Source organism: Brassica napus, chromosome A10, assembly GCF_020379485.1.
Source record: "Brassica napus cultivar Da-Ae chromosome A10, Da-Ae, whole genome shotgun sequence".
In the NCBI taxonomy this organism is placed as follows: domain Eukaryota; kingdom Viridiplantae; phylum Streptophyta; class Magnoliopsida; order Brassicales; family Brassicaceae; genus Brassica; species Brassica napus.
Window position 1 is genome coordinate 5,849,882 of NC_063443.1, and position 72,089 is coordinate 5,921,970.

The 72,089-nt window shown below is 38.8% G+C and overlaps 4 protein-coding genes and 1 long non-coding RNA gene across 5 annotated transcripts; 2 read left to right on the top strand and 3 right to left on the bottom strand.

Annotated features, from left to right (window-relative positions):
* Nucleotides 1-12,896: 12,896 nt before the first annotated feature.
* LOC125578952 lies at nt 12,897-13,247 on the top strand. The gene has a single exon (XM_048742107.1). It carries the CDS (start codon nt 12,897-12,899, stop codon nt 13,245-13,247), a length of 351 nt encoding a protein of 116 aa, XP_048598064.1.
* A 13,033-nt stretch (nt 13,248-26,280) lies between these two features.
* Nucleotides 26,281-30,193, bottom strand: LOC106430646 (receptor protein-tyrosine kinase CEPR1). Its single transcript, XM_022693105.2, has 2 exons — nt 27,192-30,193; nt 26,281-26,818 (listed from the first exon to the last, which is right to left on the bottom strand). Exons 1-2 carry the CDS (start codon nt 29,692-29,694, stop codon nt 26,421-26,423), a joined length of 2,901 nt encoding a protein of 966 aa, XP_022548826.2. The 5' UTR covers nt 29,695-30,193; the 3' UTR covers nt 26,281-26,420.
* Nucleotides 30,194-34,275: 4,082 nt separating this feature from the next.
* On the bottom strand, nt 34,276-37,212 carry LOC106430640 (endoglucanase 25). The gene is made up of 6 exons (XM_048742718.1): nt 36,688-37,212; nt 36,313-36,623; nt 35,759-36,223; nt 35,534-35,669; nt 35,243-35,415; nt 34,276-34,952 (listed from the first exon to the last, which is right to left on the bottom strand). Exons 1-6 carry the CDS (start codon nt 37,058-37,060, stop codon nt 34,545-34,547), a joined length of 1,866 nt encoding a protein of 621 aa, XP_048598675.1. The 5' UTR covers nt 37,061-37,212; the 3' UTR covers nt 34,276-34,544.
* Nucleotides 37,213-56,965: 19,753 nt separating this feature from the next.
* On the top strand, nt 56,966-57,946 carry LOC125579123. Its single transcript, XR_007317067.1, has 2 exons — nt 56,966-57,018; nt 57,112-57,946. It is a non-coding gene; the product is annotated as an uncharacterized LOC125579123 (long non-coding RNA).
* A 4,395-nt stretch (nt 57,947-62,341) lies between these two features.
* Nucleotides 62,342-66,275, bottom strand: LOC106430647 (ferric reduction oxidase 7, chloroplastic). The gene is made up of 9 exons (XM_048742719.1): nt 65,726-66,275; nt 65,534-65,630; nt 64,803-65,000; nt 64,483-64,717; nt 64,041-64,368; nt 63,688-63,967; nt 63,357-63,612; nt 62,841-63,282; nt 62,342-62,683 (listed from the first exon to the last, which is right to left on the bottom strand). The coding sequence occupies exons 1-9, from the start codon at nt 65,940-65,942 to the stop codon at nt 62,514-62,516; spliced, it is 2,223 nt and encodes a 740-aa protein (XP_048598676.1). The 5' UTR covers nt 65,943-66,275; the 3' UTR covers nt 62,342-62,513.
* Between the last annotated feature and the right edge of the window lie 5,814 nt (nt 66,276-72,089).

Consider the following 72,089-nt stretch of genomic DNA (forward strand, 5'->3'; position numbering starts at 1 on the left):
AGCCTTCTTCCCTTCTGATCTTCATCATAGCCTCATAAGGAGATTTTGCCTAACCCAAAAGGATCATATGAGATTGAGAGAAGAGACGGAGTGATCGAGAATGGAGGGGGAAGAGAAACTGATTTCTTTCGCACAAACGCCGGAGAAGGAGAGAGAGAGAGACATTAAGCGGGTCCAATAGAAAACCGCCACGTAAGGGCTTCTTACCAATTCTAAGAGCAGCCACATTGAGAGTTGTAAAAGGGTTCATGGGCTCGGGTTCATAGGCCCGAAAGCAAAAAAAAAAAGAGAAAATGGGTTTAATTCCGCGACCCGCATCTTACGAGTGACCCCGTATGATACGGGTTCACGCCAGGTGTCAGCCATCCATTGGAGACGCGTTATTGAGTTCATGAGGAGGAAAGCGGAGAGAAATCATTTTCTCTCATTTCTGAAAAAAACTAGGGTTTCAGTCCGAGAGGCGATTTCTCTTGCGACGCCGACCTTTCTCAAATTTTCTCCTTCGAATCGACGACGGAGTGTCTCATCCACGAGCTCAGGTGAGTATCGAGTGGATTCACGGTTAGATAGAAGCTTTTTTGGGTCGAAATCGATCTCGGGAATTCGAAATATTGATTTATTAGAGTTAAAAATCGATTTTGGGGGTTCAAAATCGGTTTCTCGGTGATTGGAAATCGAATTGGAGTTTTTGAGTTAGGGTTCAAAATCGATTTTGGGGGTTTTCGATTAGTGGTTTTAAAACGTCATGTGGGTTCGATTTATCGATTTATCGATTTATGGTTGGTTTCTCAGTGATTGAAAATCGAATTGGGGTTTTCGAGTTAGGGTTCAAAATCGATTTTGGGGGTTTTCGATTAGTGGTTTTAAGACATCATGTGGGTTCGATTTAGTGTTGATTTCATCATATTTTTCGTGATTATGTTGTAATCAGTTTGCTTCTCTGGTTCAGATGGATCCCGCAGAAGAGAGAAGAGATAGAAAGAGGCAACAGGAGTACTTCAACATGTTGGGAAACGTGGCTGATTCACAATACAGGATTCCCAGAAGATTTCCCTGTGGTGGGAGAATCATTGACGAGGTTCGGGTGAAGGAGGAGTACGACACTCTTCCTGGGAAGCGTTTCTTCACCTGCATAAACTACGAGGTAAGAGATACAAACCGCTTCTTCCATGCATTACTCTCACTTGGCAAATTAGTATAAATTTTATTTTAGTTGTACGAGTCTGATGTGTTTATGTTATCAACAAGGCTGATGGGTTTCATTATCGTCAGCCTTGGGTGATAGGTGTCCAGGAGGAGATGGAACGCCTGCGTAAGCGTGTGGAGGAGGCTGAGCAGGTGATCAAGTGGGTGTCCAATCTCAATAAACAGATTGAGAGTGTTGAGGTTAGTGAAGTTTTTTTGAGAGTATCGAATAGCAAGTTAATAATTGTAAAGTTAGGTTTTTTTTAAGTTACTAACAACGTTTCTTTTTTTCCATGTGCAGGCACAGGTTAAAAGGCTCACTTTGCTGCTTGATAACCTCACTAGTGACGTTTATAACCTCACTGTGCAGGTGGATGATCTTGAAAAGGTCTGCTTCGAATGAAATCCTAAAGGTAAACACTCAAACTAAACTGAACTGAAGTAGAAGTAGTATTTAGTTTAAAAAAATGTTCCCGTGTAGGTTGCTTGCTGAAGTAGAACTCAACTTAACTAGGTAGACTAGGACCTAAACTAGATCTTCATAATGCTAGGTTCCGTGTTGTATTATTTGAAATGCTCTGAATGTGATGTGATGCTCTCTAGAGTAGGAACTGAACTAGGTTTCATTAAATCTATGTTAGTTGGTTGCTGTGATTAATGCTCTGATGAATGCTCTCTGTCTACTTTTTGTTCGAGTTTTTAAAAACTGATTTGATGTGTAATGAATGCAGTGTGTGAACAACTTGTTGTCTAATTAAGTATAATCAATGTTTGGTAGTTAGAAACACCACCCGAAACTCAAAACAAAATAGTAGTTTAAAAACATAGCAAATCCTTTCGACCCTAAACTCAAACCAACTTCTCAAAAGACAAAGAAAGTTTAAAACACCACCCGAAACCAAAATAGATCAGTTTTCCCTTAATTCTCTCGGGTTTATGAACGTATTATCTTCCCAGAGCAGTCAAACCATAGAAGTAGGGTCTTCTGATATTCCTAAACCGGTGGAAAGGATGTTGGGGTCAAAAACGGTTACGACAAATTTAACATCCAAAACATCCGAGGAAGAAAATAAGAATTTCTCCGAAGAGTACTTTTCGAAATAGACTCTTTCTTACGAAAAAGCTTTACGGAAGAAAGACTCAAGATGTCCGACGAAAGCTCGAAACAGGTCGCTACGTAGCGACCGAGCGATCGTCCCGCTCGGTCGCTACGTAGCGACCGAACTCGAGCCAAAGCTCGGTCGCTACGTAGCGACCGAGCGATCGTCCCGCTCGGTCGCTACGTAGCGACCGAGCGATCATCCCGCAGCGACCGAGCTCGAGCCAAAGCTCGGTCGCTACGTAGCGACCGAGCGATCGTCCCGCTCGGTCGCTACGTAGCGACCGATCTCAGCCAAGCTCGGTCGCTACGTAGCGACCGAGCGATCGTCCCGCTCGGTCGCTACGTAGCGACCGAGCTCGAGCCAAAGCTCGGTCGCTACGTAGCGACCGAGCACTCGTCTCGCTCGGTCGCTACGTAGCGACCGGGCTCGAGCCAAAGTTCGGTCGCTGTGTAGCGATTGAACCTTTCCGAACATCGATACGACATCAGTCCTTCCATTCTCGTCAAACCTTCGAATGCTATCTCCCGAAGACCGTAGCAAGCTCAGTCCATGTTTCCCGCTATTCTAATTCATCGATCAAACTTCGCGGATTAGAAACCGCAGAAAACTCGTAGTAAACGTGTCGAGTCGGAAGACGACCCAAATGGACCTAAAACACGACTCGAGGCCTATCCTACGATTTTTCCTAACCAAAAGCCCGTGAACCACAGCATGGTTCACGCTTGGCCCACGAGGAAGGATAAATGTCAAATTTCCGCGGATAAATACGGAAGTTTGAAAATAATTGTGAAGATCGGGAAAATGGAATATCTCCATTTTTATGCTATGACGGCTTAAGGACAGAAGAGTAAAAGCGTAAACCGACCTTGGAGCTAGTATATAAGGAGTCCTAGGCGAGTAGCAGAGGGGAGAACTTTTTCAGAGCAAACTTAGCACTTAGAGCAATTTAGGCAATTTTCTGTTTTTGTTATTTCGAGCTGCGACTCAATTAGGTTTAGCCGTCTTAGGGTTACTAGAACTAGGAATCTCGCCGACAGCTCTCGAGCCCAGGCTTATACCTTGTTGTAAACGCTCATACGCAAATTCGGAATAAGATCTTCTTAGCTCTCTTTCTCGATTTATTATACTTTGTCGTTGTTATTCTCGTGTTCTGATTGCTTGACGTGTGGTAATTAGCAGATATCCGGGTCCTCTGGGAAATTAGGGTTATTTAAACGGAAATCGACAGTGTGAATTTCGGTTCCCACAGTTTGGCGCTAGAAGGAGGGGGACTTACGGATCAATCTAACCCGCAAAAACCACTCAACGATCAGGAGCGACATGCAAGATTCGACGTGTGCGAACGTCATCTCATTCAAGGGGGGAGAAACGATCAATCGAGCCAAACCTCGAAACGATCTCCTTGTTATCGAGTTGACGATTCGAGATATCGACGTCGCTAGAGTGCTAATCGATACCGGAAGCTCGGCCGATATCATCTTCAAAGACACTCTTGAAAAGATGGGGATCAATCAATCCGAAGTCGCGAAATGTCCAAGCCCACTGCTAGGACTTTCGGGGGAAACGACCATGGCCTATGGATCGATTAAACTTGCTGTCAAAGCCGGAACCGTGACAAACGTCACAGAGTTTCTAGTCGTTGATCGCCCCGCATCTTACAACGTTATCATGGGAACGCCATGGCTGAACACCATGCGCGCAATCCCATCAACCTATCATCTTTGCCTCAAGTTCCCGACCCCTAACGGAGTCGAGGTAATTTGGGGAAATCCGAGAGTTTCACAGGTTTGTTTCGCCGCGGAACTAAAACGAAAGAGACCGATCCTCGAAATCATTCCTAAGAGAGCGGAGAAAAAGACCCCCAGCAAAGATACGCTAAGTCAGGATTCAGCGGAATTCTTCTGGCAGTCTCGCAGCATCGCAGCTCTAGATGAAAAACGCGAGCCAACATGCGAACCCGTGGTAACGATCTGTCTCGACGAAGCCTTCCCAGAACGCTGCGTCGAGATTGGAGCCAATCTCCACGAGCCTTTAAGGACAGAACTCATAACCTGTCTTAAAAAGAACCTTAATACTTTCGCATGGGCTGCGGAAGATATGCCGGGAATCGACATTAACATAACATGTCACGAGCTGAATACCGACCCAACATTCAAACCCGCCAAACAGAAAAGACGGAAGCTAGGACCCGAACGTGCTGCCGCAGTAAACGATGAGGTCAAAAAACTGCTTAAAGTTGGGTCGATAACGGAAGTAAGATACCCGGACTGGCTCGCCAACCCCGTAGTAGTCAAAAAGAAAAACGGGAAGTGGCGAGTTTGCGTAGATTTTACCGACCTAAACAAGGCGTGTCCAAAAGATAGCTTCCCTCTACCACATATCGATCGATTGGTAGAAGCAACAGCGGGCAACGAACTCTTATCCTTCATGGATGCCTTCTCAGGTTATAATCAAATTAGGATGAATCCCGACGATCGTGAAAAGACTGCGTTCATTACCGATCGCGGAACTTATTGCTACAAGGTAATGCCCTTCGGCCTCAAAAACGCTGGTGCGACTTACCAACGACTCGTGAACCGAATGTTCTCCAAACAACTCGGAAAAACGATGGAGGTTTATATCGACGACATGCTCGTCAAATCCCTCAAAGCAAGAGATCACGTGTCACATCTCGAAGAATGCTTTGCACAACTAAACTCCCATAACATGAAGCTCAACCCGACAAAATGTAGATTCGCCGTGGCATCAGGGGAATTCCTCGGCTACTTGGTCACATACCGCGGCATCGAAGCAAATCCAAAACAGATCAACGCTCTAATCGAGATGGCTTCACCGAAGAATAAACGGGAAGTCCAAAGACTGACCGGCAGAATCGCAGCACTTAACCGATTTATTTCACGATCAACAGATAAGTGCCTGCCCTTCTACGACGTCCTGCGAGGAAATAAAAAATTCGAATGGACGGAAGAGTGCGAAAACGCCTTCCAACAGCTGAAGCGTTATTTAGCTACTCCTCCAGTCCTCGCAAAACCCGTGGAAGGGGAGCCTTTATTCTTGTACATCGCGGTGTCGGCAACAGCCGTAAGCGGAGTCCTGATCAGGGAAGAACGCGGGGAGCAGAAACCTATTTTTTACATAAGCAAAACCTTGCTGGATGCCGAATCTAGGTATCCGTTGATGGAAAAATTGGCATGCGCGGTCGTAACATCGGCCCGAAAACTAAGACCATATTTCCAATCCCACACGATTGTCATCCTCACGACTTTTCCCTTACGGACAATTTTGCATAGCCCAAGTCAATCAGGCCGATTGGCTAAGTGGGCGGTCGAGTTGAGCGAGTATGACATCGAATACCGACCAAGGACGAGCGCAAAATCACAAGTGCTCGCAGACTTTTGGTCGAACTTCCAACGGGAGCAATAACCAATGAGGAACCAAATTCCACCTGGCTCCTCCACGTCGACGGATCCTCATCCAAGCAAGGATCGGGTATCGGGATCCGTCTCACATCTCCAACGAGCGAGATCTTGGAACAATCGTTCAGGCTGGAATTCCATGCCTCAAACAACGAGGCCGAATACGAAGCATTAATCGCAGGTCTACGTTTGGCTCACGGCTTAAAAATACGTAATCTCCACGCTTACTGCGACTCCCAGTTAGTGGCCAGTCAATTCAGCGGAGAGTATGAAGCCAGAGACGAACGGATGGACGCGTACCTCAAACTGGTCCAAGGTCTAGCTCAAGACTTCGACTGTTTCGCCCTTACCCGGATCCCCCGTTCCGAGAATGTCCAGGCGGACGCCCTCGCGGCCTTAGCATCAAGTTCCGATCCAGGACTCAAAAGGGTAATTCCGGTCGAATTCATCGAACATCCGAGTATCGGACCGCCAGTCGTCGTCAATCTCATAGAGGGTCAAGACGACGAGGAAGAAGAAATTACGATACCACCACCATCGGAGCAATCTGATTACGGCTGTGATACCCCATGGCTTCAGACGATTCGAGACTACATTGTCGACGGGCAACTGCCCGCCGAAAAATGGGCAGCTCGCAAGATCCGAACACAGGCCGCACGCTACGTAACAGTGGACGGCGAAATCTACAAATGGAGATTCTCCGGACCACTCCTGACGTGCCTGGAAGGAGAAAAGGCGAGGAAAGTAATGGAGGAAATACATTCCGGCTCCTGCGGCAACCATTCCGGCGGGAGATCACTAGCCGTGAAAATCAAACGCCACGGATACTATTGGCCAACAATGATCGGAGACTGCGAGAAATTCGCACGAAAATGCGAAAAATGCCAAAGGCATGCGCCAACTATCCGACAACCGGCCGAAGTTCTTTCCTCCATTACATCGCCCTATCCCTTTATGCGCTGGGTCATGGATATTGTCGGACCTCTGCATAATTCAAAGCAAAAACGTTTCCTTCTAGTCCTTACCGATTTTTTCTCAAAATGGGTAGAGGCGGACTCGTACGCAAGTATAAAAGACGTCCAAGTCGAGAATTTCGTATGGAAAAACATCATCTGTAGGCATGGAGTTCCTTACGAAATCGTAACCGATAACGGGTCTTAGTTCATTTCCACCCGATTCGAGGCATTCTGCGAAAAATGGAAGATACGACTCAACAAGTCAACTCCCAGATATCCGCAGTGCAACGGACAGGCTGAAACAATCAACAAGACCATTCTCGACGGACTGAAGAAACGCTTAGAGGCCAAAAAAGGTAGATGGGCCGACGAACTCGAGGGAGTCCTCTGGTCTCACCGTACCACCCCAAGGCGAGCAACGGGAGAAACTCCCTTCGCCCTGGTATACGGCACGGAATGCATGATTCCCGCAGAAGTAGAATTTCCCGGTGTTCGAAGAAGGTTCTTACCCGAACGAGAGGAACTCAACGATGCTATGCTCTTGGATGATCTCGACCTCATTAACGAGCGCCGAGATCGAGCGCTCATCCGAATTCAAAACTACCAGCACGCCGCTGCGAGATACTATAATTCCAACGTACGGAATCGTAGGTTCAATCAGGGAGATCTGGTCCTTCGCAAAGTCTTCCAAAACACCGCTGAACGAAACGCGGGAAAACTCGGAGCAAACTGGGAAGGTCCCTATAAAATCGAAAAAGAAGTCCGACCAAGTTCTTACGAAATAGCCAACATGCAGGGCATAAAAATCCTTAGAACCTGGAACGCGATGCATCTCAAAAAATACTATCACTAAACACACCAACTCGCAATCACTGAACTACGAGACGGCTTGATCTCCGCAAGGAGTACGTAGGCAGTTTGTCGAAAGGCAAATTCAGCTGTCCCCCCTGATTAAAAAAAGGGGGAGAGTGGGTACGTATACTCGTATACTCCAAAAAATCGAAAAACTTCTTACCACGCTTTGGTGTTTTCGACTTATCAAAACATCCTCACTCGTAAAATCAAAACGAGGTCTTCGGAAATTAGTCGGCCGCTTAGGAGAAGCAACCTTTAGCATCGCGAGACGTCGCAAAAGATGCCTCAAAGTTTGTTTCTTTCGAGCGAACGAAACCTCCGTCACAAAAAAGGCATATATATGCACACACTAACACTTATTTTGCGCAAAATATTCAAAACAACGGCACGCGCCACCAAGTCCGATGCTGATCACATCGAACTCACAAACGTCCTAAACAGACATAGCCATCTCACGGAGATGACTCTCTTACATCCGACACAAGGATAATAGCGCTATAAAAGAAATCCGAAATTTTGGTCTAGCACTTCCGGTCTCCGGAGAGATGCTCGATTCGTATCAAACAAGTCATATAAGCCGAGAACCTATCGCGGACTTTACATCGATACGAATCAGGAAGAAATCGCGACAGGAAAAAACGATAGCCGGTTAGTCACCGCACAATCCTTAAACCGAAAGTAAACCTAGGTCTTGCCCTAAACCCAGCGCACTGGTCTCTAACATCTCAAAGACATGATATCGAAAGATAAGAGATTCTTAAACCATGCCTCTATGTTTATGTTCGACACCTTCAGCACCCCCGCAGAGTTCACATCTCGCGGAAGAACTCTCGAAACAGATCTCGAATGAAACATTTCACAATCGAAGAAGGATATGAGACGACAACTCATCACCTTCCTCCCCACTATTCACAAACTCATAAAAAAGCGTTATCCGATTATCGTACTATAGAAAGAAAGCCGCGGAGCGGCAGGGATTCAAAGCCACACACGGCCAGTCCCGAAACACAAACAAGGCCATTCAAGGCCGAAACATAAAAACATAAAAAAAATCTCTCGCAAGAGATCTAACCCAAGTCACCCTCAGAACTTACGCCCCCTCTTCACCCGCTGCCTCGTCCGAGCCTGGAGCCGCGTCGCTTCCGTTCTCTCCGACCATCGGGTCTTTCCCCTCTGGGTCTTCTGAACACGTCGGAAGGAAGCAAGCGGATTTCAGGTCAGCCAGGATGAGATCGAAATCTCCATCCTCGGCCGCCATATCTCCCTTGCAGCCGGACAGTCGGGCCTCTTCGGCCTCCAAGGTCGGGGGAGTCTCACTTTGGAACGACCGAACCACGGCCATCCCGCCCTCAATCGTCGCCAAAGCGAAATCCCTGCTCCGGATACACTCGAGGGAACCCAAGGAAGCAGAAATCTTCGCCAAGCGAGCTTGAAACTCCGCACGAAGGGCATCCGTAGCCTCTTGGATCCCGCGGCGCGCTAGTCCCGCGTCACTCTCGATCTGACGCTGGAGTCGACGCACCTCCGAGGATTTGGCCTTCCTGGCCTTCTTTTCCTTAAGCAAGGAACTCGCCGTCTTCCCAAGGTCCCTCTCAAGCTCTCCTATCGCAACCTCGAGCTTCGCCACTTTCGCAGAGTGAGAGTCCTCGACAGCCGTCAACATAGCCTCGGTTTCGGACCATCTGCCCTGAAGCTCCACCAACTCCCCGGACAGGCGACTGGTCTCAGAACCACATTCGCTGATCATCCCATCGATCAACGATATGAACTGCAAAAGGTAAAATTCTTAAGACTAAAAGAATGCACGAAAGACGATCGAGAATTCAAACAAGAAACAAACCTTTCCGCGAAGTCCTGATGCTAGGCTCGACCCACCTCGCTGCGAAGTTTCCCCGTCACCGCTCTTGGCAAGTTTCCTCTTCCGACTCTTAGGCTGAGTAGCCAGGATAGCGCTAGGAGCACGCAATGCCAGAACAATTTCTTTTCTGGCTGGAGAAGGAGGCATAGAGTCAGCGGCCTTCTCTTTGTCCTCGACGAGGATCAGAGTCGTGGAAGATCCCGCAGGTAGGGCTTGCGGGAGAGGAGCCGCGACGTCGGTCCCACACGGGGCAACGACCTGCGCGGAAGAAGACGGAAACTTGGAGCCAGTTTGAGCTAGTTCTTTCTCGGCTTGGCGACGAACTAGTTTCTCTCGGAAAGAAAGATGACCGGCAACACAAGCCGGCACTTCCGCCGGAGAAGTTGGAATCGGAGCCGGAGAAGTGGCCTCACCCATCTCGACGTCGGAATCTTTCTTATCACCTTGGGAGGAAGACATGTTGAAAGGAAATTTATGAAATTAGAGAGGTTTTTGAAGGAATGAAGAATGGAAGTGTGAAGAAAATGAATGACAAGAGCTCACTACTTATAGAAGTATGGGTTTGGAATGTCGTCTCGACAACTTTTTTCCGCGGAATTTTAAATGTAAATTTCGTCCAATACACTTAACCTTGTCAAAATCACCTATCCGCCCGCTAGAGTCACAACTCTAAAGGGCTGGGGGGCTAACTGTTGGGGTCAAAAACGGTTACGACAAATTTAACATCCAAAACATCCGAGGAAGAAAATAAGAATTTCTCCGAAGAGTACTTTTCGAAATAGACTCTTTCTTACGAAAAAGCTTTACGGAAGAAAGAATCGAGATGTCCAACGAAAGCTCGAAACAGGTCGCTACGTAGCGACCGAGCGATCGTCCCGCTCGGTCGCTACGTAGCGACCGAGCGATCGTCCCGCTCGGTCGCTACGTAGGGACCGAGCTCGAGCCAAAGCTCGGTCGCTACGTAGCGACCGAGCGATCGTCCCGCTCGGTCGCTACGTAGCGACCGAGCTCAGCCAAGCTCGGTCGCTATGTAGCGACCGAGCGATCGTCTCGCTCAGTCGCTACGTAGCGACCGAGCGATCTTCCCGCTCGGTCGCTACGTAGCGACCGAGCGATCGTCCCGCTCGGTCGCTACGTAGCGACCGAGCTCGAGCCAAAGCTCGGTCGCTACGTAGCGACCGAGCACTCGTCTCGCTCGGTCGCTACGTGGCGACCGGGCTCGAGCCAAAGTTCGGTCGCTGTGTAGCGATTGAACCTTTCCGAACATCGATACGACATCAGTCCTTGCATTCTCGTCAAACCTTCGAATGCTATCTCCCGAAGACCGTAGCAAGCTCAGTCCATGTTTCCCGCTATTCTAATTCATCGATCAAACTTCGCGGATTAGAAACCGCGGAAAACTTGTAGTAAACGTGTCGAGTCGGAAGACGGCCCAAAGGGACCTAAAACACGACTCGAGGCCCATCCTACGATTTTTCCTAACCAAAAGCCCGTGAACCACAGCATGGTTCACGCTTGGCCCACGAGGAAGGATAAATGTCAAGTTTCCGCGGATAAATACGGAAGTTTTGAAGATAATTGTGAAGATCGGGAAAATGAAATATCTCCATTTTTATGCTATGACGGCTTAAGGGCAGAAGAGTAAAAGCGTAAACCGACCTTGGAGCTAGTATATAAGGAGTCCTAGGCGAGGAGCAGAGGGGAGAACTTTTTCAGAGCAAACTTAGCACTTAGACCAATTTAGGCAATTTTCCGTTTTTGTTATTTCGAGCTGCGACTCAATTAGGTTTAGCCGTCTTAGGGTTACTTGAACTAGGAATCTCGCCGACAGCTCTCGAGCCCAGGCTTATACCTTGTTGTAAACGCTCATACGCAAATTCGGAATAAGATCTTCTTTGCTCTCTTTCTCGATTTATTATACTTTGTCGTTGTTATTCTCGTGTTCTGATTGCTTGACGTGTGGTAATTAGCAGATATCCGGGTCCTCTGGGAAATTAGGGTTTTCCTAGTTTCCTTATTTAAACGGAAATCGACAGTGTGAATTTCGGTTCCCACAAAGGAGAAAGTGGACAACACAAGAAGACATTGTGCTCATCAGTGCTTGGTTGAACACCAGCAAGGATCCCAAAGTTAGTAACCAGCAGAAGTTAGGGTCGTTTTGGGAAAGAATAGAGGAATATTTTAATTCAAGCCCTCAGCTCACTGGCTTTGCTCCTAGAGAGTGGAGTCAGTGTAAGCAGAGGTGGGGAAGGGTGAATGAGCAGGTGTGTAAGTTTGTGGGAAGCTATGAGGCCGCTTTGAAGGAGCAATCTAGTGGCCAAAATGAGAACGATGTCATGAAGTCTACGCATGACATCTTCTTAAACGACTACCAGGTCAAGTTCACACTTGAACATGCATGGAGGGAGCTGCGGTTTGATCAAAAATGGAGATCAAACTCTGTGTCAAAAGATGGTGCAAAGGAGAAAAGGAAGGAACCTGTGGAGACAGTGCCTCACTCGGAAGAGGTTAGGCCTCCTGGTGTTAAGGCTTGCAAAGCAGCCAAATGCAAGAAGCATGGGAATGAAACAGCATTTGATCGACCGGAGAGCATTCTAGACTTGAAATAGAACATATCCAAACAGAAATTACTAGAACGTCTCCTATCCAAAAAAGATACTCTAACTGATAGTGAGGTGTCTCTGAAGGACAAAATCGTTTCTGAGATGCTTTGATCTGATCAGTGATAGTTGTTTAGGTGATTACTCGCGTAGTTGTTTAGGTTGTGTAGTTCATAAATTGGTTACTTAATTACTTGCTTACTTGCTTACTTGATTACTTGATCACTGGTTCTAGTTGATTAACAACTTGTCTTGCTTCTTCTGTGTTATTTTGAAGGTCAAGGGTTGTACTTCTGCAGGTCACGGGTTCTACTTCTCTACTGGCGCAGCACGTTCTATTTTGTAGTTGATGGGTTCTAGTTGTCACGGGTAGTAGGTGTCACAGGTTATCAGTTTATGTATTTTCATTTCGCGGCAGGTCACGGGTTCTAGTAGGAGGATGGTGAAGTTGTCACGGGTAGTAGTAGTGACAACACGTTTTCAAGTACGTTTGCTTATGCATGTTTGTGTCACGGGTGTAAAAGTGTAGTATTTTGTTTGTTTCTACACTTCACGGGTATTGTAAGAGGAAGGACTATAAAATGTATGTCGTATGTCTCATTTATCAATTGTCTCTCATCTTTGTTTAAGTTGTTCCTCTCTTCTTTAAATTTGTATCTCAACCTGCAAAAAAAAAACAATCCATCAAGGCCACTCCATCAAGGCCACGGCATCAAAACACTACCCCTTCTATAAACTTGTTCCTCTCTGTTCTTTAAGTTCTTCCCCTCTCTTCTAAAAACTTGTATCTCAAGTTTCATATACCACAAAACACTCCCTCCTTGGTCTATCTCTCCCTTAATTTTCTTTTAAACACTTAGCCAAATCTTCTTCTTCTATCACTTTTTTTTTTGAACACTTAACAAAATTTCCAAAATAAAAAAATGTCATCCTCATCGTCAGATGGCGTAGATGAAGCTGTTGAAGAAATGTTCGACCAAGAATTTGATAATATCATTGACTCCCTAGTTGATGTTCAAGCCAACAAACCGAAGAGACGAGCTTATATCGAAAGAGATCGGGAACAAGGCCACAATCAACTATGGAACGACTATTTCAAGGAACATCCTACATACCCACCGGACATGTTTAGGTGGCGTTTTCGAATGAACAAGCCTTTATTCCTTCGCATTGTCGATCGCCTCAATAATGAAGTTCCATACTTTGAGCAAAGAAAAAATGCTCACGGCAGGTACGGGCTATCTGCACTTCAAAAGTGTACAGCAGCTATCTGAATCCTGGCATATGGTCAATCGGGAGATACATATGAAGAATATCTCCGACTAGGTGAAAGTACTGCACTTTTATGTTTGGAAAATTTCACTAATGGGTTAATACAATTGTTTGGAGATGCGTATCTAAGAAGACCTATAGCGGATGATCTTCGACGATTACTCGACAATGGAGAGGCACGCGGGTTTCTGGGGATGATAGGCAGCATCGGCTGTATGCATTGGGAGTGGAAAAACTGCCCAACCGCTTGGAGAGGCCAGTACACCCGTGGTACAGGAAAGCCGACAATTGTCTTAGAGGCTGTGGCATCACATGATCTTTGGATATGACACTCATTTTTCGGATTATCAGGTACCCTCAATGATATAAATGTTCTTGATCGGTCACCAGTTTTTGATGACATTTTACAAGGTCGAGCTCCTCGAGTTAATTTCAAGGTCAACAACCACAAATATCATATGGCGTACTACCTTACGGACGGAATTTATCTGAATTGGTCAACATTTATCCAATCCATCCCACTTCCTCAAGGTCCTAAAGCAGAGCTATTTGCTCGACGTTAAGAATCCGTCAGAAAAGATGTCGAACATGCTTTTGGAGTATTGCAAGCGAGGTTTGCAATAGTTCAAAACCCAGCTCTACTATGGGATAAGGAAAAGATAGGAAAGATTATGAAAACTTGTGTCATACTCCACAATATGATAGTAGAGAACGAACACGACAGATACACTCAGTATGATACATCTGACTTCGAAGCAGGAGAGTCAAGCGGAAGTTCCAAGGTTAAAAGGAGAAAAAGTTTGAATATCCCTATGCTTGACATTCGCAATCAAATTCGGGATCCACAGATACATGATCGTTTGAAATCTGATTTAGTTGAAAATGTATGGGAAAAATATGGTAATCATGATGAATAATCTTTGTATGTTTATGAATTCTCATTACATTAAATAAAAACTTTTAAAAAATATTTTAATTTTTTTTTATTCCTATGAACCCTTCTTCAGGTTTACTAATGCAAGAGCAAAAATTATACAGGTTCAACACTATTCATAGCATCACCAAAAAATTAATTAAAAATTCTTATGAACCCCAAGGGGGAGTTCACTAATGGGCATGCTCTAATAAGCCCAAATTAGACAGCGGTTCTTTGTTATTTTGCATTTTTCATTTTTTTTTTTTGCTTAAAACTCCTATTAGGAGACTCCCGATGGAGTTGGTCTTAGTGTTGCTACGCGTTAATTTGCAACCATCATGTTCAGTGTGGGAATCGGAATTCGCACTGTCGATTTCCGTTTAAATAAGGAAACTAGGAAAACCCTAATTTCTCAGAGGATCCGGATATCTGCTAATACCACACGTCAAACAATCAGAACACGAGAATAACAACGATAAAAATAAGAAATCGAAAAGAGAGCAAAGTAGATCTTATTCCGAATCTGCGTATGAGCGTCTACAACAAGGTATAAGCCTGGGCTCGAGAGCTGTCGGCGAGATTCCTAGTTCTACCAACCCTAAGACGGCTAAACCTAATTGAGTCGCAGCTCGAAATAACAAAAACAGAAAATTGCCTAAATGCTCTAATTGCTAAGTTTTCTCTGAAAAAATCGTCTCTTTCACGCTCCTCGCCTAGGACTCCTTATATACTAGCTCCAAGGTCGGTTTACGCTTTTACTCTTCTGCCCTTAAGCCGTCATAACATAAAATGGAGATATTCTATTTTTCTCCGATCTTCGCAATTATCTTCAAACTTCCGTATTTTTCCGCAGAAACTTGACATTTATCTTTCCTTGTGGACCAAGCGTAAACCGTCCTACGGTTTACGGGTTTTGGTTAAGAAATCGCAAGTTGGGCCTCGAGTCGTATCTTAGGTCCCTATGGGCCGTCTTCCCACTCGACACGTTTATTAAGATTTCTTTTGATAAAGAACGAACTTTCCGCGGTTTTTACCGTGAAGTTTGGTTGAGGTCTCAGAATGGTCGGACGGCATGAACTGACTTTGCTACGGTCTTTGGGAGATAGCATTGTAAGATAGACGAGAATGCATGGACTGGTGTCGTCTCGACGTTTCGGAAGAGCTCGTTTGCTACGCAGCGACCGAACTTTGGCTCGAGCCCGGTCGCTACGTAGCGACCGAGCGGGAGGGACGCTCGGTCGCTACGTAGCGACCGAGCTTTGGCTCGAGCTTGGTCGCTACGTAGCGACCGAGCTTTGGCTCGAGCTCGGTCTCTACGTAGCGACCGAGCGGGTCCTAGCGTGCGGTTAGGCATGTTTGGCAAGTTAGGCGTGTTGGATGGAATCAATATTCGAAAGTCCGAGTTTGAATAGTAAATTCTCATACCTATAAGAAGGAAGGTAACTTGTTTCAAAAAAATTTCACTTTCTTGTTTTCCCTAAAATTTCTCTTAAGAAAAACTTTCTTTCTTTCTCTCCATCCTTTCCCTCTCTTTTCCCAAAAGAGAAGTATAAAATGTCAAGTTAGAAAAGATTGCGAAAAAAGGGTCTTCGTCCGCGAGTGCTCATGAAGAGCTCATTGTTCCGAAGATAGAGTTCGTGCTTCACTCGGTAGATCCTGCCGAGAATGAGGCATGGTGGGTTGCGCATTACGGTTCGATGACTCCTCCCAAAGAGAACTCGTTCCCGGTCCTAACCCATCGTGCGATCGAAGAAGGGGCACCGAGCAGGAGTACCGGCGAGTTCCTCGAGATCATGCGATCGTTCTACCGCATTTCGAGTACGGTGGAGTTTCGGGTTCCTAGTCGAGGTGAACATACTGATAACCCCCCGGAGGGTTACTTTACTTGCTACGAAGTGTTCGTAGTGCGTTGTCGCCTGTGGTTCCTGATTCCCGAAATCGTCGTCCGAGTATTGGATCGCTTCGAGGTAGCGATAAACCAGCTGAATCCTCTTGCCATTCAGCACCTTATTGGAATTCTGATCCTGAGCTATGAGCATGGTCTCTCCCTTTCTGTTGATCACTTTGAAGTGCTTTTGAGGCTACAGCTTGTCAAGGATAGGGATAAGTATAGGCTGGTCCCTCGGAGCTTCATGTCGGTGGTTAAGAGGTTCAGCTCCAACTTCAACTCGTGGAAGAAATTTTTCTTCTTTGTTCGTATAGACGCTGCGTCTGTTGAAGAGAGTTGTATCCCACTACTCCGGAGGTTGCCGAACGATCGTCCCTTCATCAACCCGCTGGCCCCGTTCCCCGAAGATATCATTGAAGTGAGGGACCTTCTTAGGAATGGTCCGTTTTTCTGGACTTCCTTTACGCCGAAACGAGTTCGGTAGGCGCTAAGGTTTGTGTGTCCCGACCCTGCAGAAGCGGGGAACGACTCCGAGCCTGATGATCAGAGTCCCGACGCTGCTCCCGCTGCTGCGACGGGGTGGAACTCTTCAAAGGGGAAGGATATCGATCTTGGTGACATAGAGTTTTCGATGGACGATTCCATGTTTCCGGAATGGGATCCTGACCTTGCTTATGGCGACGGAAGCGGTTCTAGCAAGGTTCCTATTCCGGACTTCGATGATTTCTTCGCTGGTCTACCCTCGGGCTTCGATGCTCCTCCACCTACGAATGAAACAGGGAGGCCGAAGGTTGTCGCGGAAGGGTCTCGTATTATCAACGGGGTATGATTTTTTCGTAAATGTTTGTAATTGCCTAGGTGTTTCTTTTTCTGCTCATAACGTGTTAATTTGGTTTCGCAGGGCCTTAACTTGCTTGGCTCGGCCATTGAGGCGAGCCATAGGGAAGCTATGGTCTATCATTTTAAAGTGGAGAAAAGCGGAACGAGATCTCGCTCGTGTGCAAGGCGAGATGTTGGAGCGAGAAGCACAACTTGCTTGCGATCATGCGCGGGCTATCCGTAAGGCGGAAAGGAAGGGCAAAAGGGAAATCATCAAGGTGATGAAGACTCGTGCCTCTCAGTTCCAGGTCGAGTATGGGAACCTCAAGGATGCCTTTACCTCGGTGGGCGATTTCCGTGAGTGCCGCGGTTCAGTCGGAAGTCTTTGGAGGACGCAAGCCGATGACTATGTGTTCGAGAAGGAAATGAGCTTGATGAAGAGCGGCATGAACGAACGTGCCCACGCTGAGGCGCTCATTACCTCGATCGACGAGAGGATCCAAGGGTTCTGGGATTCCATCCCGGTTTCCCCTGATACTGAGGAGGTTCCGACCGGGTTTCCCGATGGTGGCGAGGAAGTGGATCGTCCCGCGGATGCGTTTGGTGCTTCGTTGTTCGGGGATTTTGACTTTGGACCATGAGAGGTGGAGTGATTATTGAGAGGGAGATGCTTGTCTTTCCGTTCTATGTTTGTGGCCGAATGTGGCCTTTATTTCGAGAAATTGTATGGGCCTGTTTTGGCCGTTTTTATTGCTTATCGGGACTGGCCGTTGGTGGCTTTGAATCCCTTACCGCTTTACGCGGTTTTATATATATGATGGATGTTTCAAGAGTTTCAGTTTGCGTATATATATATATATATATATATATATATATATATATATATATATATATATATATATATATATATATATATTTTTCTAAACTTGTTGAGAGAAAAGAATATGAGTTGTCGTCTCATACCTAACTCATAGTGTAGCGTTCTTTCGTCTGTTCGTAAAAGATGCAGAATTTTGTGAACGTTTAGAAACGAACGGCGAGACATGGTTTAAAGATCTCGTATCAATTTTTAGATATCATGCCTTGAGATGTTAGAGACCAGAGAGTTGGGTTTAGGGCAAGACCTAGGTTTACTTTCGGTTTAAGGTTTATGCGGTGTCTAGCCGGCTATCGTTTTTCCTTCTGCGATTTCTTCCTGACTCGTACTGATTTAAAGTCCGCGATAGGTTCTCGGCTTATATGACTTGTATGGTACGAATCGAGCATCTTCTCAGAGGCAATTTTTAAGCCAACTGGAAGCGCTAAACAAAAATTTCGGATTTTTGTTGTAGCGCGCTTTTGCCCTTGTGTTGGATGTTTTGAAGATCAAAAGAGTGATCAAATTGCGTTTGTTTAAGACGGCTGGCGTGTTCGTCGGGGCCAATCGACGAACGGGGTGTAAGGTTTTGGTGGTCGCGTTCGGACAATTTGTTCGCATTATCTTCGAATTTTAACTTTGCGACGTCTCGCAGTTGTTTCGAAGATTATGCGTGTATCTTTAAGTGTTGAAAGGTGATAATTTTGCGATTTTGGGCCGGATGAGGCCGCAGACAAGAGTCTTAACATTTCCAGGAGTGTTCTGAAAGTTTTTGCGTTTAACTGAAGCGTAAACGTTTCTGATAAAAAGGAGTAACGTAAATTGTAGTAAAAGTTTTTGAAGTTTCTAAAAACTCGATTACAATAATAAATCTTTTTCTAAGTGGGAGTATACGAGTATACGCACCCACTCCCCCCCCCCCTTTTAGAGAGGGGGATAGCTGAACTCGTCTTTTGACGAGCTGCCTACGTACCCCTTTCGAGGATCAAGCCATCTTGTAGTTTTGTTTCATGCCGCGAGCGTTTTTACTCGGCGGTAGACGTCACGCTGACCGCCTTGACCGTGTTGATCGTGGCCTGGTCAACGCTATTTTCCGGATGTTCCGGTTGAGTTGTAGCGTCGGCTTCGGACTCGTGTTGAGTTTCGACGCCCAATGCGTTTGCGTCGGCAGACGATGTTAATTCGTCTTTCCTTGCGGCGTTTTTGGCCGAAGATCGATCTATCTTCGTGCGTTTGCGATTTGCAGTTGCAGAAGTCGTGATTTGCCTTAACTTGTGCTCTGCAAGGAAGCATAGCCGCGACTGTTTTTGGCATCCCCAGATAGCCGCGACTCCGCTTGGGGTCGGAAATTTGAGACCCATGTGGTAGGTTGATGGAACTGCTTGCATGGCATTGAGCCATGGAGTTCCCATTATCACGTTGTAGATAGCGGGATGATCGACTACCGTGAACTCGACGATTTTCGTGATCTCCTTGGCCATGACTGGCAACTGTATTGATCCAAGAGTCATCGATACTTCGCCTGAAAACCCGTGAGCGGTTTCGGCGTCAGAATTACTTCTCCGAGTTTGATGCTCATCCGCTTGAGAGTGTCGCGGAAGATTACATTGACCGTGCTTCCCGTGTCAACGAGTACCCTTTCGACTTCTAAGTCTCGTATGATGAGATCTATGACGAGCGGATCGCAGTGAGGTTGATCGATGCCGCCGGCTTCCTCCTTTGTGAAGGTGATCGAGCAATTTTGGCCATCTCGGGGAGGAGACCATGTAGGCCAATTTGCACTCGACTCTGCCTTCCGTTGGTAAGCCTTGATGGCCGAAACAGTATCGCCGCAGTATTGTGATCCTCCGATGATCATGTTGACTCTGCGACGATTGTTATCATTCTCCTTGTCGTCCGGCCTCCTACCGCGTTTATCCCCGGGCTGGTTTTGTTGAGGGGATTTCTCAGCGAGGTTCCTATTCCGGACTTCGATGATTTCTTCGCTGGTCTACCCTCGGGCTTCGATGCTCCTCCACCTACGAATGAAACAGGGAGGCCGAAGGTTGTCGCGGAAGGGTCTCGTATTATCAACGGGGTATGATTTTTTCGTAAATGTTTGTGATTGCCTAGGTGTTTCTTTTTCTGCTTATAACGTGTTAATTTGGTTTCGCAGGGCCTTAACTTGCTTGGCTCGGCCATTGAGGCGAGCCATAGGGAAGCTATGGTCTATCGTTTTAAAGTGGAGAAAAGCGGAACGAGATCTCGCTCGTGTGCAAGGCGAGATGTTGGAGCGAGAAGCACAACTTGCTTGCGATCATGCGCGGGCTATCCGTAAGGCGGAAAGGAAGGGCAAAAGGGAAATCATCAAGGTGATGAAGACTCGTGCCTCTCAGTTCCAGGTCGAGTATGGAACCTCAAGGATGCCTTTACCTCGGTGGGCGATTTCCGTGAGTGCCGCGGTTCAGTCGGAAGTCTTTGGAGGACGCAAGCCGATGACTATGTGCTCGAGAAGGAAATGAGCTTGATGAAGAGTGGCATGACCGAACGTGCCCACGCTGAGGCGCTCATTACCTCGATCGACGAGAGGATCCAAGGGTTCTGGGATTCCATCCCGGTTTCCCCTGATACTGAGGAGGTTCCAACCGGGTTTCCCGATGGTGGCGAGGAAGTGGATCATCCCGCGGATGCGTTTGGTGCTTCGTTGTCCGGGGATTTTGACTTTGGACCATGAGAGGTGGAGTGATTATTGAGAGGGAGATGCTTGTCTTTCTGTTCTATGTTTGTGGCCGAATGTGGCCTTTATTTCAAGAAATTGTATGGGCCTGTTTTGGCCGTTTTTATTGCTTATCGGGACTGGCCGTTGGTGGCTTTGAATCCCTTACCGCTTTACGCGGTTTTATATATATGATGGATGTTTCAAGAGTTTCAGTTTGCGTATATATATATATTTTTTTTTTCTTAACTTGTTGAGATAAAAGAATATGAGTTGTCGTCTCATACCTAACTCATAGTGTAGCGTTCTTTCGTCTGTTCGTAAAAGATGCAGAATTTTGTGAACGTTTAGAAACGAACGGCGAGACATGGTTTAAAGATCTCGTATCAATTTTTAGATATCATGCCTTGAGATGTTAGAGACCAGAGAGTTGGGTTTAGGGCAAGACCTAGGTTTACTTTCGGTTTAAGGTTTATGCGGTGACTAGCCGGCTATCGTTTTTCCTGCTGCGATTTCTTCCTGACTCGTACTGACTTAAAGTCCGCGATAGGTTCTCGGCTTATATGACTTGTATGGTACGAATCGAGCATCTTCTCAGAGGCAATTTTTAAGCCAACTGGAAGTGCTAAACAAAAATTTCGGATTTTTGTTGTAGCGCGCTTTCGCCCTTGTGTTGGATGTTTTGAAGATCAAAAGAGTGATCAAATTGCGTTTGTTTAAGACGGCTGGCGTGTTCGTCGGGGCCAATCGACGAACGGGGTGTAAGGTTTTGGTGGTCGCGTTCGGACAATTTGTTCGCATTATCTTCGAATTTTAACTTTGCGACGTCTCGTAGTTGTTTCGAGGATTATGCGTGTATCTTTAAGTGTTGAAAGGTGATAATTTTGCGATTTTGGGCCGGATGAGGCCGCAGACAAGAGTCTTAACGTTTCCAGGAGTGTTCTGAAAGTTTTTGCGTTTAACTGAAACGTAAACGTTTTTGATAAAAAGGAGTAACGTAAATTGTAGTAAAAGTTTTTGAAGTTTCTAAAAACTCGATTACAATAATGAATCTTTTTCTAAGTGGGAGTATACGAGTATACGCACCCACTCCCCCCCCCCTTTTAGAGAGGGGGATAGCTGAACTCGTCTTTTGACGAGCTGCCTACGTACCCCTTTCCAGGATCAAGCCATCTTGTAGTTTTGTTTCATGCCGCGAGCATTTTTACTCGGCGGTAGACGTCACGCTGACCGCCTTGACCGTGTTGATCGTGGCCGGGTCAACGCTATTTTCCGGATGTTCTGGTTGAGTTGTAGCGTCGGCTTCGGACTCGTGTTGAGTTTCGACGCCCAATGCGTTTGCGTCGGCAGACGATGTTAATTCGTCTTTCCTTGCGGCGTTTTTGGCCGAAGATCGATCTATCTTCGTGCGTTTGCGATTTGCAGTTGCAGAAGTCGTGATTTGCCTTAACTTGTGCTCTGCGAGGAAGCATAGCCGCGACTGTTTTTGGCATCCCCAGATAGCCGCGACTCCGCTTGGGGTCGGAAATTTGAGACCCATGTGGTAGGTTGATGGAACTGCTTGCATGGCATTGAGCCATGGAGTTCCCATTATCACGTTGTAGATAGCGGGATGATCGACTACCGCGAACTCGACGATTTTCGTGATCTCCTTGGCCATGACTGGCAACTGTATTGATCCAAGAGTCATTGATACTTCGCCTGAAAAACCCGTGAGCGGTTTCGGCGTCAGAATTACTTCTCCGAGTTTGATGCTCATCCGCTTGAGAGTGTCGCGGAAGATTACATTGACCGTGCTTCCCGTGTCGACGAGTACCCTTCCGACTTCTAAGTCTCGTATGATGAGATCTATGACGAGCGGATCGCATTGAGGTTGATCGATGCCGCCGGCTTCCTCCTTTGTGAAGGTGATCGAGCAATTTTGGCCATCTCGGGGAGGAGACCATGTAGGCCAATTTGCACTTGACTCTGCCTTCCGTTGGTAAGCCTTGATGGCCGAAACAGTATCGCGCAGTATTGTGATCCTCCAATGATCATGTTGACTCTGTGACGATTGTTATCATTCTCCTTTTCGTCCGGCCTCCTACCGCGTTTATCCCCGGGCTAGTTTTGTTGAGGGGATTTCTCAGCGGGCGGATTTCTGTCCGTCTTTGGAGGGCGATCAGAGTCGAGGATGAGATCCTTGACGCTGGTTACTTCCGAGAGCTCTCCAGCGAGTAGTTTTGCGGCCAGCCTTTCTCTCAAGACTTTGCAGTTGGTCGTGGAGTGTCCTCGGGACTGGTGGAACTCGCAGAAGGTGTTTTCGTCATACCCTTGGTTGCGGGTCCACGTATTGCCCGTGGTTCGGCCTTGGTCAGAATTGATCGCGTAATTATGCGCCCTTTGGAGATCTTCCCCCTCGTGATGGACATACTTGTCGTTGCGAGAGTTCTTCTTTTTTGCTTTCGGATCCACGTCCTTCGAGGATGGTCTTGCCGCCTTTTGTTTTTGCGATAAGACTTTAGTTTCTTCCTCGACTATGATATAATCTGTTGCTTTGTGGAGGGCGTTCTGGATCGTTCGCGGTTTGTCGAGGGTTATCCACTTTCTGAATTTCGACTTGTACCAGAGCGTCTTTCTCAGCGCGTCAATGGCCACTTTATCGCTTATCCCGCTGACCCTGGACATTATCAGCTTGAACCGGCTGATAAACTCGCGGAGGGGTTCGTCTTCCCTCTGGGAGAGACTCCATAGATCGACATCGGAAGTTTCTCTGTCTATGAACACAGAGTATTGTAGGAAACTCCCGATAGTGTTGCGATGAAGGCGTGCGAACCATTCGAGCGCCGCTCCTTCCAGATTTTCGACGATCAGGCGGCAGTAGCCGGTATATTTTTCGCCGTCCTTCAGTCTCGCTCTTCCCATCGCAATGTGGAAAGCCTGAAGGTGCGCCTTCAGATCGGTCGTACCATCGTACTTCGGTACTTTGATCTTTCCCGGATCCGAAACACTCATATCTGAGATGCGAGTGGTGAAGGGGGTCTTACGAGCCCCTTCCAGTAGCCTGTCGATCTCGGGCGCAGCGCTAGTAGCGTGATGGATTTGAGACTTTACAGCTCTTACTTCCGCCGCAGTCTTGGTGATGTAGTCGCGAAGATCACAGATATCCGACGTCTCGCCAGCGGCTTTCCGAGCTTGTCGGCGTTTGCTGTGAGTGAGCTCGGTTTGCTTTTCAGCTAGCTCTTCCTGTTTGTTCCAGTAGAGGATTTCCTCCTCTTCCGTCCTTGGTTTGTCGAACGGAGAGCTTTCCCGAGCAGATCGACTTCTAGTCCTTCTTGGATGTCTGTCGACGTCCTCATCGGTGTCGTTGGAGACATCGCTAGGATCCAGGTCAATGCGTTCGGCTTCGTTATCCTCCGAATCCTTTGCGGGAGGCGGAGGACTTTCAGGGTTCCCCTTTTCGATGGGAGATTTCTCGCTAGGGTTTTGACCCGAAGGTCGTTCCCGCGCAACTCTGTCGAGTGGGGTAGCGAAGTCGAGTCTCTTCCCGTGGATTTTGGTGGTTCCGCGGGGACAGATTGCTCGAGTCCTTGCCGTTAAGGTTTCAACCTGTTTGGTCAAGGTACTCACGAGCTTATCCTGTTCTTCCGACCTTTTCTCATAGGTGGCGAACATCTTTTTAAACTCCTCGAGTGCCGCGGCGTTGGCTGGTGCATTGGCCGCGGATACGTCTGCTGCTGGAGTGTGGAGATCGGTGCCGCTGCCTCTGTTAAGAGGAGTTTGCAATTTATTCGCCTCGTTAGTTGACATGTCTGATTGAGCGTGATGTGGCTTTTGCGGGTTAGATTGATCCGTATCCCTCCTCCTTCTAGCGCCAAACTGTGGGAACCGAAATTCGCATTGTCGATTTCCGTTTAAATAAGAAAACTAGGAAAACCCTAATTTCCCAGAGGATCCGGATATCTGCTAATACCACACGTCAAGCAATCAGAACACGAGAATAACAACGATAAAAATAAAAAATCGAAAAGAGAGCAAAGTAGATCTTATTCCGAATCTGCGTATGAGCATTTACAACAAGGTATAAGCCTGGACTCGAGAGCTGTCGGCGAGATTCCTAGTTCTAGCAACCCTAAGACGGCTAAACCTAATTGAGTCGCAGCTCGAAATAACAAAACGGAAAATTGTCTAAATGCTCTAAGTGCTAAGTTTTCTCTGAAAAATCGTCTCTTTCACGCTCTTCGCCTAGGACTCCTTATATACTAGCTCCAAGGTTGGTTTACGCTTTTACTCTTCTGCCCTTAAGCCATCATAACATAAAATGAAGATATTCTATTTTTCTCCGATCTTCGCAATTATCTTCAAACTTCCGTATTTATCTGCGGAAACTTGACATTTATCTTTCCTTGTGGTCCAAGCGTTAACCGTCCTACGGTTTATGGGTTTTGGTTAAGAAATCGCAAGTTGGGCCTCGAGTCGTGTCTTAGGTCCCTATGGGCCGTCTTCCGACTCGACACGTTTATTACGATTTCTTTTGATAAAGAACGAACTTTCAGCAGTTTTTACCGCGAAGTTTGGTTGATGTCTCAGAATGGTCGGACAGCATGAACTGACTTTGCTACGGTCTTTGGGAGATAGCATTGTAAGATAGACGAGAATGCATGGACTGGTGTCGTCTCGACGTTTCGGAAGAGCTCGGTCGCTATGCAGCGACCGAACTTTGGCTCGAGCCCGGTCGCTACATAGCGACCGAGCGGGACGAACGCTCGGTCGCTACGTAGCGACCGAGCTTGGCCGAGCTCGGTCGCTACGTAGCGACCGAGCGGAACAGACGCTCGGTCGCTACATAGCGACCGAGCGGGACATAGCGACCGAGCTTTGGCTCGAGCTCGATCGCTCTGTAGCGATCGAGCGGAACGGACGCTCGGTCGCTACGTAGCGACCAAGCTTGGCCGAGTTCGGTCGCTACGTAGCGACCGAGCGGGACAGACGCTCGGTCGCTACGTAGCGACCGGATAGCGTGCATGTGCAGTAGTTTCGCAATGATCGAGCTTGAGTTGTCCATTTTGAGCTTTCAAGGATATTTCTTCGTAAAAACTTCGTATTGGTTATTTTTTACGAAAATCATATTTTTATTTTACCGTCTTTTCGGAAATACGATTTCCGAGGGTTTTCGGGTGTTAATTCCGTTACGACCGTTTTTGACCCCAACATTCAGTAGTAAACATTAATGTTGCGACTGATTGCCTACTAATTGGGTAGTCGGAAAATAAATGTTTTTTTGTAATGTATTTTTGGTTATAAAGCTGGCCTAATTTATAATAGACCGGTAAATTTAATTTAAAAGCTTACAAAATAGGTTGGTCGAATGGAATGTTACTTATTTAATAAGAGAGATGTGGTAGATGCATACAATCTATATATTGAGAGATGTGGGAGATGCATAAAATCCTAAACAGTGAAAACACAATTTGATATCGGTTTAACATAAGGTTGTTACTTATCGAGTCAAATATTATAAGTGTCGATTATATACGTACATATATGGATCATACTAACGAATATATAGCCTACATATTATAAGAATTCCTTTAAAAGTTAAAATGAAATAAAATTCAAGCATCTACTTAAATGCCATGCAATGCAAAAAGAAGTTCCACTCACTTATGAATAAAGGATGACGAATTTAAAGTCCACAGTAAGTACAAAAGGAGCTTGTGAATTATTGTGATTCTTTGGTGGGTCTACATGCAAATATATAGATGCTATGCGTTATGTTGAAGCAGCTCTTAAGTTATTGTTTGATGCTCTTCCATAACTTTTTTTCTGACGAAATTCCATTGTGTTCTTGCCTAAAATGATTTCAGATCGGAGAAGCAAAAGAGGAAATAACCCAAAGTCTTTTAAGGATATTTGTTAAATACATAGAAGGATAATATAGGCAATTTTATCTATGATAAATACTGGGTATGTTTAGAAGTTATAGGAATTGTTGCTACACCTCTTCATCAAGAAAGCATGACTAAAGTCTCGTTTGAGTAGGATTATCAGATAATATTGCATCCTTAATCTTGGTTCTGGATTTAGAGGCCATGTCAAGTCCCTCTTGAGGCGCTGCATCAATCAGAAGCTGGACAACTTCGTTCATGGAGGGGCGGATTGTGGGAGTTCTGCTCGTACAACGGATAGCCACACGCAAGGCATTGATCATGTCGGCTTTTGATGATTCCGATAATCTCTTGTCTAGTGTCTCAATCAATCCTTCTTTTGTGTCAATCTTTGTTGACACCCAATTCACTATGTTCTTGTTCTCTCCGAAACACGAGTCTACAGGTTTCTTCCCCGTTATAAGCTCCATTAGCATCACCCCGAAACTGTACACGTCGCATTTGGTCGTTGCTTTGGAGGAGTACGCATATTCTGCCATTAGCAAATGCATATCGTCAAAAAGCTGAAGAAAAACTTGTACTAAAAAAAAAACACGATCACTTGAATTTTAAGGAACTGTTGAAAAGAGATGCAACTGAAAATAGCTTTCTTCAAACACATTTTTCACACCACTAACATCACCAAAAATGTATTTCAAGTATCAAACATCGTTTATATTAGTTATAAACAAGAGAATATTTTCTAGTAGTTTTTTTTTTTAATTATCATGAATCAAAAACTTCTTGTGAATAGTTTTTTCTCCAAGTTACGATAATATGCCGTGATCTAATTTTTATGTTTCCGTTATTTTCAAAAGGATTACAAAGTGTCAAGAAATAAGGTTTCTAGAGGTATTAGATATCACCTGGGGCCAAGTAACCGTAAGTGCCAGCGATAACGGTTGTGGTTGAATCTTTTCCTCTAGCCTGCAACACCTTTGCAATGCCAAAGTCTGCGACTTTAGGCTGATAGTTTACATCTAATAAGATGTTTGTGGATTTGATGTCGCGATGAATGATTGGCGGCGAGAGGTCATGGTGAAGATAAGCCAATCCCTGAGCGACACCAACTGCGATCATATGACGAGTAGACCATTCTAGATGAACAAAGCCTTTGTGAAGAGCGTCCCATAAGTTACCATTTGGCATGTACTCATACACCAAAAGACTACAATCCAAACTTGAGAAATAGCTGAAGAGCTTGACGATGTTCTTATGGCGAATGCTCCCGAGCGTCTCAACTTCGGTTTTCAACTCCTTGTTCAAATGCAATGTGTCTTCTGAAGCTGAGTCTTTGCTGCTTTGGCTCCATAGTTTCTTCACCGCAACTACTTCTCCGGATTTAAGCTGTACCCTATAGACAGTACCCGAACCACCGTGACCCACGATGTTCTTGTCCACAAGAGCTTCGAGAATCTCTCTTTGGTCGAAATTTATGCGGTGGAAACTCTTGACGTCGTAGGAGAAGAAAGAAGATGCTAAGGTCTCGTCTTGTTCTATCACTGGTCTATTTTTACTCATCCGTTGTCTCAAGTAAACCATGATGCCTCCGAGGAGGAGAATGAAGACTGAGACAAGAACTGCCCAGACCGAGCTCAACTTCTTCTTACTTGGAGCCACTTGACACATTTTAAAATTCAAATCCGAGGAACCGGAGTTAGGTGGAACACAGAGATTAGGGTTATCTGAAAAGCTTTCCACAAGACCTCCTCTTATCAGCGAGGCAGGGATGGGACCAGATAGTTGGTTGCTCGAAAAATTGATTGAGGTTGGGAGCAACTCGGAAAGGTCTTCAGGGATTCTTCCAGTGAGATGATTACTTGAGAGATCAAGGACGTTGAGTGATTTCAGATTCGAGAACGACTCAGGGATTGAAGAATCAAGGTGGTTTCCTTGCAGAACAAGCAAGTTTAGTCGTCGGAGTCTTCCAATCTCTGAAGGTATTGGACCAGTCAGTTGATTGTTGCTGAGATCAAGCTTCACAAGATTTGTGGCATGGGATATTTCGGAAGGTATAACACCGGAGATTTTATTACCCTGCATAAACAGCTCTGACAAATTCCAAGCGTTTCCGATGGAATTAGGTATTGGACCCGATAAGAAGTTGTAAGCCAAGTCGATGATGGAGACATGAGGTAGAGACGTGACTCCTTGGGGTATAGTTCCCACGAGGCGGTTGCTCGCAACACGGAACCGGATAAGAGTCTTGCACCTCCCATAAGTCGCAGGGATCGAGCCAGAGAACCGGTTTTGTAGTACAAGAAAGTACAAAAGCTTACCGGATTTGCAAACTTGGCTCGGAAGTGGACCAGAGAGGCGATTTTCCGAAACATCAAGAGCGATCATAGGCGAGGAAGACCCGAGATTTGGCGGGAGCTCACCGGTCAAGTAGTTGTCGTAGAGAGACAAGATCTTTAAGGTTCTTGAGTTACCAAGCGACTTGGGAATCTCACCGGTTAAGCTGTTGTTGTAAAGCTGAAGCACTCGGAGTTTTGGAAGACTGCATATTGATTCCGGTATTCTTCCGGTTAACTTGCTGACGGAAATATCCAAGTCCGTGAGATTTTTGAGATTACCGATTTCGTCAGGTATACTGCCGGTTAAGTGATAGTTATAGTACAACTCAAGCTGCCTCAGGTTGGAAAGATTCCCGATTTCTTTTGGAATCTCGCCGGAGAGGAAATTTCCACTTAGTTCGAGATCAACAAGGGAAGTCATATCCCCAATGGATCTTGGGATGTTACCGTGGAGCATACACGTCATCAGGAGCATGTGTGTGAGCTTCGTGAGTTTGGACACATAATACGGTAGAGTCCAGAGATCGAACTCAGGGTTCTCGTTGAAATTGAGATACTGTAAATCGGTGAGATTGAATATCGAGAGTGGGAAGCTACCGGTGAAGTGGTTCCAAGACATGTCGATGACTCTCAGAGATTTCATCGGTGAGAAATCAGGGAGTGTGGCTGTGAGATAGAGAGAGCTCATGTTCAGCTCCTGAAGAAGAGAACAGTCAGGGATGTCGTTGAGGAAGCTGCTGCTTCTATTCAGATGGTTGCGAGAGAGACGAAGAACACGAAGGTTTGGGAGGAAAGAGCAAATCCCATCAGGAAAAATCCCGGAGAGTGACAAACCGGAAAGATCAAGATCGGTGACAAGTCCTTGACCGTCGCACCTTACGCCCGTGAAGTTACAGTAGTAAGAAGTCACGGCGTCAGAAAGATTCCAAGAGGACAAAGCATCGCTGGAAAGAGAGTTTTTCATAAGCTTGAAGAATTGTGATTGTTGGTTGGAAGTCATCAAGCCCCATGATTGGTTGCTGTTGAAGCAAAATATGAGAAGAACAAAAACTGGGAAAAATCTGAAAAGCATTTCAGGAAAAGCTCTAAAGTAAGCAGCAGGAGCAAACTTAGGACGCAAGAAAGAGAGAACTTTTGGGTCTGGGAGGATAAATGAGGGGAAATAAAAAGAGCTTACGAGTTGAAGGACTGAAATTAATGCGACCTTATAAAAACGAAAGACGGGTTCAAGTTTTTCTGTATACGATCAGAATCAGATAGATGGATTTTACGAAAAAGATAGATTTTTAAATAAATATAATTGAAGAAAGGGAGAATAGATATGTTTCCTTTAGATAAAGAAGCTTTATGATTATACCCACTAACTTATTATGGAGAATAATGTAGAGGTGTATGTAGCCAACTTTATACCTCCGAAGCTTTACTTTAATTTCTTGTTTTTATCACAAAAGAAGAGTTGAAATATCACTGAATCTGATACTAAAGAGTGCACGATCACCTGTCCAAGAACCTCGCTCTTGTCTCGACATATTTTTTTTTGCTTGAGTTTTTTTCTTCTCGGATAGACATCGCTCACAGCCTTCCATGAGCGATTGCTATAATATATTCAGTGTTAAAAAACACTAAATTAGTAAATTGTAAACGTGGAAGCACCGTAGCCTATTGGTTAAGGTTTAAAGGCTTCTACACCCAGGTCTGGGGTTCGAATCCCAGACTATGCAATTTATTGCAGATTACAGGAAATCCAGGTTTCAAGTCCCGGAGAAAGCGGTTTATTAAACAATTATGCCAGACTACAGAGGAAAGACTTGCAAGGGATCTTCAACATGGTGCAAGTAAATCTGGTCAGGCGTGGATCTTCATAGGACGGCTCAGGTGATGCAGTTAGGCGTAGGTCTTCATAAGGCAGGTAGTATTGTCGGTTGTCGAATCGTCTATGTAATCTTTCCTATATCATAATTGTAAGATCGTAATAAATCAGCGTTAAAAAAAAAGTAAATTGTAAACGAAAGGGACTCAGTGCTAGGGGTGGGTACGAGGCAAGTACTTGCCAATTCTTGGTTACTTGCAATTTGACTTGTTTTGTCCGAGTAATATTTTTTACGACTTTATACTTGATTTGCTTGAAACAAGTACTTGTTTTATCAAGTATTTGGAAAAAAATTGATACTTGCAAGTAATTTGCCTTGCCTTGTTACTTGCTAAACCAAGTAATTGTCTCTTGGTTACATACAAAAAAAAACACATATTCTAAATTTTTAATTTCCAAAAGTCACACAAATTTTTAAATAAATAGATAAATGAAAATAAGCGTTCAAAATATTGAAAGATCATATGAAACTCAATGTTCCTCTATTTTGTTCCTCCATTTTATTTCGATGTTCCAAAAAATTTTGCAAGTAACAAGTATTATTTAGCAAGTAACAAGTATTTTATAGAACGAGTAATAAGTAACGAGTAACGAGGCAAGTACCAAAAAATAAAACGATATTTGATACTTGCCTTGTCCTTGCAAGTAGTAAATTTTTTTGACTTATTACTTGTCTTGCTAACGGCAAGTACTCGGTTTTTCAAGGCGAATACGGGTCAAGTCACGAGTATAAGGCGAGTATCGAGTAATGATCCCAGCCCTACTCAGTGCCTACTAAAACTCTTAATCAAAATTTTAAAAGTTCTATAATATCGTTGACACCATTAACCGCCATAACCATCTTATTGAAAAACGTTTCAGCTACCGATTTTAGACCGGCAATCTCCTCTTCCAAATCTTCCTTCTCCCGCCTTAACATGGCGCCTCCATAACCGCCATGATTTCAGTGTTATAATGAGTTTTGATCATCTGCTTGAGATCACGAATCTCCTTCACTTTGGCAAGACACTTGTCTTTCTTTTCCAACAACTAACAGTTCAACACATCCATTTCTTCATGGCCGGCAGCCTGGAACTCAACACTCATCCACTCTCTAAAGTAATAGAGCTGATACATGACCTACAACAAGAAGACAAAGGCTTAGACAGAACATTCGAACTACCAAAAGAATGGTGATGTTTTACAATTACCCTGAAAAGAACACAATGGTATACTAAGAGGATTTCTAGTTTGGGATATTTCTTTTCAAGTTTCTTGTCTCAGTGGTATAAGAGCATATCAATCTTTTAGGACCGAGCTATGGACACCAGAAAAACCACCATGATAAACGAGATGAACAAACAAATCGAGGATCTATATCCATCACAAACACAGCAAACCAAAGGAATTCAAAAAGAATTAGGAGGAGAAATCGATGAGCTTAAAGCAATGATGGAAAAATATTTTACTAATACACCACCACCTGCCATGCAACATGAAGGATCTTCCGGTCTACCATCTGCAGAAAAATCTAATGAACTAGACCCACTAGATCGCGCCCTCAGAAGCAGAGTACAGAAAAAATAAGTCAGATAAATCTCGATTGAACCCTAACTACCTCTCCATAACACTTTTGTCATGGCTAACAAAGATTGGATTTCCGATGTTTGATGGCTAAGTACTTCGAGAATGGATTTACCGTTGCGAACAGTTCTTCTCTACTGATAGTACTCCACCATAATTGAAGGTTCGTCTCGCCTTTCTTCATATGATAGGAAAAGCTCTTCAATGGCATCACGCCTACATTGAAAATCGCTACAACATATTCCCGCTATGGCAAGAATATGTCACCGCCATATCTGAATGCTTCAGCGAGCTTTGTGACGAACCTCTCTCGGATTTAATGTCTGAAACAAGCTAACGATTCCATTGACATCTATATGCAAAAGTTCGATCGCGCTATCACAAGGATTACACTTCCTCTGGAACACGCGCTAAGCATCTTCTTAACCAACATGAACCAACACCTCACCCTCCATGTTCGACAATTCAACGTGACTACTGTCCCTACAGCAGCACGAATTGCTAAACTTCACGAGCTCTGTCTTCATCATACTCCAACAAAGCCATTGCTCTTCTTTCAACCCCTACTAGGAGCAAAATTCATCGCCTCCATACAAAACTCAACACACTACAAACACACCAGCAACACCTAACACAAAACTCCTCCTCCCAAGTACAAATAAAAAATGCCTCACATCCAAAGAGATGCAGGAACGAAAACGTAAGGGTTTATGTAAGTTTTGCGAAGAACCATTCACGCCTTGTCATTAGCTTAAGCACCGGCGTTCTGAGTTCTTGTTTATGGAAGCTGATCAGATAGAATTTGATGAAGAAGTCACGCTATAAGAACAAATACGAGAAACAACCATCAGCGATCAAGATGTCAAGGTCCCTACTATCTCTATATACACGTTAAATGGTTTCCCGTTCGTCTAATGGGTTAACGGAAAGCGGAAACTGCACATATTAATCTACCCTTGCAACACATATAACTTTCTCGATCTTCAAATCGCTAAAAGATTGGGTTGGTATCTGACGTCAATCAAACCAGTGTCAGTTGTTGTAGAAAGTGGTGTCTTGATAACCCAGTATATATGCAGTAATTTCACATGAAAGATGCATGTTTATGAGTTCAAAACCGAAATAAGAACACTACCATTGGGATGTAGTGATCTAGTACTGGGTGTACTGCGAATGTAGTTCAAATTTCAGAGTCTGAAACATGTCTTCAGGGGAAGAACTCCGAACAGCTCCAAAAACATCGCCGGAAGTATTTTAAATAAGCAACTCTTTCAAGAACTGCAAATTGTACTGCTTCACTCACATGAGATTGACAATACCATCATACCTCAATAACCACCACTGGTTCACATACCCTATTTCCTGCAAAAATTCTTCACCAGCTATCGACCAAACACTGAAAAAACAGAAGTTGAACCCAAACCTGCCACACTCAACTCCAATGCTGCTTCATTGACTTGATAACTTGGTAACTAGCAAAGTACCTGAGCTGATTCATGAAAAGAAGATGGTACTCTCAGCAAGCAACATGGAACTTTTATCAAGATTTCATTGCCAAGTTTCCGTATTTCCAGATTTCTATACTTAATATTCTCTTTGATTTTACTATATATTGTAGCCTTACAACAAGCTTTATTCTCAATCAATAAACCTATTTACCTCAATCTTACTGATCTATCAATAACCTAGGAAAGAGCGACGCTTACGAACTCAGACTTTCGAAGTGATCCTTCTATTTTATGATCATCTTCTAGGTCTTTGTTTACCCATTTTTCGAATCCATAATAGAATTTCTGGTTTTGGATCTATCCTATCAAACTTCCGGTCTCTTATTGACAATTCCTTACCCAGTTAAAAAATCCAAATATATTTGTCCTTCCGATTAGTTCCATCCTCGATTTATCTTTGTTCAATTAGTGAAAACGACTTTTTAAACTATCAACAGAAAAAGAAATCAGTTTTGATAAACCCTTAGTAGATCTTAGCTTTTATACCATATGTTAAGTTACATCGAACTGACTCGATGTTATTCATTCACAACGTCTTTTTTCTTTATTGGAACCTAATGCATCATTAGGAAATGAAATACTTTTCTGAGTGACAATTGTTCTCTTCCCATGACACTCTTGGTAGTTTATCCCCTATATTTCTCGTTACAAACTTCAGGCATACCAACCCTCAAAAATTACAAGGAGAACGCTTAACGCACACTCCCAATAATAACACTGTTTAAGACGTTCGTTCGATTGTTTTTCAAATAATACAAGGTGGTATCATACATATACAGAGTAAAACGTAGATATATGTCATATCTCACAATAACAAAAGCACAACCCAAAAAAAAACTCTTGGTAAGCTAACCACAGAAATTTTATATCCAGCAAAAGGCAAATGAAATCCTTAGTAGTTGATTATGGTTGAATTGTGTGTTTAGCGGGCACCACATTAATCTTCAGGTCTAGTAACATATCACACAGGTTTTAGGTTTCTCAAGGTCTCCATGGTGCTGGTGGAGGCGGGGGAGTAGGGAACAATGGAGGAACCGCTGAGAATATAGTGTTTTTGTCTATAGTACCAGATGCCTCCTCTTCACCCGACAATGCTACGAGAGCTGCGACCAGACCAGCATTTCCTGCAAGAGTCGGTTCAGTGTAGTTGTAGTTAGTCCGTACATCGCGGAAACCATCGCGCTTGTCAGGACCAGCAACCATGGCTCCTTCAATCGTGTTTGGGTTCGGTTTCTTGCTGTCTCTCCATTTCCATCCTCCTTTGCAGTTGTATTTCACTTTGTTTTTGGGAATCGAAGCTCCTCTGTGATGCACGTGTTTCGGGTATTTTGGGCCAAAACCCACGAGATAGCTCATTTTGCGAGGGTTTTTACCGAGTATGTAGTCAATCTGCAGTAACACAGGTAGGCTGAGTTAAGCTCAAATTTGATTTTTACCACGAAAAATAAATCATCAAATCTAAGATCTGCATTGATGACTGCACATCAACTATGTGTCTACGATTTCCTTTACGATCAAATCTAAAATCTTAGTACTCGAAAGTAATTATGTAAACCAATGTGTCAACAACTCGACAAAAGCAGTGTTGATAATAGTTTTTCAAATGATAAACATGATATTTCCCATTACTAGTGTATCAGAGAATTACATTTGTATAAAGAGAGAGAGAGACGCAATACCTGAGATCTCGAAAAATCTCGTAGGACACTGGTTGAATAGAAATTAGGTCCACAGTACCATCCAGGAGTATCAGCAGCATCCAGATAATCGCTGTACAACGTAGCTAAGAAAGCTGCATTTGCAGCATACTGGAGGGGCTGTGGATCTCCATGATTCAACTCTATCAAACCTCCTGCACATATAACCAGAAAATTTACATTTGTTTAATATCCAGATCAAGAACTGGCTCAACATTCAAAGCTGCCTTAAAGCCAAAGACTAGCATATATATATATATATATATAACTCACCCCTGGTTCTGTTAAATTTGTTGAAATACGGCAAGTATGAGCACATGACTATGCTTGTCTGATTATGGAATGTCCTTAGAATTTCTTCATATGGGTATCCAGGACTCAAAAACAACCTTAACCGGCTGAGCAGCAACTGAAAAGCACAGGGGGTTTACAAGCGTTAAAGAGGAGATCAACAACATAACGGAAACATAAACACAATAAGTTGATTTGTGGGCTGACCTGAGCACCAGCAAGCTTGTTGTCCCAGCTAAATACACCATAGTAAGGCCCACCCCAGAAGGCACCCGCATGCTTAGCCATAGTTGGCTTTGTGATTAGATCGAGATAAGTTACGTTTCCTGTGGCATAGTATAACCAAGCACCACCCCAAATAAACTCATCCCAATACATGCTCGAATTGTAAAACTTGGCTGACTCCGCAGTGCCTGCACTGTATCTGCCTCTCCGAGTTCTTCCAAACTGATACACAGTCTTAGCACCATGTACGAGCTTCTTAGAATACTCTCTGTTGTCTTTGAACACAATGGATGCTGAAGCGAGAGCAGCTGCCATCTCTGCAGCGAGATCCGAACATCCACCATTACAGGTAGTCACAGGCCTTTTGTAGTCCATGTCTTCAGGTCGCATCCAGCAGTAATGGTCATTAGGATCCGTACTTCCGTCGTCAGTGTTTCCAGCTCCGACCTTAGAGTTTAAATGAGGAAACAACTCAAAAGAAAGCTAAAGATATTAATTATCCCTAGCCTAGGAAAGGAAAGGAAAGCAAGTTTTACCTGTGAAACAAGATCATCGATGGAATCAGCAGTACTGTTAAAGGTCTTGAGAAAGTAATCAGTTCCCCATTTAATGAGCTCCCTAACATGGGCAAGCTCTCCTGCAGCTTCGTATTTAGCACTGTATTCAATCACACTCCAGCTCAACATGGTCATAGCATAAGCCATGGGGAAATTGAACTTGATAGTATCTCCAGCATCGTAATAGCCTCCAACCAAATCTTTATAGAAGCTTCCTGAATCACCTTTCCCATCTTGAAGACCAGAACTACCTCTCCATGACACGTTATTGTGCCTCGGCAACTTTCCAGCTGCAGATTGAAAAAATAATAATTAATCATTTCCTTAAGATTTTTACACAATACTAGGACTTACATTTCTGAGCATTGAAAAACTTGAGGGCTTTGTGAAGAGCGATTGTGTAATTATCTGGCGCTGGATTCTTGTGGTGGTGACGCGGCACAGTTTTGACGATCAAGGTGATGAATCCGGCGAGTAAAGCGGCGGCGACAACTATACCGACGGTCCAGACGAAGATCTTGCGGCTGACGATTATACAGCCGAGATCGACGTACTTCTTCTTCTTCTGCTCAGTCGGACCAAGAAGCCAGCTCTGCTGCGTTTCGTCGAGTGGCCGAGACAGAGCCGCGCGGTCGACATCATTCAGATTCCGGCTACGATCGTCGTCGGTGGCGGAATCCGTGGCGTTGATCTCCAGTGGACCTCCCCAGGGATCTCGGCCGTACATGGTTTAGAAGGGAAGAGGAAGATCAGATCTAAGAGTGTGAATGAGGTTTGGTTTTGTACTGTGAGAGGAGGAGGAGGAGGAGGAAATGTGAGCTAAGCTAGTCAATAATAATGGACTAATTTGCTTTGTGGTTTCGATTCCTTTTTTCACTTCCATTATTATTTTATTATTATTTTGGCTGTCGGTTTATATCTTCATCATGTTACGTTACAGCTGCACTGAACCATGATTGAGCTTTCTTGCCAACTCGTATAATTTGGTAATTAAATTAAATTTGTGAAAGATAACTTGATGACAGGGAAAAGCAAAATTTGAGTGTTAATGACAACCAAAGCATATTCTATGTAATTTATCAGAAAACTACATTTCTCATTTATGATTCTCAACTATAGTTTCCGTTTAATTAATTACATATACATATATAAGTTAAATACGAGATGGTGAAATCATCAAAACTCAAAGGCTTTCAAATAATAATCCACAATATGTTGTTGTTCTTTTATGATTCCCTGTTTTAAATATGTCACTGAGTGCAGTAATCACATTTGGCAAATATTATGTAGTTAATACTATTTGTTCCGCCATTGAACAAAAATGAATACACATATTTTATTCACCGTTTTAAGAAATATATTTAAGTGTAAGATACTTTGTTTACTAACAAAGCAATTGGCTAAATGTTGGGTGAACGACAAAGACATATCCCCTAACTCTATACACTGTCGGTGGGATGTATCAGCATATTTATTTAATAGTAGTATTTATTTTATCTCAGAGAATTGTGGTGTTTACCAAGTCATCATTTTGGTGGCCGTTTTTTTTTATTTCATATTTAATTTTCCTTCCAATACAACGTAACACCCCACCACACTATAGCAACTCTAATCGAACATTATAACATTAAATCTGTTATAATCTATTACACCAAATTATTGTTTATCACATCAAATATTTAATAAATAAATTTTCTTATTTTTTATTTAATAATAAAGTTCAGCTATTATGATAAACTAGTTCAAATGTGTAATTAAATATAAATATATTATATTATTTATATTTAAAAATTAATTTTCACATAGTGAAAATATTTATTATTTTATGTTCAAGTAAGAAATCACTCAATGACTATTATCATTTATTTTATATTATAAATAAAAAAACTTATAATAAGTAGTTCAAATCTCTCATTCATACAATTATAATAGCTAAATAAAGTATTATGTAGAAAAAAATATTAGACAAACGATCAAATCTCTCGTTCTTCGAACAAACTCAAAAGAAGGTGATTGGAATCTTGTCATGATATTTCATTAAAAAAAAAATTTATGAAGAAATATCAAGACTAAATTATTTAATCTGAATGAAATAATATATATATATATATATAGTGCTTACAATATTAAAAATCACTTCTATATTTCATTAAAATATTTTTATGAAGAAATATCAAGACTAGATTATTTATTCTGAATGAAATAATATATCTGGTACTTCCAATATTAAAAATCACTTCGATTTGAAGAAGTGTATTTCTGAGATTTTCAGGATCAAATAACATATTAGAAACCACATATTTAAAAAATAATTTGTATAAATAAAAGTATATACATTAGAATAAACACATAAATCAAAACCAATACCTTTTCTTAATTTACAATCATGTTTTTCATAATAAATCAAAAAATCATTTTATTTACTTTATATGGTATATAATTAAACTTTAGTTATATTTACATATATATACATAGTATGTTTTAATATAAATATATATCATTGACACTTCCTACTCATATGAGTTTATTAACATTTGTATATTTGATGTAACAAAATTTGAACCGTTAATCACAAAACTTTTAATATGAGATTTTTCAATAGAAATTTTGAAATTAATATATTAATATATTTTATTTATTTTATATTTTAATTTAAATGATATTAATATATATGTATATATATAATATGAATATCTATTAATGAGACTTCATATTCATACACTTTATGATCATTTGTATCTTGCTTAAACAAAAAAAAAATTAAATCATTGATCACAAAATTTTCTATGTGGAACTTTTACAATTTTTCGTAATTTATAGTCGTTTTAAAAAATTCAAAATATAGTATATAAGAAAATATATAATTTTTATTATATGCTTAATGTGATTGTTTAATTTCTTTGAATAATATAAAATTAAACAAAAAATGATACAAAAATTGTTATCAAATATGTATTATTCATTATTATTAATTGTCATATATATGTTAATCATATTAGGTAATTCTGTAGTTTTTATTTAAGGAAATAAATAATAATTTTTGTACATTACTAATTAATTTGATATTTAGTTTAATAAAAAGTATAATATATATTTATATGGATCAATTTATTTTTCTAAGGATTCTAAGAATCATCCTAATGATAACACGTGGCTACGAAAACATGTTATAATGCGTCAGGATTAATATATAGGGGGTGTGTTGGGAATTAATATGAGTGAGTCAATGTTCTATGATTTATCATCATCAATTGTGAGTGCATATCCAACAGACCCTCAAACCCAAATTTTGAGGATTTTTTGTTCTCCAAACAATCCTCAAACCCAAGACAATGTCTTCCTAAAAGGTCAAAACACATTAAACTTGAAGTTCAACTTTTGGGGTCGTCCGAACTGTATTTACTTTTCATTACGTTTTAAATAATAAATCATATATAAATACATAATCCTTCTTTTCGCTTTATAAATATATTTTGATCAAATATTCGAATAAAGTTATGTATATATGCTATTACTGATATGTAAATACATAAATATGTTAAAAATAATTAAATTATCAATATTAAATTTTATGTATATGTAAATTAACAATTCCGTCACTATCTTCTCTAATAAATGTGTTGATAATAAATGAATTGCTTCAATTGTGTAACATAATCCTTCTTGGTATTGAAGTTCCCTTCGCTGGTTGTGTCAAGTGTGGTCTGGTTATTTAGGTTAAGACCTCTGTTGAATATGTTGATTAGTTAAAGTTCAGAGTGACCATGGTGACGGAATTCAAGCTGGTAATTTTTAAACCTCTCCCAAGCATTTTTAAAAGGTTCTCGGAGACCTTGAGAAAATGTAGAATTTTGTTTCTCGCCTCCCACTATCTTGCTTCATCGAAAAAGTTGTTAATGAAAGCGCTTCTTATATCTCTCTAGCAAGTCAAGGATTCAGTTGGTAACTGATTCAGCCACCTTCTGGCGTCTCCTTTGAGACAGAATGAGAAGAGCTTGCAGCGATTGTAATCGTCACACACCATGTCTTCTAGCTTATCTATGTGATCATGTGGGTGTTCTGCAGGAAATCCATGGAAAGGATTCTAACGTACCGGAACAAGGAAATCGAGATTATGCTCAGAACTTCTTGTGTTGTTCTCTAGTATTCTGATCGCAGACCTATTGGAATAGGCTGTATCAGGACTTAAGTAGTCTTGCAATGTAAATTTGTGTTCCTTCTCATTATTTAAAATTGTGTTAATTTTATCAAGGATTGCAGTCATTTTTTTATTAATGAGTTAGTTTGTTGCGTTCATGTTCAACCTTCTGGGTCTCCTAGGATTAATTTCTCAGTATTTAAATTCATAAGTGTATACTTACCTGCTTCCGGCCGATTGGTGTCGAGCGCATCCATAAGCATAATATCGCTCGATTCATACGGCATAGTATCACTCGACTCCGCTGTCATAGCGTCGACACTCGTTGTCTTATTCTTCTTCAAAAGTACCTGTGTTAGCAGGAAAAGAAGAAAAAAATATTAGTAAGCAAAAAAATAAAAATCTAGACTATATTCTAAACTAAATCTAATGGTAATAAGAAAGAGTTCTGACAATGGTGCCAAATTTTATATGCTCAAATTAACCCTTGAAAAACTTAATCTCACAAATAAGAGGTTCAGTTGTAGTACTTAGGGATTGAATCCACATAGATTCATACATTAGAGGGAATAGAAAGCGGGTTCGCGGGAGCAGAAGCGTTTGGAAGCATGTAAGCGATTTTTTAAAAATATCTAGGAAGCGGGTACGTGTTGGAAGCATATACACACATATTATTGTATATTAAATATATTATTATATTAAAATAGATATTTTAATAGTAAAAATCAAGTACACAATTCAAAAAAAATATGTATTAAATATAAAAAGTATAGCACTCTCTATTTACGTTATATGTACATATATATATGTATATATATTAATAATTAAAAACAGAATAGAGCACCTCAGTTAATCAATACAAACAATATCAAACAAATAATTGGATTAATATTCAGAAAACAGAACATGATGAAATTACCTTTGCTTTCAAGTTAAATATTAAGACTTTTTGTTCTCATCTATTTTTCTTATTTCTTTATAAATTTAAGTTTTACTTGTTATGTTTATACAAAAAAAAAATGTTATGTTTATAAAGTGGAGGGACCACCCTAACGCAGCTGATGTTTATAATATCATATTTTTCAAGCACCATCTTCTCTAATTATCCATTGTGTTTATGATACGACCACCATAACGCTTCCGATCTAAGCCATCAACTCTTCCACTTTAGATTCGTGAGCTTCTGTCACCCTTCCAACCACATTAATCTTGGAATCACGATTCCAAGTCGATTTTATGCGATTCCGAGTGCTTTCGCTTTTGACTCCGTTTTCAGAGTGAGAAGTGCGCAACCACTGACAATTCCATGCTTCCTAGATAGATTCTAAGATTACACAATTCCCTATATATTATTTGAGGATCTTTTAAAAAGTTGTAAGCTCAATTTTGTATTATTTACAATATAGACTTGATTACGTGTCAGCACCTAACATCTTGTCATTGCTTACTTAACAGTTTTCTAATGAATTTGGATAAACTTTAGACTAACAGTTAATTCTCTAGAGAAAGTAAATAATTTTACATAAAAGTGGTTTGATTAACATTTGCATAAGAAATGCTTTCTAGGTGTTGCATTTAGATAGTACACTTTTGTTTCACCAAGATTCATTTGACCTCACAGCTATAATAATAATGATATGTTTATAATAATAAATTTTATCTTATATGTATTATTATAGATTGTATAAGATAAAAACAAACACATATAATTTATTGGATTAATCGACACATAAAATGAATTTATCTTATACGTGTTATAAAACGTTATATTTCCAAATTTTATTTTGCACATATTATACATATGGTTTTATTATGTGTAATTTTTTAAGTTTATTTGTTGTTCACCACACTACAAATTTTTTTATTGGTTCTTTTTATTAATTGTAATCATATAAGTTCCTTATGTTCTTTTAATATATCTATATATAATAGCAAACATGTTTTTGTTCTCCTACAACTTCATCTTTTTTTGAATAAGAAAAAAAAATCTGATCCAATGGTCAGAATTCACTTTATTTTGTGATCTAATGGACATAAAACACTCTTGATATGAATGATGATGTCATCAATGTTTTTTGGTAACTCTTCTTTTAATAGTCATCTATTTTAAACAACACAACTTTTTTAAGAGCCACAATCATATTTTTTCATTATTAAAATACTCTTGCTTTAAACAGTTATTTATTTGAAATGACACATCTCTTTAATAGTAAGAGACATACATTTTCATAATTCATGTATTTTTTTGAAAAAAATGGAAAAGTTACAATCTGACGGTCATAATTGTTTTTTTATCTAATGGTCCTAAAATTTTCTTTTGTTTAAATAACTTATGTTTTGTTAAAACTCTTATCTCAAAAGACTCCTTCTCAAACAACACCTACGTTTTAAGAAAACCAAAGATGTACCTTTTCAGAATGTTATATATTGAACTTTTTACAGCAACAAATTTTAAAGAAAATTTACTTGGTTCTTAAGCATTCATTGTCTAACTCAATTCTATATTTTTAGTCTCCAATAAGGTATGATTGTGGTATTCTAAATTCTATTTAAAAACGTTAGCATAAAGTTGCATAAACTATTCTAGAAGCAATAGTTTGAAACAATTTCTTTCTAACAAAGTTAACACCCAAATCCTAATTGTCAGAACATAGAACATAGCCTCCCTTTCCATTGTTCTGTTTTGCATTTTAATCAATTTCTAACAATTTTAACACCCAAACCCTAATAGTCAGAACGTAGCCTCCCTTTCCATTCTTCTGTTTTGTTTTTTAATCAATAGGGTGGGACTTTTTACTGGTTTTGATGTCTGTAAGAAGTAGAGAAAGTGTGAAGAAGAGATTTCTAGAACCCTTAGCCGGTAAAAAATATGGCACCTCTGGTTGTTGTCACACACTATAACACTCAAACCACTGAACCACTATTTTCCCTCCTTCTCTAAGATTCAACGGTTTCGACAGCGTAAGATCCTCACCATCTGTTTTGTCATGGAATAACAGATACAGAGCTGTCCTATGGATGACATACCGGAAAGCAAGAGCCCTCCCGACATATTGACGACGTCACGGCTTCTCAATTTTCGGTCCATTATGGAGTCTTTATTCGGCTGATTCCCTTGGTTGTGGTGACTGATGACAATAATGATGGTGCTTCCCTCAATGGCATGAAAGCGAAGTTGAATAATGTGAAGGAGTTAGTGTTGATCACAAACAATTGCAACTGTTAATTAAGTTATGTTTTGCTCGGTGAGAAATATTGCGACTCTGGTGGTGTTATTCCACGTCTCCATCTATTGGATCCATCAATTGCTTTGTCATGGCTCTGCGCTGGTTTCTCCGGTAGTGGTTTTGGTCACATTAGATGAAGGGATAGGGATAAACTCATTAAGATAACAGTTGGAACTTACACCCTTTGATGATTGAATAATGGTGTCTGGTGTTTTGATTAAATGTAAATAAATAAAAATAAGGTCACACGGTTAGATTAAGGTGAAAAGGTCACACAATTAGATTATATATATTAAAATAAACCAAACAAAAAAATGAAAATAGTGTTTTTAAAACTTTGTGTCTATTCGTCTCCATCATTTTTGTATATTTGCATACATGAATTGCATAAATCTACGAAGTTACATATCTCAGTGGCTTATTTTAAGCTATTATAACTTGTTCAACAAAACATGAAAGACACCTATTTAAAATTATTACCAATTTACCACTGTAAATAATTATTTATTATTATTATTTGTGATAAATATCTTAAGATAAACTATATTAATGTTCATATGTAATGGCACCTATTTAGAATGATGAGGCCGAATTTTAAAAAAATTCAAATTTTGTCAAACTATTGCATTTAAAATAACGAAAATTCACAATCTTAAGGCCAAAAACATGTCCTTTTACTTCAAACTACTTTTGCCAGTGAAATATTCACAACAATTTCCACAAAACTATAACAATTAATATATTTCAAAAATGAAGGGTCACGACTGAAAAAAACAACACAACTTTCCATAACTAACAGATCAGTGGTTCATGAATTTTTGCCTCTATGAATAAAAAAGGAAGACCACTAATTTACTCACAAAAAAATAGATATGCATAGAATAAAACTCCCTTCATACAAGTTTTTTGAAAATATCAACATGAAACGTGGCAATCAGAAAATTATCGAAAGAATAATTCGACTATGGGAAGTAAGAAATCGTAAAAATGGTAATTAAATTATAAGTCTTAATTAAAAATGGTAATTTAATATATTTAAAAACTAAAATAATTTCTAACATAGGAATCAAATATTATGGGATCAATTTATACTCGTCACATTCATCAATTTTCTATGGAGATTTTGAAGGGAAATATCTATATCTTCAATGATTTTGAAGTATGGAGGGCTGGTGAACGTTATAAAATTTCAGGGCTGAATGAAAATTCCACTATAACTCCAGCATCAGAAGAGAGCGTACTAATAAACAAGAAGAAATTTAGGTTTGGTGATTATGATCAACTTATGAAAATTGCTGACAAGAATTTATCTTATGATGGTAATTAGAAATCCACACACACAAAACTTTTAATGTATAAACTGCATATTGATAGAAAAAATGTTAATTGCAGATATTATTGGCGCTATTTTTTTATTTTTTTGTCAGCAACATAAACATAATCAAGTAGACTCTGCAAACCAAACTCGTATTGAAGAAAAGATAAATATAGATGTTATTAATGTTGGACAAAGAAGAATAAACCTAGATCTACAATTAGAAGGGTTAGTTAAACATTTCAACAATGAGTAATAAAAAAATCACTTATATAAATTTAAATATTGTATAATGTTTCATATTCGAAATGGCCTTCTTTTATTAATTTTAGAATTAATTAAACCTCTTTTACATTATGTTTATTCTCCCATAACTGAATAACAAGGGAAGCAAAGTGCAAATTAATGAGACAATATGGTAGATATGTACCAAAATTAGATGAAAAATAAAGAAGCATATGGTGTAACTCTGATAATAATAAGTATTAATCCCAAAACATATTCATGTATTGTAAGAAAAAAAATCAAAATTCAGATTAATAAATAACTAAGTCTTAACAATAAAACAAAATTACTGTAAACATGAATATTATGATATCTTTACTTAAAAACAGCGTCTGCTTCCAAAACATATCAAGATGATCCTTTAAATATAATTCAACCATTTAAAACAAGGTAGTTAAATATATATATATATATATAATTCATAAAATATAGAAATTTGTGGTCAATATAGAACACCTACAATACAAGGGAAGGGCAAATGCAGTTTTAGGAAAACAAATGATAACATTGTCAAAATAACAGAAATAATAGATTTCATTGCCAAAGATTTGTTTGAGGTAGGTAAATTATTAATTTCTTATTACAAACATTTGACTTATAAAAGTCCAAAATACATAATTATATAAAAAATTAAAATCTTTGGTGCAACATATATTATCAAGACAAAGAGTTTACCATCGAAGGAAAAATTATTGAAATTAGTTCAATGAATGGATGGAATTACATATCTTTTAATCATTGTGCTAAAATACTTCAAATAATATATGGGAAACTCATTTGCAAAAAATGCACAAAACTGGATATTGTTGGAATTTTACGGTATCTAAGAAAAATAAATTTATTTAATTCAAATAAGTAACAGATTATTAATACCAAATATTTTGAAACAGATATAAATTTGAAATTATTGTCGAAGATAACTCAGATACAGTATTATTAACCACATTCAACAAGGACATGGCCAGAATTATGGGTAAATCAGCAACCAAACTTGATAAAATTCCACGTAAGTGTAATACTTGTAATTAGTATTGAACTATAGTGTATAAATAAAAAATGATATTTAAATTTGCTATATTCATGAACAATCATACAATGATTCAAGTGATAACGGAATTATTTCCTTTTTATGATTTATCTGAAAAACGTATTGGGACGATTTTCGAATTCAATGTTAAAGTCACATCTTTTAATTATAATTCAAGTTTGGCTGGATTAATAGTTACATGAATGACAGGAACACTAATTAATATTGAAGAGGTACAACTTATACGAATTAGATTGAGGGTTTAAATAAAAGTTGTCTTAATCAATTTATGGTATTAATAAAAAAGTTTAAAACTAACATTTTAATTTACAGCCTACAATAATAAATAAAACTATAGACGAAGCTAAAAGGAAAGAAGAAAAAAATGATTCCAAACAATAGAAATCAAGAAAAAAGAGAACATCAAAGACGACAAAAGATTTAGAAGAAAGCAAAGATGACAATCTAAATGCAATGAAAGTAGCAACCCAAGAAGTAAAACAACCACAAAGAAAAAGGAAGAAAATAATCTAAGATGACTACGTTACTTAATATTGCAATGCTACCCAATAACTATTAATTTTGTAAACACAAAACATAATATTTGCTCATTTACATACACATTTATAGTTTACTACTCTTTTTTATATAAGTATATTAGACCATTTTTAAAATCCTTACGAATTTAATAGTTTACATTTTTGGGGAATGATTAACCAATTATCCAAATTACTTAAGCTAAAACATTAAAATACAAAAAAAATAAAATAAACGTCTTCTCTTCCCGCGCGTTTACGCGTGGGGTTGTTTCCTAGTGTTTTTAATGGCAAAAAATAAATAAATGACTAACGAGTATATATGCCAAACTGATAGCCACATTATAAAAATACGTATATGACATAATAAAAATAGGTATATAACATAATATAGGTCAGCGAACAACTAAATATACTTATATGACATAATATATTAGGATTTCTTTCTATGGATTCTATAGTTATATGAATTCTATAGTATATGGCATCCTTTAATCACTATTACTAGAGAATTGTCCTCGATTTAATTATTACCTGAAGAATTGTCAACATATTTTAACTTAGGGCAATTGTCAATAATAGCACCTTTTGAAGTTTATGTCTCACAAATGATACTAGAAGTAGAAAGTCACAAAAATGACATTCACTAAAGGGTAAAATATCCCTAATACCCTTGGATTAAAATTAAATAAACAAAAAAAAATAAATAAAAATAAATAAATAAAATTAAAATTAAAAAAATGAATTTTTTTTATAGTTTCAGATTATATGTTTTCAGATTCGAAATTTTTATAATTTTTTTTTCGAATTTTTTTTTTTATTTTTTTCAAATTTTCTTTTTATAATTTAAAAATACTTTTTGTTTTTAAAATTTTTATCTTTTATTTTAGTATTTATTTTTTATAAAATTTTAAACCCTAATTCCAAAATCCCACCCCTTAACTCTAAATCCTAAGGTTTGGATTAATTAACCCAAGGGGTATAAGTGTATATTTACCTCTTTAATGAAACCTACTTTTGTGACTTTGAGCCTTGAGTGCTACTTTGGGAACAAAAACTTGGTTTGGTGCTATCCTAGTCTTTTTCTCTTCAACTTTTCATAGTTTTATTTACCATATATTGATTTTATATGGTTTTACGTTCATAAAAGTGAAGTTATTTGTTAGAATGGAAAAAGTATTATTTCTTCTTTGTTTTGTCGAATCACATTTACAATTAACTACTATTGGTATCGGTTCTCTTTTTTTTTTAAACACTGTTTTCATTAAGATTAACTAAAACAAGATACATAGACCGGTGATTACCACTAATCCTAGTAAGAACAGTCCGACGAACCAAACGAAAGGTCCCCGGAAACAACAGCCCACACATTGGAGACAAAGATCAACAGAGATAACACAATCTTTAACTTTATCAATCTAGACTAGAAAGAGCAAGGACCAGATTAAAAGAAACCAAAAACTAAACAATGCATGTTGACCACAACAGAGCTCCTTTGAACGAGGACAAGGTGAGGACTTCAAACTTGGAAGATACCTCCGGCTTGCGTCTCCTCTTATAGAGAATAACACATGCAATATAGATACCAAAGCTTCATACACCAGGAGACAGAACAATAAAGTTCACTAGTCGTCGAGCGGAATGGCAGAGGCGGAGAAGAGACAACTCGAAACGCCATGTGAAGCTTGACGGAAGATGAGATTTCTATCAAATCTTTAGGTTAATGACAAGGAGCAAAACAACTCACAATCGGTATCGGTTCTCAATGTGGACACATTTGATTGAAATAACTTATCTTCAATTATATGACATAAATTATTGTATTATATAATATATGGACATGTTTCGTAAGAAATATATTTATAGTAATTGTTGTATTTAAAAAATATATGTCAAATTAAGTATTCATCACTAATTACGATTTCACTATTTACTAAACATATCTTTATCAATAATATCCCGAGTACTCATTGCTCATTAGTTTTATAAAACCATGTAAACTAACTTTGAACCCATCTATCTATATAATTAAAACTGAAGTATATTTTGCTACTGTTTGGAAATATAGATAGCAGTATAAAGGGAAATTGTCACAAATAGCACATTCATAGTACCACTTTTCATGTTTACACTAAACACTTTTACACTCACTTTTAATAAAGAGTAAAAGACAAATATACCCTTAAAATCTACTAATCTATACTTAGAGTTTAGAGTTGAGGGGTGGGGGTAAGGTTTTTGGAATGCGAAATTTAGGACTCAAATAAATATATAAATAAAATACTTAAAAAATATATAAAAAAATTTTAAAAATAGTTTCAAACATAATTTTTGTTTTTCAAAAAGAAATTTAAAATAAAAAATTCGAAAAAAAATTTCAAAAAATTTTTTTTATAAAAAGTTCGAATTTGAAAAAGTATAATTCGAAAACATAAAAAGTGTTATTTTATTTTTTTGAAATTGAAAAAAAAGAATTCTTTTTTCATAGAAAGTATAATTTGAAAAAATATTATTTTTATTTTTTTAATTTTTAATTTTTTGATTTTTTTTATTTAAATAATGATTTATCATATATATATAAATAACAAGGGCATAAGAGTCTTTTGCCACTTAATGAAGAAAATATTTTTGAAAATTTCTCTTTAGTGGTGGTAAAAATGAAAAGTGGTACCATGAAAGTGGTAAACATGTAATTTCTAGTATGGGAAAATTACATGTTTACCACTTTAATGCTACAAATTTTCATTTTTACCACCACTAAAGAGACATTTTCAAAAATACATTATTCATTAAGTGACAAAAGACTCTTATACCCTTGTTTTTTATATATATAATAAATAAATATTTAAATAAATAAAAATCTAAAAAAATAAAAAATATTTATTTTTATTTTTGTTCGAATTATACTATTTCGAAATTCAAACCCTAAACCCTAAAACTCAACTCTAAACCTTAAACCATTAATCCTAACCTTATTTCATTTTTTGAAATACGAACCCTAAACCCTAAATCACCAATCCTAAACCCTATTTTCTTTTGAAATACGAACCCAAAACCCTGAAACATCAACTCTAAACCCTAAACCCCGAAACTTCAACTCTGAACCCTAAACCCTAAACCTTCAACTCTAACCCTAAATCATCAACTCTAAACCCTAAATTTTAACTCTAAACCCTAAACCCTAAACTATCAACACTAAACCCTAAACCCTAAAAAGTAAACTCTAAACCCTAAACCCTAAAAAATTAACCCTAAACCCTAAAACATCAACTCTAAACCCTAAACCTTCAACTTTAAACCCTAAACCCTAAACCTTCAACTCTAAACCTTAAATCTTAAACCCTAAACCCTAAAACCCTAGAGTTGATGTTTTAGGGTTTAGATTTGAAATTTTAGGATTTTAGGGTTTAGGGTTTACGTTTAGGGTGTAGAGTTGATGTTTTAGTGTTTAGATTTGAAAGTTTAGTGTTTTAGGGTTTTTGGTTCAAATTTCAGAAAAATATAGGGTTGAGGATTTAGATATGAAGGTTTAGGGTGTAGCGTTGATGTTACGAGGTTTATGGTTTAGAGTTGATGTTTCATGGTTTAGGGTTTAGAGTTGATGATTTAGGATTTAAAGTTGATTTTGTAAGTTTAGATTTAGGGTTTAGGGTTTACGTTTAGGGTTTAGAGTTGATGTTTTAAGGTTTTGATTTGAAGGTTTTTGGTTTAGGGTTTAGAGTTGGTGTTTCGTGGTTTAGGGTTTAGAGTGGATGTTTCATGGTTTAGGGTTTAGAGTTGATGATTTAGGGTTTAGAGTTAATGTTTTTTGTTTAGATTAGTTAACCATATGTTTTTTTTTGTCAAAGTTAATCAAAAAGTTATAAATGTCTTTTATCATTCATTAAAGATGATGGTAATAGTGGTTAGTGTAAACATGAAAAGTGGTATTTTAAAAATGGTATTTTTTTGGCAATTTCACTAAAATCAGTTAGGCATGAACATTGGTTATCTATTTAGGTACAAATTGTTCTTTTCGGGTATCGTTTTTCTTTTGTTTTGAAATAAGGTCCTGCTTGAATATTATAAATTTATGTTTGGGTTTTGAGTAAGGTCTTTCTAGATCTGGATGAGTTTGGTTCTGTTGTATAGGAACATAAAAATATCTTAATAACAAATGTATCTAAAAAGGGTTTGGATATTTGTACCAAAAATAAATATATTACCTGATTCGATTAAGGTCTTTTGAATACAATTAGTTATATTACGATCCATCTAAAATATAAAGCACTAAGGGTATGAATGGTGACCAAAGAATGATGTGGAATAATGCATTCTCTAACGTTCCTAAAAATATTACCATTCACAAGGAATATTTTTTCATTCTCATTCCCGTTCATTCCTTTTTTTGTAGAGAAATAAAGAACAAATTATTCTTTGTTATATTTGAGAAGGAACAATTATTCTTTTTCATTCCTACTATTTTATTCATCTACGTTATTTTTCTATTTGTTCCTCTTGTTTCCAGAATAGTCACTAGTTGGACCCTAATTTTTAAAAATAAATATCAATGTATAAAAATGTGAGAATCAATATCCGCACGGGTGCACAAGTCAAAATCTAATTATTTTTTATAGTATACCTTATCAAAGAACCGAACATAGTGTTAAACACAGTAATTTAATATCATAAAAGATTGTTTGTTATGTTTGTAGCTAATATACTAGATTAAGACTTGCGCTTTGCGCAAGATAAAACGATTATCAAACTACGAAAGTTACATAATAATTCATTATATATATATATATATATATATATTGTTACATAGTAATACTTTTTAAATTAAAAAGGTAGTAAATGAATTTATATAGTAAAAAAATTCCGTCAAATTAGATTAATGTGTTAAAAGCCTTGGATCATGTTTTCCATAATAACTTTACTAAGCCCACATAATTAGGTTCTACCACAATATTAATAGGCCAAGTCCATGACAGCATTGCTTTTATTGAAGGTTTTGTCTCCAAAAAAAAAACTGAAGATGGCCAACAACACACACTCGAACTTTATCACAGGTTATCATCTTCCCTTATTAATCACTTCTGTAGTTGTTTGTACAAACAAAACAAAGTTAGATTACCTGATCTTATTACAATCAAGATAATAATAAACATCAGGAAATTATAAATTGTGAAATTAAAACATAACTAACAACTGAAAACCTGTAATATATGTCATTATGTCTTAACAAATCTTATTGGGAAAACCAAAACGAATCTTATTGGATTTTGTCTTCAATCTGTTTCACTAGGTATCCTATACAAACTAATTAGGATAAAATATCAGTATACATATACATATATATATATATATATATATATATATATATATATATCAGATTAATTATAAAAATAAAAAATAGAAAAACGTTATTAGATGGCTATTACTTCATTTTAAAGGGCTCAATGTATGGAACCTCTGGGTCGAACAAAATTTTTGGAAAACCCTCACATAAAACAGTTATCTATGTAAGCAAAAAAAAAAAGAATTTCCCCAAACCATCTCAATAATCTCTTCCACAGCACCCACCCGATTATTGCTTCCTAAAAAAATATTTTTCACCATAATTTTTCACATAGATTTGAAAGGGTTCAAATATGAAAAAGACCATTGTAAACTAAGACACACATAATTAGAAAAATATCAAACAATCTATAGTACAATGTTTAAGAACAACTACAATGTCAAAATTATATGGTAGCATATAATTTCATAATGCCATTAGAATCGTGTATGAGGCTGTCAAGGCTAGTGTAGAACCGTTGGTGAATGGTTTCTGATTTTGTACAAACGATTTCAATGAGGTTGTGTAAGTGTTTGTATGTCATGCAAAATCATTTCCTGACATAAACTAATAATCAGTCGAGCTAATCTGGTAAGTTAAAGACACACATAATTAGAAACGCTATACAAAATGAGGTGATAAAATGTTCATATGTCAAGCAAAACATTTCTATGAAAATGTTAACAGTATAGATGAGCAAAACAGACACGACAAAGTGACAAACTTATTAATCATTTTAAGTTTATTTGGCAGGTTATGGCGGTTGTTATATTAAATGATGGAGGAGTCAAAACGATGTCATGTGGAAACAATATATATACGAACATCTTTAAAGATATTTCATGCATAAAATAAGTGGTACTAATGGCGTTAGGCGTAAATAGTCTAATTAAAGGAGGATTATTAGTAAAGTAGTATGAGAATGCATGTGGACGTGACACGTCAGCATGTCAGTGGTGTAATTAAAATACAAAATAAAGGTTATTTTCCAAATTTGATTCTCTATTAATAAGAAAGGGATATGTTACTGTATTTTTTTAACCTTTCGATTTAACAAATATTTTCATCTACATGTCTTTGACAGCTGGTAAGAACTGATCTGAAGATCGACATAACAAGACAAGCAACCAACCAAACAAGATCGACATAACAAGACAAGCAACCAAACAAGCACAAGAAAGCTTGAAGAAGCTAAAATTACGTGACAAAACATATTAAATCATCAATAAAGACATGATTAAGTTATCGTCTTCCTGAAACCCATTAACGAGCTTAAAAACCAATATCACAAGAGAAAACTGAGTCTATAAACTAGAAAATAAAGCAGATTAATCCACAATCAAGTAAAGTTCCAACAAACTAAACCATCGATAAAGACACAAAGACCACTACGAGAAAGTGAACCTTAAACATATTAAACAGTCTAAAGGAGACAAATCTAAAGAGGTTAAGACTTACACTTTAACAAAGAAACTAAATTCAAATGTCACAGATATCAAAATCAAGACTTCGACAGAGAGAGCTCAAGCCGGAGATGAGAGAGCTCGAGCCGGAGAAAAGAGAGCTCGAGCCGGACAAGATGGAGATGATAGAGTCGATGCATGAAATGAGATGAGATGGAGCTGCGTCAGCGTGAGATGGAGCAGTGTCTGCGTCAAATTAGATTTAAGTTATTTTGCAAATATTGAAATATTTTAAGGACAAAAGGATAAATTAGTTTATACATGCATAATTTAATTCGCAGTTCAAATTTTATAAACGCATGACGCAGCGTTCAGACCTATGTTACATGGAAACGGAAGCGGGTACGTGGAAGCAGAAGCGTAAAGAAGTGCAGAAGCAAATTTTTTTAAAATATTAGGAAGCGGGTACGTATTGGAAGCGTATACCCATATATAAATATATATATAAATATATATGTAAATTTTTTAAAAAAATAAGACTAAAAATTATATGATTTAAATTTGAAATAAAACATTTATTTATTTATAATAATTTTGAAATGTTTTTATATTAAAACTGTAAAAATACACATAAATTATGTTTACAAAAAATATTATATTAATTATTTTTAATACTTTATAACTAATTGACACAATATGTTTCAATATGTGCTATATCTTCAATAAAAAATCTCAATGCATAAAGATAATTTATAGTATTATTTTTGATATTTGTATATTTATAACTCAATATTCATTACGATTAATTTTTTTATTTTATATAGATTAAAACTATGGTTTTATATTTTATTGATATACATTGTATTTTTTTTTAAACGGAAGCGTGATTCCAAAACGGAATCATAAGCTTCCAACAGGTTTTTAAAGAGAATATTTTAGAAACGTTTTGGAAGCGAGATTCTGCAAGCTTCCACAAGATTCCGATTCCGATTCCGATTCCGAAGCGGGAAGCGAACGTCCGATGAAGCTTCCGTGCAACGTAGGTTCAGACGCAGCTATCCCCGTCAAACGAACAAACTTTATGAAAAAATTTGCCGCAGACGCAGCCGCATGTAGCCACGTCAACCAAACGGACAAAACTATTCTGTATTTAGATTTTTTATATAAATTATTTTAATCCACATAAGGCGCATTATTTAGCGGACCAAGTTTATATGAAAATATTTTAGAATTCATTAGCCTAATCATAAAATCTCTTGATTTTTCATTCAATGAAAATTAAGTTATAGGTTGGACCATTTATTAAAAATGTCAAATATTAAGTTTAAACAAACCGATACAATGTAAATTATTTTTTCACACAATTAGTAGAACATATTTTTGAAAAAATAGTTTACCATGCGCAAACCGCAATCCCAGTAGACTTATTGTTTTCGAAATAAAACTAGAAAATAATGTAGAAAACAGTAAACATAGAATTTAAATGGTAATGTTTATAAGTTATCAAAATGAGGGGAAGCTAGAATTAGGTGAATTCTCAGGTATGAGAAGTATGCAAAATAAATATGTTGTTAGGAATTTATTTGGAGATTTGTTCTCGAACTCAAACTTGAATTATAATATGTCAACTTTTGTATGTAGAGATTATCTAGTGTCTAGACCTAGGAGTCCTACTATCATATGTGAATTCTCATAGAGTGTCGATCGATACTACTTCGAAACAAGCTTTGGCGAATAAGTTTGATATGTTCTCTAATCATCTAGACCAACTCTAGTATGTGCCAAGCTAATTAGATCATCTAAGTTTCGTTCAGTCTCTAGACCAAGCTCTCGCTTGCGCCAATCAATCCTAAATTTTAAGTTCAGGGTGATCAATCCTAACTTTAGCAATAAGAACAACTAGATGAAGAGCCAATTAAGTTACCCTAACAACAATACAAATTTAACAAACCATCATGTATCCTTTGAAGAACCCTAATTTCTAACAATAGAACTACTCAAGACATATTCATAGAAAACATTATGATGGTCTGAATAAATTGCAATAGATAAGTAGAGAATATAGTAAAGAAATAAAGGGAATTCAAGATCTTCTCTTATAAGGTGTTCAGATCTATCTCTCCAATCCTAAGCTCTATCTCCTCTAAAAAAGTATGAAGCGTTCCTCCAAAGCATAGCAAAGCGTAAAGGAAGTGTGTGCTACAAAACAACAAAAACCCCTAATAAATCACTACAAGAAAACGTAAGTTTAACGAGGATAATTAACGAGGAAAAATAATCCTCGTAAAAGTACGTTGATTTTACGAGGAAAGTACGTGGAAAAAGAGAAGCATCGTTATTTCGTCGTAAGGTAACGACAAAACAATTTCGTCGTAAAGACGATGTAAATTGACGTGGCTTTTACGAGGAAACACTATTTCCTTGTAAATACCACGTAAACTTCGCGAGTTCTTTACGACGAAATACTTTACGTGTACTTAACGAGGAAATTTTGAATCCACCAACTTGGTAGGTAGCTCACGTTTTTTTTGGCCATCCAATTAATTTTCGTCGTAATTTCACACGAGGCTATACTTTTCACACATATGAGTATGGTAGACAGCGGACGACCAGTAACTATGGAATATGTGTGAAAGGGGAAATAGATTTCTACGGGATCTTGACGGAGATTATTGAAGTCGAATTTCCAGGGATATTGAAGTTGAAATGCGTCCTCTTCCAATGTGAATGGTTCGATTCCGTCGTCACAGAGGTGTTCGGTCTAACAAATTCGGTGTAGTTGATGTCAACGGTGGACGAAGGTACAACAAATTCGAGCCTTTCATCTTAGCTTCACAAGCAGACCAAGTTAGCTTCCTTCCATACCCTCGAATGAGAGATTCGGGTATAAATTGGTTAGCTGTGATCAAAGTTACACCTCGAGGACGAATTATCAGTGGAGAAGAACCACCATTGCAAGAAGAACAGATAAATGAAGTCGAGGAACCTGAACAAGAAATTGATGACATCCTTCTCATTGATCCGCATAATCACGAGTACGAAGATCTTACCGACGATGCCACAGACGAAGCTGTTAAAAACGAGTTTAATGAAAATAATGATGTTTCTAGTGATGACGAGAATGTTGATGTATCCGATTGATGTATTTGATTTTATGTAGTTTGTTTTATGAATAAGATAATGTGGGAGTTTGATTTATGAATAAGGTAATGTGAAAGTTTATTTTAATTATGAATATGGACTTGTGGTTTGGGGTTTGGAATATTTTATAAATAGGGTTTGAGGTGAAAGAATAGATTGAGGTTCAAGGGTAGATGGGTTTGGGGTTTGGAATATATGAAGTAGAAGATAAGGAAGATGGGGTTTGGGGTTTCGGATTTTAGGGATTTATACGTAATACTCGTTAATTCCTCGTAAGCCAAAATCGTCGTAAGGTTGTCGTAAGGCCACGAGGAGTTTACGACGAAATTAAAAAAAATAAAGAAAGCGGGGCACGCTAATTCCACGCAAGCCAAAATCGTCGTAAGGTTGTCGTAAGGCCACGAGGAGTTTACGACGAAATTAAAAAAAAAATAAAGAAAGCGGGGCACGCTAATTCCACGTAAGACTCTCTGAGTGAATGAAAATAAGTAATTGTGGTTTGGAATGAAAATAAAGATAGGGTTTGGAATATATGAAGTAGAAGATAAGGAATATGGGGTTTGGGGTTTGGGGTTTCGGGTTTTAGGGATTTAAATGGAATACTCGTTAATTCCTCGTATGTTAACGTCGAACTTACGACGAATTCCTCGTAAATACCACGTAGGACAGATTCGTCGTAAATACCACGTAGGACAGATTCGTCGTAAATACCACGTAGGACAGATTCGTCGTAAATACCACGTAGGACAGATTCGTCGTAAATACCACGTAGGAGAGATTCGTCGTAAATACCACGTAAAGTAAATGATGAACGCGGCCCACTTTAATTCCACGTAGGACGGAATCGTCGTAAACACCTCGTAACCAAAATCGTCGTAAACACCTCGTACCGTAAAAACTAGAAAAAAAAAGAAGAAGAAATATACTGGATTTACATGTGGCAAGACTTCCAGCAATTATATTACTTAAGTCTCACCAACATAAATTCCAATATCTTCTTCTCTTCCTTTTTTTCAAATTTTTATAATTTGAATAGGATTGGATTTGAGAGTATGAAGTGAGATAGGGTGTGATTTGGGAGTTTGGGTGTGGGTTGAGAAGGAGAGTTACGGGTATATTTATAGGGAAGCTTTCCTCGGTAATTCCACGTAAGCAAAATCGTCGTAACGTCCTCGTACCTAAAAAACACGGGCCTTTGTAATTCCTCGTAACTTCCTCGTATAATAAAACGCGGGCCTTTGTAATCTCTCGCTGTTTCGTCGTAAAAAAAAACACGGGCCTCTGTAATTCGTCGTAAAATTACGAGGAATTTGCGACGGAATGTAATCTTATATATACACCCCGAGCGCTCACTCTTTCTTTCCTCTCTACTTCCTCTCCACTTCCTCCCTGTTTCGTTGCAATGGTAAGCCTCTCTAATTCCTCTCTAATTTGGTTAGTTTAGGTAGATTAGGCGGTTAGTATAGGGAATTTAGATAAGTTTACGGATCTTATGTTATTTAGTGTTGATTAGGTGGATAATGTTGGAAAATATACTGTTGACGAAAATTTAAAAAATTAAATTTTTTTCTCAGGTTCGAAAAGGTAGACTTACTGCCCATTACAGAGAGATGTTCGGTGAGCCAGGTAGTCACCAACCGACGACTCACATGCCGAGGCGGATGTAACGGCGAGGAGTGATGAATTCTACCGGGCGATTAACGACCCTTAGTTCTTTTTAATTTCGGTTCTTGTATTATGAATTCAAAACTTATTTATATATAAAATATTTTGGTTTTGATTTTTTTAGAATTTTAATTTTATTAATAATTTAAATAATTTTTTTAATTATAATTTTTTTATTTCTGTAAAATAACGAAACGAAGTAATTTCGTAGCTATTTTGCGACTTCTTTACGTGGAAGCTTAACGAGGTTTTTACGAGGAAATGTTTACAAGGAAATGACGTGGAAAATTCACGTGGTCTTTACGAGGAAAGCTATCAAGATATTTACGTTTACTTTACGAGTATTTACTTTCGAGTTATTTACGTGGCTTTAACGAGGAATGGCTTTCGAGGTATTTACGAGGAAATTTAGCGACGTCCTTACGTGGAAGCTTTACGTGGTCTTTACGACGAAATATTCTTCTTCGCTTTTACGACGAAATTATTTCCTCGCTACGCTACGACGAATTAGCGAGGATATATGCGTTACGACAAACGTATAACGACGAAACGGGTTTCCTCGCTAATTCCTCGTAACACTGCTTTTACGACGAAATCACGAGGAAAACTGCCCTCGTAAAACTTGTGTTTTCTTGTAGTGAATAGCCTAACAGGCGGTCCGAGACTTGTGGTGCAATTCTTGGAACTTCTGGAAAAAACTTGTTATTTCCTCAAATCATCACAAAGCTCACGGATTAATATGGTGTCGATCGACACTTTAGGTGCAGTGTAAAATCGATGCTTAAACATCTCCGACTTCAAGTTTTCAGCAAAGCACAAAGCTCTAGAATCCAAAAGTTTCAACTATGTCCAATAAGTACCTAGATCTGTAAAGACTTTAAAACAACTCCAAATGCATATAAAGAATCTAAAAACATACTTATATCATGGGTGAAAACAGGTAAAATCCATGACATATAATGTTTGGAAGTGTAAGAATTCAGTATTGGAAAAATGTTGACGCCTCATCACATTTGCTTTGTGATTCTTCTCCAACGTTAACCCCAACGCCTTAGAAGTTTTTTTCCTGAGAATATAATGTATAAAAGGGGTCATTAGTTGGCCTAATATCACTCCTTTACACATATAGTCACCATGGATCTACGCCTCTTCACTTGCAAAAATGACAACATCAGTGTTACCAACATGATTAACTTGTTTGTCCGGATAAAGGTACTTATCAAACTTCAAATGTGATAAATATAGTTGCATCTCTTGTTGCCAAATCCGGAAATTATTTTCGTCAAATTTGTCGGGGAGTATTGCATCTGAAATATTACACAATTCATAGTTAATTGCCTTGTGAATTGTTTGGCCTTCGAAATTGTTAAAATTCAATAAAACAAACAGTATCATCATACAGATGTAATAGAAACACAAGTGAGTAAACAAATGACTGGCAACGTTTCAAACAAATTCAATAATATAGAGCAAGAATAGTATACTGATATATGTTTAAGGACTGATTTGATTTATGAAGAGATATATAGGACAATTTATCAGAGGTAAAAGCTTCCATTAGAAGATAAAATTCAAAGAGGTTCAAAATATTTTTTTTTACAACGGTTTAAAATAATTTAATATTAAAATATGTTAAAGAATATTGGTGTTTAACAAAGCGTATATGACAAAGCTTGGGTATATCCGAGATATTACAGGATTTGATATTTAGTGCAAGATTTTCATTCCTTATTATGTGTGAGAGAATACCAGTGAGAAGAAAATCAAATTTTAGTGTAAAATAACCTACAGGTTTAAGAAAATCATCTAAAAGTTGTCCTTCGGGACCACGCCTTAAACACCTGGGAACTTTCGGGTTCTCAAAGACAAAAACTACAAGTCTTCTGAAACTGGAAACTGAATCTTTAGACTTATGGGTTTTAAAATGAAGGAGGTGTGGGGAAATATCTTGGTTTGCCTGAGTTGTTCACAAGGAGGAAGCGAGATTTATTCACCTCGATTGTTGATAGGATCAAGATACGAGCAGCCTCATGGTCCACACGCCGACTCTCAGCAGCGGGAAAGTTAACCATGTTAAAATCGATACTCTCCGCAGTCCCGACATACTCGATGTCATGTTTCGAACTTCCCGTAGGGCTTTGTGATCAAATTCAATCAGCCCTTACTCGCTTTTAGTGGGATAATGACCCTGAGATAAAGAAGATAAGTTGTATCTCTTGGGACCTTCTAGCTCAACACAAGGATGCGGGTGGTCTCGGGTTTCGCGACATCCAAAACTTCAATACAGCTATGCTGGCTAAGAATGCTTGGCGGATTCTGACGGAACCGGAGTGTCTCCTGGCCCGACTTCTCATTGGCAAATACTGCCATAGCACCAGCTTCTTGTCGGCCACATGTCCCAAATCAGCATCTCACGGATGGAAAGGCGTGATAGCGGGTTGCCAACTCCTAAAACTGCAGGTCGGCAAGGCTATTGGAAATGGGAACACAACCAAAATCTGGTCTGACTCTTGGATATCACCATCGACACGAACCATGCTCTTTGGACCGCCAACGGAAGACAGTAGAGATCTCTTTGTCTCTGACCTGATCACGCAGGCAGCGGGAGAATGGAACCACCAGATGGTCGAGTCTATCTTCCCTAATGTAGCCCAACAGATATACCTCATCAAGCCGAGTCTTCTTAATGCAGAAGATACTTACTGTTGGTATAAGACCAAGACAGGGATCTATAGTGTAAGATCTGGCTACTATGCACTCCGAGAAGCCAACGATCGACAACAAGTACCACACCCACAGATTACCTCCTTCAAGTGTCAAAAGCATGTGTGGCGGGAGGACACATCCCCGAAACAGAAACTATATCTATGGAAGATGGCCCGTGGAGCGCTACCCTTAGGTGAAGAATTACAACGTCGCGGTATCAATGTACCTGGCCTACGCCCACATTGTCTTGAACCGGAGAACGCCCTCCATCTCTTCTTCGACTGCCCATTTGCTAGACAGGTTTGGGACTTGGCACCTCTGAGCGTTACTCCGAATTTCGACAACGTAATGACTTTACACGAAGCCTTCACGATCATGGCGGCCCTCATTTGCCTCCCACCAACAGGCATTGTAAGTAACTTGACATCGTGGTTGTTGTGGAGTATATGGACATCTCGGAACATGCTTGTGACGGCAAAGGTGGCAGTGGGAAAGGCCATACTCTCAGCCCGGGAGTGGGTTGGGACACAAGCTACCGCCCCCCCACCTGCACGGAGATCCCCCCCACCCGAAGCTCCTCTTTCTCTCAGGACAGATGTGGTCTGGTGCAACATGGATGCAGCTTGGGCTGCAAGCGACCTTAGAGCAGAAGCGGGCTGGTGCTTCAATGATCGATCCCTAGATGTACACAGCGAAGGATCCCGAATCCTGACCCGTGTCTCATCCCCCCTTATGGCGGAAGCGCTGGCTATTAGGGAAGCAGTCCTGGATGCTAAGCGCAATTATCTCTCCAACGTTTGGTTTCGTACCGACTCTCAAGAGCTCGCTAGAACTATAAACTCGAAGTCATATTTCGTGGAGCTCTTTGGGGTTCTCATGGATATCGAGTTCCTATCACTCTCTTTTGCCTTTTTCCATGTCTCTTTTATTAGGCGAGAACACAATACTGTAGCTGATTCTCTTGCGAAAGCTGCATTGTACTCTTCTCTCTCCCCTTTTGTACCGAACTCTTGCGTTTAGATATATGAATCTTGAAGCTTGTTTGACAAAAAAAAAAAAAAAGATACAATCTATAAATCTCACAGATTTGACACGTGACTCTCTGGCCCCCGGGTCCAAGAAGCAAAATACCCAACTTGAGCAAACTATCTTAAAGATGTATTCATATAAATTCCCACTGTTATCCTAAAGCTAACACCTTGTTCTATAAAATTTTTGATTGCATGATTTACTTCCCACATATAGTACAATATAAGAAGCTCATATATTTGCATAATTATACATGAAAATAGAAAGTCACATATTCCCCATAGCTGTATCCTTAATACATACAGACTGCTATTACATGCATATGCATACTTTTTCTTTTAGATTCCACAGATTGATTACATAATTCTCTTCAGCCTTGAAAGCAAAGTTACAAGTCGAAGCTGTGGCTGTTGAAGTGGAAAAGTGGATGATTCGTGGATCGCCAGATGCTATGTGAACGTATCTCTTTGGCAACGGTAGACTGAAGACTGGCCGGTCCGCATACAATAACTCCAACATCAACACTTCCCCATTTCTCATTCAATGACTCAAATATCTCTGCAAATTAAAATGTGTTTTCAAAGACAAAACAACAGAAAAACATTTATAATTTTGTTTTGCACTAGAACAGGCCGGTATAGCTGAATCGAATTGAACCCATCCGGAGAGTACTGGGTAATGAAAACGGATCGGTCAACTCTAGTTATAATCGTACCTTTAAAATCAGGTCTCGTGCCATAACGAGTAGTGATGAAACTCTGAATATCGTCTTCTGTGTTAAGGCCTTTAAGTTCCGCAGATGGATTATGTAGTTCTCCTCCATTCGTAGTCACCTTGTCGTGGCCATTTGGTTCTACATCACCGGCTTTTTCACCCCAAAGATTCCAGAAAACAACAACAAGACCTCCAAAAATCAACACACTTGCAACCATACAAACCACGAAAAGAAGTCCCTTGTACCACCACGCCGTTATGTTGAATTTGTTTATGTAAAAGATGTCCAACAATGTGATCATTAAAACAAACCCGATGGTGGATGATACCAGATAGAGTCCAGCCCATATATTATCCCCTGTACCAACTAATACCGACATGGGACACCCGTTGTTCCTTGGCTTCACAGAAGGATTCACCATCTTGTGAACCATTCCATCTTCCTGTATGACAGTGAAACAATACAATATTCAACAAATTAAGGCTTTAAGCACAAAATGTTTTATGTAAAACTTACCAAGAGAGGCTCGGATTGTCTTGTGACATAGATGTTAATCTCAAGGTTTATTTTCTGAGAGAAAGAAGGGCAAAGGGAAGGAATGTCGATCGATGAGAGGAGAGAGAGCTCGTCTGAGTTTTTGATTGCCCAGATAACTAAAACCTTCTTTGGTAGACAAGCTTTCCCATCTCTTTTTCTTTGTAGGATATCACTTAAGATGGCGAAAAATGGCGAAATCCCAATTCCTCCTGCTACTAAGACCAGATTCTCGTACCTGCAATCCAAAATACGAGCTTTATTTGTATTGAAACAAATTTCAAATATACAAAGCAAATTTATAACTCATTACGCCAGGTGGTATGGAGATTCATGGCCATAAGGGCCCTCCACGCAAGTTGTGATTTTGGGATATGACAGAGGAGAAAGGAGCTGATCTTGGTTCTCTGCCTCATATAGCTTTGACAACTGGTCCCTAAGCTTTGCAGTCCATCCACCAAGAACCTTTATGAGAACGGCAACATGATGCTTCCCATCTAGAGGGCTTGATGAAACACTGAAGGGATGCCATTGTAGCCATGATAGTTCCCTTACTTGGAGAAAGACAAAACTCAGTGCATTGTATCGCATATCTAGAGTTGGACATTTAAAAAAAAAAAGTCAGTAAATGCTTTAGATTAGAGGTAGGGGAAACAGAATTGTTACTCGGTGGTTTCGAAAGGACGAGCTCCAGAGTCCCGCAGGGAAAACTCTTTGCAGAGATTACATCTACAGTCCTTCTGGATTGGCAGAACCTCAAGAAACGGTCGAGAATGAAAAGGAAAATTCCTCCAGCAACTATGCTGAATAAGTAGTCACCCACGTGAAGCGCCAAGAAGACAACGAAGACAATATAGAGTTGATGGGTGTAGAAGAAAAGCTCAAAGTAATGCTTCCTCACGTACTGTAACGATGTAACCCACATAAGTAAACCGGCTACAAGACTGATAACTCCAGGTAACACTGCGATTCCAATAGCTTTCCACTCAAATAACTGAGAGACAGGGATAGAGTAAATACTAATGAAGCTTGATAATAGGATTATATGTGAGATTCACAACAGAGATAAGTAAAAAGAAAAAAAAAACTAAATAAGGAAGAGACTTACAAGCTCTAAAAGTCGACCTTGAACGGTCCACGCAACAACATAACAAAGGCCATGAAAGGAGAAGAAAGCCATGGTGATATGACCAAGCCAAACGTGATACTTTGTAGCATGCTCGAAAGGGATATCGACAAGACGGAGGAGAATGGAGCCTCTCGAGATTGGAAGAAACAAAAACACCATACACAACAGTCCAATCATCCCGAAACGCAGACCGGTTATCTCCAACAGAAGCATACTGAAGTCACACCATAATTGGAATGAGAAGCAAAAATATATATATATAAAGAACGGAAGAAACAAAGAAAATGAGCTTTAAGAACCTTCTATCCTCGGGAAGCACATGGAAGAGATCAAGAAGGTCAAGATCCCTCATGGTATATGCATAGATAGCCCAGAGGAAGAACACAGAGAAGATCATAATTACAAGAAACTCAGCTGCAGAAACAACTCCAAATGGCCCATCCACAAGAACAGGAAATGTCCACAGCCTGAACCTTGGGAATTTCGATATCTTCTTCCTTCAATAAACACCGAAATAAATATGGAATTAATAAAATTGACAGTATCATATTTATTTATAAGTGTTAACTTCAATTTCTGACTTTTTTTTTTATAATCGTAGTGTGATTTCAAAGGTTTTCTAAGTCTAAAGACTAATCATTACGAAACACACAGGATCCGCGTTTTTCTACCACTTAAAGTATTCCGTATTCCGGGTGGCCAAGGAAAATTAAACCCCAGAACAATACTCACAGCTGTGAATCATTTACCATTAGACCAAAACCACTTGGTTACACTTTCTAACTCTTTCTTACATTGTTGTTGTTATATATGAATAAACTATTTTCTTACACTGTTTCAAATATATATATATATTATCACTCTGAAATGTTTGTGTATACTAAAAATTAGTTCATAAAAAAAAGGTTTGTGTATGCTGAAAACATTTTCCTTTTAATTTCTTCGGAATTTATAGCAATCATATATGATCGGCGTTGTCTCAAAATCAACTAGTGATCACACTCAAGTAATGAATGTGGACCACACGTACTTAGTGAACACCTTCTCTTCTCCGGAGATGATCAGATAGAGAGAAGCTAAGACGGAGATAACAAGAATCGGACCACTGAAAATCAAGAACATGCTTCCTGCAAATATTTTTTGCAAATTCGGAGGATGAAAATGAATATTAGTTACAATTTTAGAACTTTTTTTTGTCGGAAAATTAGAAGAAATGTAAAACCTGTGGTGCCGAAGAGAGTGTTGGAAGAAACAGCTCTCCAATTTGTAAGAATTCCATCGCCGAGTTTCCCAGGGTACACAAAAAGGAAAACAATCCATGCAACGAAAATCACGGACATTAAAACTTTCAGAATCCATTTAAACGAGGAAGCCACCACGGATGATGATGATGACGATGATGGCTCCTTGGACAAAAGAGGGCTTTCATGATCATCCATCGTTACTCTCTCTGTGTAGCTCACTCTTGTGAATCTTTTACTTTGGTTTCTCAGTGTAGTGATGAGAGGTTGCTCAAACGCATCATCAGATTTAAAGGAGAGGTTATGAGAAGAAATTCAGGAGATAATTAGATGACAGAAAGGAAGAAATTTTGTGAACCATTCAAGGTTACATCACTCGCATTAATGAAAGATTCCCTCCGACATCAATCCTAGTACACAATTTAAAAAAAAAAACAAAAAAAAAAACAAAAGAGTAAAGGGGAAGAAGGCAATTTCCATGTGAGAGTAACCGTACTTGGGAGAGACTGGCACGTCTCATTTCAACCACAAGCAAGGGACGGTGAGTAGTCACTACAGAGTATATAGATAAGATGGTTATTATGACGAGTGCGATGTTTGGATAATTTTGGGTGTTGCGCTAGCTCATTTTCATATACGGTTACAGTTAGTGCTAGAAAACACAGTATACACAATATATCGTATTGTGTATTATACTGTTTTTTCCATAGTAGTTGTATAATGTCAACCATTTGTCATTGATTAAACCACAATGTTGGAGCCGGGTTTCACCTTAAGTCCAAACCGTAAGTCCGACTCGGTTATTCGAGAACTAATGCCTCCCACTACCGATCGAAAGCCCATATTACATGATGAAACCCACGAAGAGTAAGTCAATAATTTTGGTCAAGAGTCTTGGTCAATGGTCTTTGATGGTCAATAATATAGTCATTTATTCCAATTAATAACCATAAATGACATTCTCTCCACCTAGAAATCTATATATATAAAGAAATGTTCGCCTCTCTCCCGTTAAGCCACGTCATCAATTCGTGCGTTCTGGGAGTGACACGTGTCCCATTTTATATTTAGGACCAAAATAAATGAATACAGTTAAGGGTAATTGAACCCAGCACCTCTATCACTGGTAATTTCTCTTAGAACCACTAGGCTAAAGTCACTTTTTATAAATATGTGGCCGCGAAAATACTTATTATCGTGTCAGCTGGAAGCTCATGCTTCTTCTGCTTGTAGCCAGGGCCGACACTGAACTGACGTCAAGATGAAGATCGTGAAGTTAAAAACTTTGCTCCAAACAGTTTTGCAATGTTTTCAACCTTTATAACTTGATGCATATAATATATATCAAAATACATTTGTTGTACACGCTTTTATTAGTTTTGCTTTTAAAAGAAGGTATTTACAGTTATAAATGTTTTGTGCCAGTGAAGTAATGGTTGAAAAAATCTCTATACATATGTCATTTTAAAATAACACCCAACTTCTATATATAGTCAATATATATGTCCATGTTATATTCTAGACTAAATATTTTCTTTTTTAAAAATATAGAAAACAATTTTTTTAGTCTACAAGCAAATGTTGTAGAGCAAGTATGCATTATACAAAATAATATATATTTAAAATCCATACACAAAAACATAAAAGTTGTTATAGGCCTCTTTTTGACACATGCACACTCCACTATGAATAAGAATTAAAAAAAAACAGTATTGTCATCAAACTTTATCACAAATCCATATTTGTACATCTACAATTATGAGTTGGACAATTAGTTAATTTGATACAATACCAAAGCAAGAATAATCGAAAAACAACTATACCACCGCATACTAATAAGTAAGACATAACAGATAACCAAATTCTTGAATCTTAAAACAAATTTCAACTCGAGTATTTAGTGAATATCAAATTAACTAATATCCCGCCTGTAGGGCGGGCCGACCCTAGTTAGATATAAAATGAAAAGAATTGCCTAGTAAAAAGAAGAGTTCTCCATGAGAGGAAAAGAGAAGAAAAGGAGAAGAAGATAAAAAATGAAGAAGATTGCACACATTCATCATTTATTCCGACATAAGATCTACATACTTTTTCAAAAAAAAAAAAAGATCTACATACTCATTGTAATAGAGAAGTCATTAATTCATTCTTATCGTCTTTCTATCCCCTATACATTATTTGAAAAGTGATTTTAACACATGTATTTTCTACTATCATTTTGACTAGATAAATATGACATGACATACGAGAATTGATGACATAGTTTATGACTTAATGTGACATAGATAATAACATTTATTACTTATTTATATCTTTCGTAAACTTTTTATAATAAAGTAGTAAATTATACATCATCATTAAAGTAAATATATTCAAATATGCCATTAAATAACATAATAATAAAAATATAATAATATTTTACAAATTTTGAAATATTATTTATTTTTATTTTTATAATTATACAATTTTATTACTAAACCAGATTTTATAAAGAAATTTTTAATCGTAATATTATTAGCCTCTTTTAAATATCTACCAATTTTTGAAATATTGTTTAGTTACTCTTTGATAATTATACAACCTTTATATAATTGTTTATTAATTTTATCCAACTTGATTTAATATATTTTATCCAAAAGAAATATAAAAAATCTGTCCAAGTTTATAATTTTAAATTTATATACATATCTATTTTAAAATAAAATTTAAAATAAACAATCTTATTTATTTTATCTGAATTTTATGTTCAATTCAATCGAACTTTATATTAAAATATTGAAAAGAAAATGACAAAATAGAAAAAATTAATATTTTTAAAAAATATAATTTAAATTAAAAGTAAATATGACATGACATACTAGAATTGATGATATGGTTTATGACTTAATGTGACATGAACAATTACATTTAATACTTTTTTATATGTTTGGTAAACTTTTTGTAATATGATAGTAAATTATATATCATCATTAAAGTAAATCTATTCATATATGACATTAAATAATATACTAATAAAAATATAATGATATTTTATAAATTTATAAATATATAACATTTCTATTTTTTTTTTATAATTATACAATTTTAATACCAAACAGGATTTACAATTTTCTTAAAAATAATGTTTTTAAATAGTAATATTATTAGCTTCTTTTATATATCTACAAATTTTAGAAAAATTGTTTAGTTATACTCTTTGAAAATTATACAACCTTTATATCATTTTTTATTAATTTTATCCAACTATATTTAATAGATTTTATCCAAAATAAATAGATAAGAACTTGTATTTGATTATAATTTTAACTATATATACATATTTATTATTAATATAATTTAAAATAAACAAAATTAATTATTTCATCTTAATTTTTTGTTCAATTAAATCAATTTTTTTTATTAAAACATTGAATAGAAAATAATAAAACAGAAAAGAACAAAAAAAAATTGTTTTAAATATAATTTTAATTTTAAAAATTTTATGACTGCACATGGTGTAGGAAAACACCTAATATCTTTTATTTTCAATCGTTATCATTTAACTCTTTGACGCCTAAATCTTTGCTACCAAGCTCCTTGCTGCCTAGCTGTTCTACTGTCGAGCTGCAAGATCGCTTAGCTGCATAGTTGTCAAGTTGCCTAGCCGCCAGATCACCTAGCTGCCAAGCTGTCAAGCTGCCTAGCGGCCAGATCGCCTAGCTTACAACCAGATCAAGCTGTCAAAACTGCATAGTTTCCTAGCTCTCAGTAATCTAACAACCCAGCTATCTAGTTATCGCACTACCTAACTGCCAAATCGCCTAGCTGCCAAGTTGCATATCTGTCACACTGTTTACCTGCCTTGCGGACCTGGAGACCTAGAGGTCTGACGATCTGAGGATACTTAATCATTATCTCAAGAATAATCTTCTCTCCTAGCTGTCTAGCTATAGGAGAGACTTAATCGCCTATCTCAAGAAGATAATTCTCTCTTAGCTGCCAAGCTATAGCAGAATAATTGATCGATGCGCATCAGTGCTGACGATCGATATCAGGAAATGCCTCGACAGATGAAGATTAATATCGATCGATGTACACAAGTACCGTCGATCGATGTCGAGACACCAGACGCGACATTTTGGATTCAGCAGACTTAAAGACCAAGACCAAGCCAAATTACCAAAATGCCCTGACGAGTTTTTAACCTAGTAGAATATATATTGCCTAAGTGTTTGACGGCAGAGAGAGCTTTTTCTTTTCTAGACCTAGTTTTGTTACAAGTTTCATTTGGAGAGAAGATCACTTGTGATTGGAACTCCTTGTTTTATTTTCTTATCATCTATTCTATGAGTTTCTATTTATCTATTGATATGAATTGCTTTGCTATGTCTGAGTAGTTCAACTGTTAGATCCAGGGTTCAGATAGGTTTGTGGGATTAGCCCCAAACTATAGATCTGCCTTGTTGTGATATTCATGATAGATTTGTATTCATTGCTTGTTTTAGCCTAGCTAACTAGAACTTGATCATAGGATTGCATATTCAAGCACCCTTGTTATCCCATCCTGAAATATATCTATCATATTAGGATTGCTAGAGAGGGCTAACCGCCAATTTAGAATCTTAGTAGAGCATTTTCATACTCGTGCATAGGCCTGGCTAGAACCCGTCGATCGATGTCCTCAACTGACAATCGATCGATGTTGGCAAAAGTGTATCGGTCGACGTCTTAATAGACTATTGATCGACACTCTCTTGTGTCTGCATCTAACCGGTGAGACACAAGATCTAGTCTGTTAACCAGTGGTACATGCGACAGCTGATCACTGAGTTAAGCGAATGAGCTCTAATATATCATGCATGCAACAGTTAGGCATTTATAGGAATTATAATCTCCAACACCTGAATAGTGGCCCTGCATCTAATATCATTTCCAACCTAAGTTACATTTATCATTTACTCGCTAGTTACTATTGCTATTTTATTTAAAACATTACAACCTTTAGAATTAATAAACACTAGATTTAATTGTTCCCTAGCTCCTTGTGGATTCGATCCCTAAGTACTACATCTGAACCTCTTTTGATGAGAGTAACACTCCTTAGGGTAATTTGAGTGGTATCACTTATTATCCCGAGCCTGGGCCTATGTAAAATGGGAGAAAGACGTCGCAAGCCGTGCTAGGACTCAGCAAAAACAAGCAACCAGGCAAGACTGGAGTGATCGAGACAACAGATCCTCCCAGAAATCTATGACAGACCAAGGGAGTAGGAATCGTGGCAGGTATATGAACCGTCCACTCGAGAGAACATAAGGGATGTCAGTATCAACCTGGCCAGACATCTCACACCTATCTGTATCCAAACCGGAACTAATCAACGTCCTGAGGCAGATGGGCCAACAGGTTCAATGGCCCCCGAAGATGAGGGCACTCGATTCCTTCCGGAACCCCGATCTCTGGTGTGAGTTCCATCGTGACCATGGTCACTGATATCACTCAAATTACCCCAAAGAGTGTTACTCTCATCAAAAGAGGTCGAGTTATAGTACTTAGGGACCGAATCCACAAGGAGCTATGGAACCGATTAGATCTAATAGTTATATGATTAAGCAAGGCTAATAGGTTTTAAAGCAGTAAATAAAGCAAGTAATAAATAAAGCAATAAACAAGATGAACAAGGTAATTGTTCAGCTTGGCAAGGAGTAGTTTGATGGAGGGATGGTTGATAGATCTAGGGTTTCTTTTCAGGTGTTGGAGATTATAATTCCTATATGTACCTATTTGTTGCATGCAAGATATATTAGAGCTCAATCGCTTAACTCAGTGATCATCTGTCGCATGTTTCACTGGTTAACAGGCTAGATCTCATGTCGCAACGGTTAGTATGTCGACAACGAGAGAGTGTCGATCGATGGTCCTATTGGGACATCGACCGATACACCTTTGCCTACGTCGACCGATAGTCAGTTGAGGACGTCGATCGACGGGTTCTAGCAAGGCCTATGCGCGAGTATGATATGCCCTATTAAGATACTAAATTGGCGGTTAGCCCTCTCTAGCAGTCCTAATATGATAGATAGATGTCAGGATGGGATAACAAGGGTGCTTGAGTATGCAATCCTATGATCAAGTTCTAGTTAATTACTCTAAAACAAGCAATGAATACAAATCTATCATGAATATCACAACAAGGCAGATCTATAGTTTGGGGCTAATCCCACAAACATATCTGAACCCTAAACCTAACAGGTGGATCTATTCAGACATGAAAACAAAAATCATAGATGAATAAAACTGAAATGGAATAGATAAGAAAACCAATGGAGTTCTAGGAGGACTCTGATAGGAGTTCCTCCCTTCTCTCCT

Bases quoted from the DNA above. Each gene is read 5' to 3' on its own strand.
- LOC125578952 (XM_048742107.1), top strand. From the start codon at position 12,897: ATGTCATCCTCATCGTCAGATGGCGTAGATGAAGCTGTTGAAGAAATG.
- LOC106430646 (XM_022693105.2), bottom strand. From the start codon at position 29,694: ATGCTTTTCAGATTTTTCCCAGTTTTTGTTCTTCTCATATTTTGCTTC. The intron at 26,819-27,191 runs GTGATATCTAAT...TGCTAATGGCAG, and splicing joins TTACGGTTACTTGGCCCCAG to AATATGCGTACTCCTCCAAA.
- LOC106430640 (XM_048742718.1), bottom strand. From the start codon at position 37,060: ATGTACGGCCGAGATCCCTGGGGAGGTCCACTGGAGATCAACGCCACG. The intron at 36,624-36,687 runs GTAAGTCCTAGT...TTCAATCTGCAG, and splicing joins GTTTTTCAATGCTCAGAAAT to CTGGAAAGTTGCCGAGGCAC. The intron at 35,670-35,758 runs GTCAGCCCACAA...TGTGCTTTTCAG, and splicing joins ACAAGCTTGCTGGTGCTCAG to TTGCTGCTCAGCCGGTTAAG.
- LOC106430647 (XM_048742719.1), bottom strand. From the start codon at position 65,942: ATGGATGATCATGAAAGCCCTCTTTTGTCCAAGGAGCCATCATCGTCA. The intron at 65,631-65,725 runs GTTTTACATTTC...AAATATTTGCAG, and splicing joins CACTCTCTTCGGCACCACAG to GAAGCATGTTCTTGATTTTC. The intron at 63,283-63,356 runs GTAAGTTTTACA...ACTGTCATACAG, and splicing joins GACAATCCGAGCCTCTCTTG to GAAGATGGAATGGTTCACAA.